The sequence below is a fragment of the Onychomys torridus genome, chromosome 17 (genome assembly GCF_903995425.1).
Source record: "Onychomys torridus chromosome 17, mOncTor1.1, whole genome shotgun sequence".
NCBI lineage: Eukaryota > Metazoa > Chordata > Mammalia > Rodentia > Cricetidae > Onychomys > Onychomys torridus.
In genome coordinates this window covers 6785492-6857580 of record NC_050459.1, presented here as the reverse complement: position 1 = coordinate 6857580, position 72089 = coordinate 6785492, and the positions used below count along the sequence as shown (strand labels likewise).

At 42.0% G+C, this 72089-nt stretch overlaps 1 protein-coding gene across 1 annotated transcript; it reads left to right on the top strand.

Annotated features, from left to right (window-relative positions):
• Nucleotides 1-12178: 12178 nt before the first annotated feature.
• On the top strand, nucleotides 12179-71236 carry LOC118568929 (transmembrane protein FAM155A). The gene is made up of 2 exons (XM_036166495.1): nucleotides 12179-12850; nucleotides 71197-71236. The coding sequence occupies exons 1-2, from the start codon at nucleotides 12260-12262 to the stop codon at nucleotides 71215-71217; spliced, it is 612 nt and encodes a 203-aa protein (XP_036022388.1). The 5' UTR covers nucleotides 12179-12259; the 3' UTR covers nucleotides 71218-71236.
• Nucleotides 71237-72089: the final 853 nt, after the last annotated feature.

Below are 72089 nucleotides of genomic sequence, written 5' to 3'. Positions count from 1 at the left end.
TTAATTTCTTCTTATTGCAGCTTTAGAGACTTCGTTTTAAGGAATCATTCCATTTCCTCAAATCTTCCAACATGTTATTCTGTGGATCACTTCTAATTCTTGTCACATCTTCAGGACTGTGAAGATATTGTTTTCTGACTTTCTGGATGGATAATTTATTGCCAGTAGCAATTTTATTAATTTTCTAGGTAACTTAATATTAACCTCACTGATTCTTAAATTAAGATCTTTGATCTTTGTGTTGCCTTGGTTTTGGCTTTTCTATGAATTACTTTCTTTTGTTTGTATTTTACATTTAAGCTAATGTGCATAATGCCAGTAGAAATCAAAGTAAATGCTTAGGACTTAATTTTTCCCTAGTATGTACTCTAAAGCCAGAAAACTTACCAGATGTTGATTCTCTATTGACTTGAAAAGATTTAAAAATCATTTAGGTAAAAAGGTTTTTCTTAAATTATTATATTTTTGTCTTTGAGAATTTTATATATGTACACAACATACACAATCATAGTCACCATTTACTCTCTCCCTCCAATTCCTTCTGGACATTTCACAAACAAACATCTTCCCTTCTTTACTTCATACCTTTTAAAGACCTCTCAGAATCCAGTTAGTGTGCCTGCAGGCTCACAGGTGTGGGTCACTCACTAGAGCAGGGACAATCTACCAGGGAACACATCCCTGGAAATGCTTCTCATTCTCGTTGTTTCAAACTTACAGGTACTGTGAAGACGTAAAACTACATTCCTAGCTCTTAGGGATTTCCTCATGAGACTTGGGAAATCCCATAATTATCTCCCCAATGCTGTCTCTCCGTCTCACTCTGTGTGATCTGAGACTCCAGGTTTTTATATTTTCACCTTTGGCTGTCTGTATGCTTTCGTGCTTTGCTTTTTGTTTTTTGTTCTCTTACCCCCTTGGTGTTTAGGGAGCTGTACATTTCAATGTTCACCCCCAGTCCTTCAATCCAACCTCATTCCAGCTGGAGTGCCCAGGTCCACACCTCTTTTCCTGCATGTTTTCCTTCCTCAATATTTTTATCCAGACTATGTCTACTCACCCCTGTATTGTAATCACCCCCATGGCTTGTATTTGCCAATGTTTCCATCACATAGTAACGAATGTTTCCCTGTCTCCTTTTTGCACAATCATTTCTAATAATTTATCGAGAAGCTTAGAGAATTCCACATACAATCCATAGATTAGGCTTTTCCCTCACATCCTCCCCCACCCCAGAGTTTAATTGGTAGCAACTAAATATCACAAATATACAGTGAATGGAAGGTCATGTCTCATCATGTTGGCTTTATTGGGAGACAGTGGTTTGCCTGTGTCAGTCTCTATCCTCCTGAGGGCTTGCTGTGATCTATACCCCCACAGTGCGAGTTTTGGGAGAAGTCATAAACATCAAAATTATCCTGACCAAAGGTAGGAAGGACTGCCAAGGCAGGGGGAATGCTCAGATGGCGTATAGAATTCTGGACTTGTATGAATGTGATTTGGAACTTTTTGAATTGTGAGAACAATTTTGGTGATCTTCCCATTTTAACTTGATGATTTGTCTTTGGACGAATGGGATAGAAAACCCCTCCAACTTTCAATACATACATGTGAAACCATCAACTGTAAGTTGACCAATGAACTTATGTTTAAAAGTATATAAAACAGGTAAGTGGGGAGAGCATTAACGAAGCCTTTAGCACTCAAGAGAAGCAGAAGGTACAGACATGGAACAAGGCACTGGACGTTGGCTCCCCACACCCAAAGAGTAGGTTGTCTTAGACAAGTCTCGTGTTTGATCTATCCCAAGTCTATGAAAAAAGAAAAATGAACCTAACATTTGGTGTGATTTTTTTCTCTCTGTCAGATTATTGCTAATATAAATCTGCTGCTGAGAGTCTGAGCTACCTCAGAGCATCAGCCCAGGGGCTTAGTTGAGTAGTGTCTGGACTGTTGCATAGAATTTAAGGCCAAAAGTCAGATTTGGTGCAGGGCAAAGTACCTGCTTTCTAATATTCTGTACAGGATTCCTCAACTAAAGTCTCCCCTTTCCAAGTGACTCCAGCTTTTGTCAAGTTAATGCTGAGAACTAACCAGAACACTGTCATATGCATCTTTTTTCCTAATTTCCTTTGATCATATATGATGGTATTTTTAAAAGATTTAATCCTACAACCAGAATTCTGGGCTGAAGTTGCACATATTTGAAATTTTGATAGATAATTCTTTTAAAATTTTTTTCAGAAATCTGGGCCATGTTACACACACTGCCAGGCTCTGGCCTGGTTTTCTTATCCCTTAGTGTGCCCCCATTAGGACTTGTGACTCTTCTTCCATCATCCTCCATGTTTTTTCTTCTCTCTGCCTAGTTGAGAACAGAGCCTCGTTCTTCCATGCTTTATTTAGAGAGAGGTCACCACAGCATGTTAGCATCTTTTCCATGTGACCAGGGACAGTATTCTCACCTTAACACATGCCTCCTTTTCATTTTTTACCCCCTTGATGAGGTTTCTGGGTTCTACCAGTATTTTTTCCCTCATACCCTTTATTCCAACATCCTCTTTTAAAGTGAGAGAGTCTGAGGGTCTCATCCCTTCCTGCCCAACTGCTAGCAGGGCACACAAATCTGGTGGCAGTATATACTAGCTCTTCTAGGGAGAGCTCTGTTTCTGTAGTCAAGGCTCCTGCATAGTCAGAAGCCTTCTCACCTGGTAGATGCATGAGAAAGAATTCTTTCTGCACTGGAGGATTCTGACTTTCAGAGGGCTTGGGATTTGAGTCTTTGGCTTTCTGCAGGGCGTTGAGTTTCAGCTATCCATGTCCACAGCCTCTGTAGCCACCACTACCTCTCAGATCCTTAGACATCTCCTTGGAAGAATTCTTTATACATCTAGCTTCTTAAGGTTTATCATCAACAAAGTATTAGGTTGTTTAAGAGCTGCCCAACACCCAAACCCAATGACGCCTTGTCCTTTCCTAAGACCTCTTTTGTTTCTGACTTTAGAATCAATTTGTGTGTTTGTGTGTGTGTGTGTGTGTGTGTGTGTGTGTGTGTGTGTGTGTGTGTGTGTGTTATTGGTGAAGTTATTAAGGGAGGTTTATTTTGTGGGGTAACTTACAAATGAAGGGATAGGTAGGTTGTAGGGTCTGGCAAAGGTATGGTGTAGTGGGTAGCCATCCCAGCATTGGCCTGGAAGTTCCAACCCCCACTGAGGCTTTGGTAATGGTCACGCCCACAAGGCGGGGCAGAGGAGGAAGCGGAAGACGAAGGATCAAGGATCGGGAGTACTCACTCGCTTGGTTCCCGGACTCTGGACGCTGGAGGTAGACCGAGCAGAGTTCTCCAGAGAACAACGCCGGATTGTGCTATACCCTTGCCAGACCCTGTAACCTACCCCCTCATTTGTAAGTACCCCACAAAATAAACCTCCCTTTTAACTACGTGGAGTGGCCTTAATAATTTCACCAATAGTATGGCGCAGTCCGGCGGTGTTTTCTGGAGAACTCTGCTTGGTCTACATCCATCGTCCAGGGTCCAGGCACCAAGAGAGCCCTCACATCTGGATCCTGGGTCATCAGCGTCCTCTCTCAGCCCTGCATTGTAGGCGTGACTGTTACTGAAGCCTCAATGGGGATTGGAACTTCCAAGTCAAGGCTGGAATGGCTACCCACTACAGTGTGTGTGTGTGTGTGTGTGTGTGTGTGTGTGTGTGTGTGTGTGTGAGAGAGAGAGAGAGAGAGAGAGACAGAGACAGAGACAGAGACAGAGACAGAGACAGAGACAGAGTTTATTGAGAAGTATGCTCCCTTAAACAAGTCTGAAAAAAGGAATGAAGCAAATGGGCAGATGGAGAAGCTGAATTTTGCTGTAGTTTGAAGACTCCTCAGAAATTTCTGTGCAGAGCTCTTGACCTGCACATGTCTCAAGACTCACTCTTACTGACATGGTGGGACTGACCCTTATTTCCTCATAGAAACTACTCATTTCTTGGGTTGTCCCCTCAGCAAAGACTTTCCCTTTGGCTGAGAACAATTCTGGGGTAGGAAAACTACTGCATACTAACATAAAGGCACCCCCAGAATCCTGGGGGAGCCAGCAGGTTTGCTGGGAAAGACCGAGCATCAAAAACCAAGGTCGATTCAGAACTGCATTGCAGTGAGTAGAATCTGGAGTGTCTGGAGTGTGTTCCTAGAACTCTGTCCTACAAATGCCCCTAACTATGACATGATTGAACTCATCTCTCTCACATTGCCATCAAAATCCTTAAATGCAGCTGGCTGTTACTCTGGTGCCACCCCTGGTTGTTACCCTAATGTTCTTCTGTGTATAAAGTCCAGAGGTGGCAGAGCAGGTAGATGCTTGTTTTTGAAACCCTGCATCTATTTATTTTCCCTGCAGCTTTGGTCTGAGCAAACTGGACACTTCCAGTCTGGTTAGGTCTGTGAGACAGGTAAGTGCAAGCAGTTTGCTCCTTTTCCCAGGGTAGGTGTCACAACCGGGCATTTAATCATGTCAGAGACAATTGAGCACAGCAAAGCTATCTCTGGGGATGTTGGGAGTGAAGAGAAGGGGAAGCTTGGGCTTCTGCGATTACTGTGAGTCAGTCTGAGAACAGACCCAATAGAGCGGATCTGGAGCCCCGCCCCAGACAGACAACGAAAAGGCACTGTCACACGAACCTAACTTAACTTACAGCAGTTCTCATTACTAGATTCGCTGAGTTCCTTGAGCCACAGTGTCCTGACTGCAGAGTCTTCAGTGGAGAACAGGGATTTGGAAGGAGAGGGTAGCCTGATAACATTTAAGAATGGGGCTTGTGCACTCATTCGTGAAGCTTGTTGAGATCAGTCTCCAGGTAGGCATAGCCTAAATCACAAGGTAATGCAAAGGTGGAATCAATACATAAGCCCACCTTATGTACATAGAGGCAGAGGCGACACAGTTAGGGGCCTACCTTTAGCAATCTAGTAGGGAAAACTCAGATATTACACTCTACAAGACTAAGCTGTACCATGCCTCCCTTGAGACTGACTGTACCAAAGGAGGCCACTCCAGTTTTAGCCTGTAATTTGAAACAATTAGATATGTAATACCTGGGAAACACACATGGGCAGAAAATCCAAAGCCTGAACTAAGATAAAATATAGAAAAGAAGAAATAACTTTCAGATGTACTGGGAACCAGAGAATGCCCTGCTCTTAAGGCTAATCCTCAGCACTGCCTAGTTACTGCTCATCTCTGCCAGGCAAGAAACCTGGCACCTCATTACTGGAAGGCTGCCAGAGGAAGCTTGGGGTTAGGGTAGGACTTGTATCATCTCACTTCACAGTATTGCTTCAGACTGCCTTAAGACTCACTGGAATCCTCTAATTCACAGGTGTGAGTTTAGGAAGGCACAGGGGAGGAGACAGGTGCCTACAGGCCAGATGAGTGCAGAGATCACAGGTGAGTAAGTCTCAGAGGTCAGAGGTAAAGTTTTAATTGATGATGCCCCCACAGGCTCATGTGTCAGGTACTTGGCTGCAAGCTCATCAGCCTTCGAGAACTGATTTAGATCCAGAGAGCTCTTATCTAACCATTGGACTGATTAATCCTTGTTGGAGTCACAGTATGCTTATTTTATGAGAAAATGGTGGAAAGGAAGAGGGAGAAGTCACTCACTGGGGGCATGCTCTAGAAGGGTATCCAGTCCTCAGCTTCTCCTGTCTCTGGTCCTCCTTCTTGCCCGCCCTGGGCTGAGGAGTTCTGTTCCATCACACCCACTCTTGTGGAATGTCTTCCTTGTCTCAAGCCCAAAGTACTGGACAGAAGAAATGGTGAACTGAGTATGGATTACCTCACTCAGGATAATTTATAGTTCTGTCCATCTGCCTGCAAATTTCATGCTGTCATTGTTTTTCTCTCCTGAGTAGTACTCCATTCTGTATATGTACCACATTTTCTTAATCCATTCTTCATGGTATGTACTCACTCATAATTGGATGCTAGATATAAAGCAAAGAACAGTCAGATTGCAACCCACAGAACCAGGGAGGCTATAAACAGGGGGGACCCTAGGATGACTGTGGCTTATAATAAGTTTTGGTTTTACTCAATCACTGGGCAAGCCTCAGTGAAACATTTCACTATTAGGATAAGAATTTGTACTGTATTAAGCTGATAATAGAAAAAGAAAACAACAATAACAAAAAGAAATGAAATTTCTGAGTTCATCTGAATCCTCCCTCCTTAGGTGGCTGTGTCGGGCATTTCGTCCCAACTATGACAAACAGCACCATCAATATTCCTCCAAAGGCTCGAAAAAGACACACCCTGCTGATAAAAAACCTTTGATATCATTTAATCCTTACTCTGTTTATTTAGTGCCTCTTACTTCTACTTTTACCAGTTTTTTTGTTTGTTTGTTTGCTTTTTCCTGAAATACCTATTTGCTTCCTTTTGGTGATTTCTCTAATACAAATTTGCACTGTCACCCATCTTTTCCTTCTGAAATATGTGAATTAAATAACTTCATATCCTGTGCTCAGTGACTCTAATTTCTAGAGTTACGGAGATCTTTGTTGTTGACTTTTACATCATTGGTTGAGGTGAGTATAGATTCAGAGGAAGTCAGCCCTGTGCCTGGACTTCTGATAATAAATACGTTTTTTCGTCTTTATTCAAACTGGGGGTCACAGATGGACACGAAACAATGGATTTCACTAGGGGATTTTTGTTGTTATTGTTTTGTTTTTCAGTCCTTTATGTAAGTGCTGGAAATTGAAACTCATGTCATCATGTTTGCACAGGAAGTACTTTACTGACAGAGCCATGTTCCCAGTCCCTTACTTATCTTAACAACTAAAAGTAGACTTGTCTTTGTTAGCACTTCATAGCTAACATCTTTTTAAAATGTAAACATTCTGGGCAGTTGTGCTAGCTAGTTTTATGTCTGCTTGACACAAGTTGAGTTATGTGAAAGAAGGGAACTGCAATTGAGAAAAGACTTCCATAAGATTAAGCTGAAGGGTATTTTCTAAATTAGTGAATGATGGGGGAGGGTTCAACCTTGTGGGTGATGCTATCCCTGGTGGTCCTGGGTTCTATAAGAAAGCAGGCTGAGCAAGCCTTGATGAGCAAGCCATCAAGCAGCACCCCTCCACGGCCTCTACATCAGTTCCTGCCTCCAGGTTCCTGCCTTGTTTGAGTTCCTGTCCTGACTTCTTTCAAAGATATACTACAACATGGAAGTGTGAGCCAAATAAACCCATTCCTCCTGATTTACTTTTGGTCATGGTTTCATCGCAGCAAGTGAAACCCTAACTAGGACAGCTGCCTAGACGCTTCAGCAGTGAAGGGTGCTTGCCACCAAGTCTGATGACGTGAGTTTGATCCTCAAACCCAAGTAGTGAAAGGAGAAAACTGGCTCACACCAGTTGTCTCTTTCTTTGACTCTCCACACTGGCACATGTACCCCACTCCCCCACACACGTGTTAATTAAATGTATTTTTAAGTAGTCATCCTGGTCAAGATTGTTTTTCCAAGTATCAGAATGCTGAAAACACATATCTTTTGGGGAGCAATGCACATATTACAGGAATCTATTGTCACATATGTGTGACACCTAAGCTGCATAAGAGAAATAGAGGATATACACTGTGACATCAGGAATAATTCAGAGTGGACAAAGAAAGTATCTATTTGATTAGGAGTTGACTTATTCTAGCAATGGATTTCACTAGGGGATTTTTGTTGTTATTGTTTTGTGTTTTGTTTGCTACTCTCTCAGAGTGAAATTGTTAATGTGTTTCCACTGTAGGAGTGAAGAGACACATTTGAGAAGGTATCTTTTATTTTTGTAACAGAGAAATAGAAGAGGCATACCAAATTCACCCCAGAACCTGACTACTCCATGTGATGCATCTGCAACCCTCAGCTCCTAGACAGCTTCTCAAGCAGGCTGATGTGATGAGGCTCCTCTAAGCCATTAGTCATGCTGAGGTAAAACCTGTAGGAGTTTCTAGACTCCACAGCCTACTTCTGGTAAATGAACCTCACACCCAGGCAAGCCATTTGCTTTTCTCTTCCACTGTGCAGTTTTTAGCTGATAGCCTAACAAAGGCCAACATATACTTGTCTGGCCAGCATATTTTTTGAACCTATTTCTTGTTTTGATTTTATTGCAGAGTGCAGTTAATGAGGAAGAACATTCAAATCCCAATCTCTGTCTCCTCAGCAAGTCCCGGTACTGTTCGGTAGAAAACCCACAGTGCTTGACTTACTACCCATCACGGCTCATGGTAGACCTCCTCTGGTCTCCTGCTCTGCCTCCTGCTCATGAACGTGCTATGGCTCATGCATCAGTCCTTCATCCCTAAGTTCAAGATTTTGGGTTTTTTTGTTTTGTTTTTACACTGTCATTTTTCAAAATGAGTTTTCCACCTTCGAAAGGAACCATTCTGGATCTCAGTCAGTGTAGCCAGGAATGTCTCAACCCCCTGGAGAACTTCTTGCAGGTCCTGGGGTGCTGCAATGCATCAAACCTCCCTCACCCATTGTGTTCTCAATCAGGGGTCCCTATGCTGGCTTCCTTTTCTGCACTAGGTAGCTTGTCTTCAGGAGGAAGGCCAGTCTCTCAGACTTCCCACAACTAACTCCAGAGACCTCATTGGCAAGCAAAAGAGATGACTGACTCTTGCACACTCACATCTTAAAGTTGTCTTACCTTAAAATATTCAGTTCAACTACATGAGATGTGTTAGAGAAAAGAAAGAGGTTATTCTGAAAATGAAGAATGAGCTCCCATCTATTACAGGATCAGATTTAAACATTGTTGTTTTAACTTAGTGTAAATATCACAAGGATATTTTTCTGATGTAATTTAGCTACATCTGCATAATAATGAAGTTAAAAATAACCGAAACTTTGCTTCTTTTCCTTGTTGGCTAAGTGTAGTTTTTAAATTTCACTTATTGTGGTTTTTTTTCTTTTTTTTCTTTCTCTACCATCTGTAGTTCCTCTTTGAATTGAATGTACAGCTTACAGTGAGAGACAAGCTACTCATTTAAACCACCACTAAAATCTGTGCTTCTGGACTCAAATTAGCAATGCAGCATGGGAGTGGGGAGGTGTGGGCCTTTCGGAAAGGAATGATTATTATCTAATAAGTATGGCTATGGATTTTATACAGTAACATTCTAATATACCAAGTTAGTAAATATCACAACACAGAAGCCTTATGATATAAGATAAACATGAAAAGGAGATAGTGGAGACAGCAAACAGGCATTGTAGGTACCTTCGGAATCACTTGTGCCATTTTTGACAAGAGTCTCAGGTTGTTTCATGCTGGTAGGAACTCCGGGGCCCAAGTATTCCCCCTGCTATGGAATCAGTTAAAGTACAGGCATTTGACACTGTGCCTGGCTCAGCTATGACTTTTTAATTCCTACAACACCCATTCATACTGGTATGAAATAACTGAGAGTGTGTACAACACCTACAGGTATTTACTTATGCTGTAGGAGACACTGGCAGTAGGGCCCATTCCATAAGGAGAGAGAGCTTCCTGATGGACAGGTTAATACACAATATTTTATTGGAATTATGTTTGGAGAAGATTTTTGACATTAATCAGAAATTCAACAAAATGAAACCCAAAGTACCAGAATGTACTCAAATGACCTGTTAAACCCTCACCTGGCATTTCCAGGTAAACCAGTTGTCAAACTGGACCTAATTTCTTGGCGGCCTTTATATATGGTCTTACAGAACTTCAGCTAGATATGTAAAATTAGGATAGTTATACCTTACTGTACTGCAACTTCCCGTTTGAAAAATCCCCACTCCTTCAGTGTTCCCAGCACCCACAGCTCCTCAGAGGAAAATAAGTTCTGTAGAGCCCTCCTTTTGGTTTCTTAAAGTACTTGCTTAGACTTCAGAACACCTCCTAGGGCTCTTTCCAATGTGCATTGGCCTAGGGATGCAGGGGAGAGAGAGGGACACAACATGGTGATTGCTAAGTGTGCAAACCCTGGCTGCCAGAGAGAGCACCCGGCATCCTCTGGTCTGGTGGTCTTGGCTCAGATGGGGACCCAAGTAGAGTGCAAGAGCTGTCCAGACCTCAGGAGACTGATGTTTGCCCCTGGCGTCCCCCCACCCCGTCGGACCGGAAACCAGGGGACCCCAGGTTTTCCCAGCATGTGTCTGTCTTTCCTTTCTTGGAAGTCCTAGAGTCAACACTAAGGGGCACCAGAGCCTTGGACTGCAGCTCCAACCTGGAGGGCGCTGCGGAAGTCCCGGCACAGAGGAGCCCACCCGGCATGCCTGGGCGGCTGGCACAGTACACAGGTGCCTTAGGGTCCTCGGGGTCCTCTGGAGGAACCCTCCGAGATGAGGCCCCTCGAGTGCAACGCCGGTGGGGAATACCGGACTGATGGTTCTTCCCCAGGGGTGGGGAGACCTTTTGTCGCCGCTTACTTTGGAGGAGGAAACATGGTCAGACATGGAGTGTAGTGTAGTCATAGCTGCAGCGCACTCGCAGTGCTGGGGAACAGCACCATGCAGGCAGACACACAGACTCACACACCCCGCGTCCTTTCCGACCCACATAACCGATTTAGGACACCAATGAACACAGTGGAGCTGTCCAGGGACCCAAAGAACATTCAGACTGAGCCTGCAAAGTCACCTCGCCCCTCCTTTAGTCAACCTACTCTTTCTGTAGACTGTCAAGTGAGGGAAATATATGCCCAGCCCCTGGTCCCAACAGGGACCTCTTAGCCGCCCTCCTGGTGGCTTGGACTTGTCCCCTGGACTGCGGGGTAGGGAGAAGCTGGAGACCCGGGACAGCAGCGTTGACCACTCAGCCCGAGTCCTGACTCCGAAATAAAAAGTGGGGGAAGGTCGGCAAGGCGAAGGCAAAAGCCTCGGTGCCCAGGGCCCGGAGGGGGCGGCGGACAGCTGCTCCCCCGAGCCGCCGCCCGGCGCGTCCTCGTCCTCGTCCTCCTCCCCGGGCCGAGCCGCCGCCACTGCACCAGGATGGAGAGACCTCGGGGCGGGAGGAGATGACGCAAAATCCAGCGCTCCCCCCCAAAAAAGTGTGCCTCCAGGACGAAGATGGCGGCAACTTAGCCCGGGGACTGAAGATGACTGTGGCCTCCGGAGGCCCAGCGCAGGCGACTCGGCCCCCGGCGGCGCCCGCGGGCAGACCTGCAGCGGCCGCGGCGACAGTCGGAGCGCGGGGTGGGGGGGGGGGGGGAGGGACAGCTCCGCCGGCGGCCGCCCAGGCTCGGGGCGCGGGGAGAGCCAGCGCGAAGTAGGCGCGGGAGGCGGAGGAGAAGCCAGCGACGGAGAGGAAGGAGGAGGAAGAGGAGGAGGAGAGGAGGAGGAGGAGAGGAGGAGGGGAGGCGCTCCGGTCGCCGTCAGTGGGCAGCGGAGACGCGGCATGCCCCTGGCAGGGGAGAGCGGGCTGTCCTCAGCTGGGCCATGGGGACCCGCGCGCTGACAATGCCGGGGTGACAGGAGCAGCGTCAGCCACCCCGCCACCTCCAGCACCATCACCTCCCGCACTCAGCCTCCCCACCGGCCAGCACAGCACCAGCCTCCGCGTCTCTCTCTCACTCTCTCTCTCTCTCTCTCTCTCTCTCTCTCTCTCTCTCTCTCTCTCTCATTGTCTCCCACTCTCCAGGGGATGGGGTCGGCTGATGATTAGGTTGGAAGCAAGATCTTCCTCTAAAGTAATATTTATGTAGGGAGAGAGAGAGAGAGAGAGAGAGAGAGAGAGAGAGAGAGAGAGAGAGAGAGAGAGAAGAAACGGGAGGAGGGGATACGGAAATTAAACCCTTTAAGTCAATGCATATTGTGGTGACACCGGCACAGGAGCCCTCACGGTGGAGTCGGCCAGGGCTGTGCGTTCCCAAAATATGACCAGGGGTGCTTGGATGTGTCGGCAGTATGACGACGGCTTAAAAATCTGGTTGGCAGCACCCCGGGAGAACGAGAAACCGTGCATCGATTCAGAGCGGGCTCAGAAATGGCGACTGTCTCTGGCTTCTCTTTTATTTTTCACAGTCCTGCTCTCTGATCACTTGTGGTTCTGCGCCGAGGCCAAGCTGACCCGGGCCCGGGACAAAGAGCATCACCAGCAGCAGCAGCAGCACCAGCAGCACCAGCAGCAGCAGCAGCAGCAGCAGCAGCAGCAGCAGCAGCAGCAGCGGCAGCGGCAGCAGCAGCGGCAGCGGCAGCAGGAGCCCTCCTGGCCCGCGCTCCTGGCCAGCATGGGGGAGTCCTCGCCCGCCGCCCAGGCTCACAGACTCCTCTCCGCCTCCTCGTCCCCCACCCTGCCCCCCTCCCCGGGAGGCGGCGGCGGCGGCGGCGGCGGCAAGGGCAACCGAGGCAAGAACAACCGGAGCAGGGCTCTTTTTCTAGGAAACTCTGCCAAGCCGGTGTGGCGCCTGGAGACTTGTTACCCTCAGGGCGCCTCCTCCGGCCAGTGCTTCACCGTGGAGAGCGCGGACTCGGTGTGCGCCAGGAACTGGAGTCGGGGGGCGGCCGCGGGGGAGGAGCAGCCGTCCAGGGGCTCTCGGCCAACTCCCTTGTGGAACTTGTCGGATTTTTACCTTTCGTTTTGTAATTCCTACACACTTTGGGAGTTGTTTTCGGGGCTGTCCAGTCCCAGCACTTTGAACTGCAGTTTGGACGTGGTGCTCACAGAGGGCGGTGAGATGACCACGTGTAGACAGTGCATCGAAGCTTACCAGGACTACGACCACCACGCTCAGGAGAAGTACGAAGAGTTTGAAAGTGTGCTGCATAAGTACTTACAGTCGGATGAGTACTCGGTGAAATCGTGTCCTGAGGACTGCAAGGTAGGGGCCGTGGGTTCCTTTCCCCCTACTGTGGCTTTTCGTCTCTTTCAGTTGTTTATCTTCGGGCTCGGGTTTTTACAAGTTTAACCATGGTTTATCTGGCTCTATGAACTTGACTTCCTGCTGGAGTTGGGAAAACCTGGTGGGTTGCTGGCAGCCTGATGCCTTCCTTTCTAGAATATTAGGAAGTCCATACTTCAAGATAACACCGCCAAGATTTTAGCTGTTTCTCTGAGTTATGTGCAGTTGGCTCAAACTGTTAACTGCTTGTTGGGAACATGGAGAGAGGACCAGTGCACACAGGTAGTTAGAAGGGCTGGAGACAGGCGTGGAGAAGGCTAGGGGATCCACCTACACCATTTCTCCACTTCTGACATACTGAAGTTGGTTGGCCACAGGAACAAGATAAAGTGTAGCTGTTGATGTAGGGGAAAAAACAGCCAAACGCACACATTTTATGGGTTTTATGGGGGTAACTCTTGTTCCTCAGAAAGTCTGGAGGCCTGCTCTCCTTGAGCCTCCTGTTTTCTCTTAGACATCTGTGTCTTGAGTGGAAGGCTGTGATTAGCTATCTACCAATTGATTCTCAATGTTAGGCTGGTAATCCTACATCTTATGTAAGTGCTTTGTTGTTGTTTTTGTTTGTTTGTTTTGTTTTTGCATACTCTAAAGAAATAGTCAATGACAAATCTTTCGTTCTATGAGTTGAAATTTTGGGAAATCATTAATAACTTGTGTTATAGTCAACAAGGACTGTGACCTTGCTGATTAGCAAAGGGGAAGTCTAGGCGAGTTTCTTGGAAATTGAAGTATGCAATCCAGGGCTGCTGGAGGTGCTGCTGTCCGTGGTTCTGAAATTGCCCAAGGAGGCCTAAATATTGAAGGCGCTGCTGCAGTGACCTTTAGCTGGGAAGACATGAGGATAGGATCTCCAGTGGTGTGGATGTTAGCTTTTCAAAGTAATTTCCAGAAGAGCACAAGAAAGTTGTATTGCATTTCAAAAGAAATAAGACACCATAACTTTTCTTTCCTTCCCTACTTCCTCAACCCCATGCGCTCAGAGGGCCTCCTTCCCTTGCTTTCTATGGAGGAGGGGTCGAGGGTTGTACAGATCAAAGGATCTGCGATCCTTTGAGCCAGACATCTTTTTTTAAGTCAGATCAAGAGCCACACCTTACAGCTTAGCTAAAGTTAAGCTGACCTGGCTTATGGTTTTTCTTTCTTTTTTTCTTTGTCTTTTTTTTAAGATCCGAAACTTGGACTGGAATTCAAAATTGCATTAAGCAATGGATAGGCCAAAATTTAGTTCTCTATGTATGTTTTAAACATGCCTGTAATTTACACCTAGGAAGTAAAATGATCTTTAGTGGTAGAAACTAACAGTGAATGACTAATGCATATACTGCATTGCTATTTATCCTGATGGGATTGTCGCATAACACATAAAGATAAGGAAATGGTTGATAATTCTATTTCTACTAAAAGTGTGGTATAGATTCCAATAATTTACAGTTAAAGGCAATGGTGAAATTTGAATTTGCACACTGCTGTGACTCTAAACCCTCATCAACATGTCTTGTAATTTTAATTTCCTTAGCTCAGTATTGAAAAGAGAGTCTGTGTTGTCAATGGATCACAGTCATCCTCTCCCTTAGTGGAAGCATCCACATACATGGAGTGTTTCTTTTCTCTTCATCAGAATTAATTCTCAACATGGAGTTTGTATCTATAATGGGAAGGTCTACTGTAAATATTTTATGATGTCCTGAGGCACTCTAAGATTATATTTATGTTATATTTGTGTTTGTGAATAAAGTAGAATTTGTTAGCACTATAAACATCTTAACACTTTTAAACAATTTCTCTTCACATTGAAAAGTAAACATAGATGTTTGTGTTTCTCAGTGCAACAGAATTTATTACTGGAGATGCCTTTATGTCTTGCATTCATTTTTTGGTGGCAGAGAAGTGGCAAACTACTAATTTCATGAAAGATGGTTTCAGAAATATATGAATTTAAGTTTAGAGTGCTAGTGCTCTTGGTTTAAGGTAAATGAACCTACTTGTAATACATAGAAAATGATATATGTATGTTTACGTAGTTTAATGAATATTTTCTATGTCCTCATACAAAATATAAGAGACAATTTAAAGTATTTGTTGATTTTGAAGGTTGTAACTGACTTTATGAAAACATTTGCTTATTTAAACATAATTGCAATTACAAAATGACCACTGTCAGGCGCTTGCTTCAGATTCATGCAAAAATCTCCACACTCCCTATTTTTTGGCAGTTATGAAGCCAGGGATAGGCTAAAAGGATAGGCTATCTAAAAACGTAAGCTAAAAGTAAACACATTGTGTCTCCATAACTGCCAACAGAATCCTAAAATACAAATTTAGTGGTTTATAAATGTACTTACTGTAGATGAGATGTATAGCATCCCGTTAGGACCCTAAATTAGTGGTATTCATATTTTAGGATGAACACGTGAACTTTTTAGCAGATTTGCTGCAGTGACAAGTAACTTTTTTCAGTTAAGATGTATCATTGAATTCAGTTTCATATTCTCCCATGAGAAATTCATTGTATAAAATAAAGATGCACTGAATTAAAATTTCATGTAATAATTCTTAAAGAGCTTCTTTTTTGACCAGTTATATATTTGAAAAACCCTTACATCTCATCTAATGTAATTCTATGACTTGAAAGTGAGCATTACAGTGTATACCATTAACTCCATCACTGTGGGGGTGGGGCAGAAGGATTGTACATTCCAGGCCCACATGGGCTGTGAATTAGCTCATGGTTTCTTTTATTTTATTTTGTTTGTTTTTTTTTATTAAATTATTATAAGTAGAGATCAAATAAAGCCAATTTACATTTTAAGACCTTTGTTTTGTAACATATTAAAAAAATCTGTACTCTGGTGTACTTTTCAACACTGTGATAAATAGCTAGATTAACTTCTTTAAATAAAGCAAATATTTGTATTTATGAAGAAATGTACACATATGTAAATATGTAACTTATACTTTGCCATTTAAGGTCCTTTTATTATATAAATTAGGTAGCAGAAGTTGTGAGTAATTTTCCCTGTAGTTCATGGAGGTATTCAAAACAGTGCCTTCAGCATATAATAAGAATCTGCCAAATGTGTCAAAATCTTCAAGTTACAGACAATAACAAAAATTAAATTTTCTAAACTCCAGTTTACAAATATATGTCATTTTCATGGTTGGCTTTTACAAGATTTTCCTCTTCTTATCACACTTTTTGTTTTATTAAGTCCTGAGCATTCTAGAAAACACATTCTACATAAATGAGGCTTGAGGGTACATACATTTTGGAGTTACATATACGCTTCGTTGCCACTGACAACATCATTTACTTAATGCTTTCATATGCTTGATGAAATAACACATATTTGAGACTAGATTCTAACACAGGTCATGGCCAAGTGTAAAGCTCAGTTGCAGCTGTATAAATTCCAGTCTTCATGCTACCAAGAATGCATATACTTTTATTGTTTTATTTTTCCAATCTCATATTTAAGCAAGTTAATTGTTTGTATTTATCAGACATAGACTACATAGTACCTCATGAATATCAAGGACTCGAAGCTTCCCTAATACTTTATATTTTCTTTTTCAGTCTGAATTGCTCACAGTACTACCTGGTTGGAGGTCATAGAGTTTGAGTTATGGGACTTGGACTTTGCATACAAATGAGCAAACAAAACAATTCTTGAGATGGCTGAACTTGGTTTTTAACTTGACATATCTGAGAGGAGGGACCCTCAGCTTAAGAGTTCCCTCCATCAGATTGACCTGTAGGCATGTCTGTGGGGCATTTTCTTGATTGGTTATTGAATGTAGGACAGCCCAACCTACAGTTGAAAGTGCCATCTCTCAGCTGGTATGCTTGAGCTGTACAAGAAAGGGCTGACTTGTGAGTCTGGATGCTAGCTAGTCAGCAGTGTTTCCCTGTGGTCTCTGCTTCAGCTCCTGCTTCCTGGTTCCTTCCCTGAGTTCCTGCTCTGATTTTCTTCATGATGATCTGAGACAGGGTGACGTAAACCAAATAAACCCTTTCTTCCTTCAAGTCTGATCTGGTCAGTGTTTTGTCACAGCAACAGAAATGGAAACCAGGATGGTCCTTAGTCTTTGTTATTTTGGTTTCGTGTTCTGTAAGTTCATAGAGAAAAAGTTTTAAAATATTTAATTTTAGCTTATGTGTATATGTATGTGCCTGAGCATATGTGTGTGCACCATGTGCATGCAAGATTCCATACAGGTCAGAGGAGGCATTAGTTGCCCTGGAACTGGAGTTAGAAATGGTTGTGAGGCACCATGTGGATGCTGGAAATTAAATCAAGGTCCTCTGCAAGATCAGAAAGTGTTCTTAACAACTGACCCATCTCTCCAGTGCCAGGAAACAGGTTTTGTAAAGAAACTGAAGCTCCTGAAAACTGCTTTCATCCCAAGTTTGAACCTTTAGCACTAGTTTGCTGTTTGTAGTGACTGCACACATGTCACTGTCTAGAGGATGGAGAACACATCTAAGAATAGATCTTCATTTGCATTCTGCTTCTTTATTATTCTCAGTCATGTTTGTAATTGAATGGTTTTTTTACAGAACCAGGTAGTCTGGTCATGCAGATGAATAGGGCTACTTTAAAGTCAAAGATACCATCATAATCATTTTATGACTCAGATTTATGGTTTTTAGAAATATGTTTGCACTATGCAATTGCTCATTTATCATTGGCATTTCCCTCATAATAGAAAAACACTTTACAATATGCATTAATGTGAAATGTCTGCAGTCTTCCAGACCAAGAGGTATGCTCTTACTCCAGACTTGTAACTGGGTCAGATTAGCAGCTATATAGGACATAACCTAGATGTTGATATATGTTGGTTTTAATCACTTTTGTTGGATGAGGTCAGTGTCTGCTTATGCAAGTTGAATTAAAGTGCAGAGGAATAGAAAAACCGAGCAGAGATCTCAACCTCACACCCCCCTCATGTGCAAATCATAATTCACTGTGATTGTTTTTCTTGCTAAACCTACTATACAAGAACAAAGTATAAATATCTGTTTCAAGGAACAGAATATTTAGACTAGGATTATATGAGCTGTTGATTTAACTTCATTTCTCACAAAAACATGCCAATCTTATAATGACTAAGCCCCAAGCACCCTGTTGTTCCTGTAGGTTTAGATCATAAAGTTATTTATTTAATATCACTAGACATAGATTGTAGATAGGTGCCCATGGGGCCCTGTTGGAGGATCCTGGCCATCCTTAGAAGCTGGTGTCTAGAGATTCTAATGTCATTTATCTGGTGTCATGTGCCTAGGCTTGTTCAAAGTTGGACCAGTGATTATAAAGCTCAACCAAGTTCTTTTGGTTCTTGTATCTCCATTGTGCCTAATAATTGTAGTGAAAGTTGAACCAGCCAGATACTTTGTAGAAATGTAACATATACACAGAAGATGGGAAGTGAAAATCTGGTGAGACAGTTGAGGGAGAAAATGTCAATTACCTGATGCAGGGGAGGCTTGGAGCTAAGGAGATGCCTGGGTGTGGAAAGGTGGGCCTGAGGACTGGCTTCTTGATGTGCCACGTCATTCCAACCATGTTCACAGAATGGGCCTAGCACAGGAGTGCAGAGACTGAGTGGCAATATTTGAGATGCCCCAACTTTATTAATTTTGCTTTTAACCTGATCATATTCAAATGTACAAAATTCAGACTTTACTGAAAGTGTATGGCTGGTTTTCATAGACTCAAGCCAGAGGAATTACTTATTTTTGACTCTTTTTCTTTATAATGTTAATAAACTATGTTTTCTTTTTTTATAGCAGTACAATAGTTACTTGACATTTGTATACAGTCTTTTATGAGATACACACTGCTAGTGAACATAGATTGATTCCCAGCTTAGTTTAGGAAATATTTTTAACAGAAACTGTTCCCTCTGCAAGTGGTTAGAAATAACCATCATTTTAGTCATATATTTAAAATACTTTTGTTAATGAATTATTTTAATTTACTCTGATGTTTAATTTCAAAATAAGATAAGTTTAGCATATGTCCTTTTTTAGTAAGCACTGAATATAAGCTGTATGTTATACTAGATGCATGGAAACATTTAGTTTTTTTAAGTGATAATGGCTCATTCCCGGGCTTCCTATAGTCTGCTTCTACATCCAGTTATTTATAAGCAAAATTCTACAATAGGGATCCCAGGTGGTAAAAATCTTATACATTGATATTCCTTTCATATTTAATGGTAGCTTTGATCTTGTTAGTGATGTGTGCACCCTTGTGTGGGATGAGTGAAAGCAGTCATCATTTCTAGATGCATTCAGAGAACCTTTGTATGTTGGCTGCTCCATTCTGTTCCAGAGAAGCAATGATTCCCTCAGCACTGAGAAGTTGACGACTTGTAGCCTCTTTCCCCTGCTTCCTCCCTTCCTTGTGGCTGTGTTTTCTTGTTGTCCTTGCCAGCCACTTGGAAATTCAGCTGCATGCTCCACAGGAAGTGGTCTCATGGGGAATCCTAAATTCAGGATCCTTTCTTCTCTGCAACTCTCTTTAAAAGTGATTGGGTTCCTTATTGAACTGCCAATAACTTCGTTAGTTTCAAATGCAAATTGGACTAAGCTCTAAAGGGTGGTCATGACAGGGTATTCACTCTCACAGACTACAATGCTAATGACCCAGACACTTGAGTGTTAGGAGCAGCCAATGGAGCTTAGAAATTGTTAGAGATCAGAAACGATTTTATTTCATTCACTTTTCATGTCTGCCTTGTGAGGTAAGCCTGTGATTGGTTGGCTTTATTAGTATTGACTTCTGGTGAGGTAGAGCAGCATATGTCAAAAATCATTTACCTCCACCTAACACATAGAAGAAAAATAAGAGAAGGAAGAGGATCGATGGCATGCTCCCAAGGCCCAGGAAACCTTCTCTAGAGTTCATCTCTTGAAGTTTTCATCATTTCTCAACCAGGCAAAGCCTGAAACCAAGCATTTAGAGCACAGGTCTTGGGGATACATGCCAAATCCAAATCTGAGAAAGAGAAAAATAGTTTTGAGAGAAATATAAAACTAGTCAAGAGTGTCACACATTGCAGGAAGGACATTTAGGTCAGGGAGGGGCTGGTGAGATAGCTCTGTGGGTAAAGGTGCTCACTGCCAAGACTGAGCACCTCAGTTCAGTGCCTGGATCCTATGTCATGGAAGAAGAGTATCAACTCCACACGTTGTCCTCTGATCTCCATGTTCTGTGCTATGGGTGATACACATGCATGTGCACACATTCATACATGTAAATAAATGTAAAAATATTTTTTAAAATTAGATCAATGAATTGGGCAATTGTGTCTTGATGACCTTACACTTCTGGATTAATGGATGACAAGAAGAGATGTCAAGGAGTGGTGGCTGAAAGTGTAAGTTGACCGTGAATGAAGACAAATCCAACTACTTTCATTAAGTTTGTCAGAGAAAAGAGAGAATAAATGGATGTCGGCTTCCTCACAGAAACAACTTACAATGAAATGAACTTGTACTTGTAGCTATTGATCTAAAGATCTAGACCAGGGTGGGGTGTTGAAATGACTCTATTCATCAAAGTGGATGGTTTTATGTCTCCATCATTGCTAAAGCTTTTGGGGGAGAGAGGATCATGGACTCTTTAACATCCAGACTCCTTCTTCTTACCACTTATGGTTTTAAAAGGAACAATAATTTACTTATAGTAGTTCAGAAAATAAATGTAACCTTCAATTAGAATATACTTCAAATAGAAATCTCATTTCAAAATGATATAAAATATTGAGTGATTTTAAGTATGAGATCAATCATTATATTGCATATATTGCTAAAGTTACTATCTTTAGGAATGTGTTGCCAACAGATTATATATGGTCCTCTTACTAGACATGCTGAACAGAAAATTCCCCAGGATAAAAAATAGGTTTGTATTTAATAGGGAAGTGTAGTGAAATGGTCGGACACTGAGCATAGACTGATTAAGTTCCCCACTTTCACCGTTTGCTACTTACGTGACACTGCCCAAGTAACCAATATCAGGGGTTCTAGCCTGCCTCTTTCACAGAGCATGTGTTTTAGGGTTTTTGTGTGAAGAGACATCATGACCACAGCAACTCTTACAAAAGGAAAACATTTAATTGGGATGTCTCATTTCCAGTTTCAGAGGTCCAGTCCATTATCATCAAGGTGGGGGGTATGCTGGCATGCAGGCAGAAATCATGCTAGAGCTGAGAAGGCAACAGGAAATTGACTGAGACACTGTGTGGTATCCTGAGCACTGGAAACCTAAAAGTCTGCCCCCAACAAGGCCACACCCACTTCAACAAGGCCACACCTCCTAATAGCACCACTCCCTACGAGCGTGTAGGGCCAATTACATTCAAACTATCACAGCTATCACAGCATGTAATTTTTTTAATATGAGCTTATTTAACCAAGATAAAGTGATGCCCCCCCCCCCCCCCCGTAACTGGTAACAGTTCGTTAAAAGTCATGGCAAACACCATGAAAACTAATGTTGTCCTCACCTGAGGTCTTATGAGTTTTCTGGTGACTCGTTTACAGGTTTCATAAGTAGACATTTCATTACACTTAATGGAATCCTGATCTGTTGTACAGGCCTACGTTCTGCTTCCTGAGAAAGGTGACTGAATTATTCAGTAACTCTTGAGTAAAATGTTAAACAAAAGCTCAGCTAAAATAAAAGTGTTGCACTCTATATTTTGGCCTTTTCCCTGTTATTTAAGGTTAGAAATGAACACAAACTCTATTTCAGTCTAAATAGATCCTGTAGTTGACCTAAGCAAGATGGGTAGCCATCCAGGGATGGTCAGTGAGGAAGACTGGGGTGTTATCCTTAACCTCCTCAGCTCAAAGGTAGGAATAGTGTTGAGGAAAGTTTTGGGTGATGTATCTTCCTAGAAATTGAAAGTTCAGGAGCATCTGGATTTATTTTTAGAGATGGTATCCTGAACTTCAACCTCCTATATTTGCACAGTATTTGTTAAATTCTGTGTTCTTTACTGTACCACACACAGGTACTCAGTTTGTAATAACTAGTATTCTTTTGACTGGGGGAGTAGAAAGGAAGTCCTGTAGTAGATGGCCTTGGCTTTGAACCAGACTCATTGAACAGGGCAGATACACATGTGCCAGAATCCAGAGAACAAAGTAGGGTCAAAGGAAGACTCTATCCTTTGCTCCATGGATGGGGCAATGCTTTCCATGAGAAAACAAAGACCAACAAGACACTGTAACAGGTGATAGGCATCACCTAGTAGAGTTTTGCTCTCTGTGCTTCGACTGGCTCCAAGGACATGGAAGAGCTTCTCTGCAGTGCAGTCTACAGAAAGAGAACAGGGCTATGGTAGGATCCCATGCAGAGTGATATTTGGGGGGGAAATCAGGAGTACTTTCCTACTGAAGATGTACAAATGGGATGACATTTAGGTCCTGCCCACCACAACCCTTGATAGCGTCTTTGTCTCAGACTATATGGTTGCTAGATAATCTCAAGTATTCCTCCTGACACTTTCTTTTTTTCTTTATTAAGAAATTTTTTATTCATTTTACATACCAACCACAGATCCCCCTCTCATTCCTCCTCCCACTCCCCCTAAGCTTTCCCCCCTCTTCCCATCCCCTCCTCAAAAAAGGTAAGGCCTCCCATGGGAAGTCAGCAAAAGCTGGTACATTCAGCGGAGGCAGGTCCAAGCCCCTCCTTCTGCATCAAGGCTGTGCAAGGTGTGTCCCACCATAGGTAATGGGCTCCAAAAAGCCTGCTCATGCACAGGGATAGATCCTGATCCCACTGCCAGGGGCCCCTCAAACAGACCCAGCTACTCCACTGTCCTTCTGACACTTTCAACACACAGTAAGGACCCCACAGTGCTAACTGCACAGTGAGAACACCATCGACAGTGGCGGGCAAAGATAAAAGTCCTTCACAGGGACCAACGGCCGTTTGTCTTCATTTTTTAGCATTCTTGTTCCTGGTAATAGCACTTAGTTCTAAAAAGGGAGGTCACAGCAGTGTCAACAGAGCATTACCCTCTGTTTCCTGTTCATGTATTTATTTGGTCAGAATATTTTAAAGGCTAGCAAGCTAAGCATTTATTCCTCTCCCGGGAGAGGAAGGAACTGAGGATAACTCGTAAGTAAACACTCCGATGGACACATTCCTTCTTCCCTTGTGCTCATATTGATCACTATTCTATGCTCAAACTTTCCTCTTGAGCACGTAGCGCCCAGTGCCATGGTGGTGGCACCAGGATAGAAATGTTTGATTTACCCCCTCTGGTTTCCTGCACTTATTTTGACATACTAACCCAATCCTATAGCTATGTCTCTGCACAGTCAACAAGACTGAAACCACTTTTAGGGAATCCCACCCTCTTATTGGTTTCTTACAGTCAGCCAGTCACATAAAGGCAACTCAAGAAAATATACCTATTTTATTTAATTTTAACTTTTTGGAGAATGTCATACATGAGTACTGTGTTACTGCCCCTTTCTCACTCACTTCCAACTTCTTCTGTGTCCCCCAGAATCCGACTCAGTTTGGTGACTTCTTTACTTATTCCTAAACACACACACACACACACACACACACACACACACACACACACACACGCCCTCCTGAATCCATTTAGTGTTATTCTCAAGCATGTGTGTATTGAGGGCTGACCACGTGGAGCTGGATAACCTATGGAGAGGTTGATCCATGGAGATTCTTCTTCCACAGCAGCCATTAGCTCTTTCTTCATCCTGGGGTGGAGCCCTGTGAGATCCCCTCCATTCACACTGACATATCTATTTGTGTAGTATTAGACAAGTTTTATTTGGGCAACTCTCTTGTTCACATGTCCTGGTTATACCTTCCTTGTCCTATACAGAAGACCCTACCGTCCATGAGGCAATTTAAAACAGCCCCATATGATTAGGAGTCAGATGGTAGTGGGTTGAAATTCTGGCTCTGTCATGAGTCATCCCCTAAAACAATCGACATCAGGGGTCAAGTTAGCTTTCATTGACAAATGGGGCACCCAGCACGGATAGAAGTTAAGGAATGTGCAAGGACCTCACAGTTCAGCACGACAGACCAAGGATTTCAACCTACCAGCACCTGGCTCTCAATCACATGGGACTTGTTTGAAATGATATTTATTGTCTGTTCTGGCACCAGCCTTGTGTTTATGATCATTTGGGTTTCAGTTTGTTTGTTTGTTTTGGAGGAGATGAAACAGATGGACGGGAGGATCATAGCAGGAGTGGATGGGACAAAAAAAAATCTTGTTGCACATAAAAGTAGCGAACTTGCCTTTTCACATTTTATCAATGCTGCTGTCGCACCAACTTGAGGTCAGAAATTAAAGTGTTCCCGAGCATCAGAAGGGTCTAGGTCGTTTGTCTGAGAGGTCTGTCCTGATGAGGAGACTGCTGGGAAGAAGAGAAGAGTCTGTGTTTGACTAAGAGCATTGACTAAGTCTTTTTCCTAGACAGCTACATTCCTCTCAGACTACTCTGAGAACAGTGGTGCTCCATACAGCTTGTACCCTCAGCACTGCGAACCCTGGGCAGGTACCAAATATTGAAGACGTTATCCCAGCCCCAGTGATCAGCTCTCATCCAAATCATTCTTGTGCTAGTCTAGTTGACATGTCTGGCAGAGATCTTGAACTCGGTTTCCAGAGAGAATTTTTTTTTTTTTTTAAGGCAATGAGGATAAGTTACGCCTTAAGAATCAAAGAAGCTGTTGGGAGTCATCTGGGGAAAAGAAATATTCTTTAAAAGGTCTGAATTTGAAACAATGGAAGAGCAGGATTCTTTTGCCTAGAAAGAACACTGGTTGCTCTAGGCCATAAGGTAGGAACTGGTCCGCATGCAAACCTCCTGAGGCATTGGCATCATGCCCAAGAGCCAGCCATGCAGTGGGGTAAGTGAGAGCTCACACAGTGGAACTGGGAGAGTCTCTTCTGCCCTGCCCCATGGGCTGCCTAGAAGTGGTGTTTGTATCTTGTCTGCCACTTATAGTTTTGAGAATTTCATACATACACAAGCACTATATTTACAATATTTCAACCCACCTTTTACCCTAGTCCTACTCTTCATTTACTCTTTTTATTCTCTCCCAAATCCATGGCTCTTTCTTTTTAAATTGTTTTTGTTACATGTATAAATGCCTGTATATATATATACACACACACACACACGTGTGTGTGTGTGTGTGTGTGTGTGTGTGTATGAATATATGTAACCTACTGAATCTGCTTAGTGCTGTTTGTATGTATGTGTGTTTAGTATTGACCACTTCAGACTGGATAGGGTTTCTATTGCTGTGACAAAACACCATGATCAAAAGGCAAGTAGGCAAGAAGAAGTTTATTTGGTTTACATTTCTTCATTGCTGTCCACCATCAAAGCAAGTCAGGGGAAGAACTCAAACAGGGCCAGAACTTGGAGGCAGGAACTGATGTGGAGGCCATGGAGGGGTGCTGCTTACTGGCTTGCTCAGTCTGCTTTCTTATAGAACCCAGGACCACCAGCCCAGTGATAGTACCACCCACAATGGGATGGGCCCTTCCCCATTGATGACTAATTAAGAAAATGCCATACAGGCTTGCCTACAGCCTGATCTTATGGAGACATTTTCTTCCCCCACTCTCCCTCCTCCTCCTCCTCCTCCTCCTCCTCCTCCTCCTCCTCCTCCTCCTCCTCCTCTTCTTTTATTGAAAATAGCATCTTCTCTTACAAAATACACTGTGCTCACAATTTCTCCTCCCTCCACTCATTCTAGCTCCCCCCACCTCCCTTCTCCTCTAATCCACTCCCCCTTTACTTCTCCTTCAGAAAAGAGCAGGTCTCTAAGAGACAACAGCCAAACAGGACAAAACAAGGTACAATAAGGCATGGTGCAATTCAGTAGGAGGGAAAAAATTCAAGAACAGGCAAGAGTCAAAGACACACCTGTTCCCAATGTTCATCTCCAAAAACACCAAGCTAACAGCTGTAACATACATGCAGAGGGCCTGTTGCAGGCCCGTGTAGGCCCTGTGCTTCCTGCTCCAGTCTCTGTGAGCCCACATGAGCCTTGCTGAGTTGATTTGGCTCAGTAGGCCATATTCTCCTGGTGTCCTCCATCCCCTGTGACTCCTACAGTCTTTCCTCCCTGTCTTCAGTGGGGTTCCCTAATCCCTGAGGGGAGGGATCTGATAGAGACCTCCAATTTAGACTCTCTCTCTGTATAATGTTTGGCTGTGGATCTATTCCCATCGGTTGCTGAGGGGCGCTGCTGCTGATGACTGGACAAGGCACCGATTGATGAGTATAGCAGACTATCATTCAGAAACATTTCATTGATTTTTTTTTTTTTTTTGGCCTGTCATATTTGGTTCTAGCCCAGGTCTCTGGGCTATCCAGTCTCTGGTTCCTGACTATCCAGGCAGTGTAGGCATGGGCTCCCTCTCATGGTGTGGGCCTCAAGTTAAACCAAACATTGGTTGACCACTCCCATAAATTCTACATCACCATTGCCCAGTAAATTTTGCAGGCAGTACAGAGTGTAGATGGTGGTGGTGGTGGGGGGGTGTTGTGGCTTGGTTGATGTCTAGGTTACTCTGTCTGTAGCCTGCAGCTTCTTTTTCTCTCACTGAACGGACTAGAAATTTGGAGTGAGGGCTCCATGCCGGCACCAGCTTGACCTCTCCAATGAGCTGTGTGGATATTGTCCTTGGCAATAGGGCCCTGCTGACAGTTTTCAGAGAGCAACCTTCTGTCCTAGCATCAGCCTGGCTTGTTTAGAGATCTCCCCTGGACCTCCTGGATCAACAACTCAGCTAAATGTAACCAACTCCCACCACTGGCTTGCCTGGCTACCAAAGATGGCCAGTTGGGACTCCATATCCTCCATTACTAGAAGTCCTCACTAGGGTCTCCCTGATAGATCTCAGTGCTCCAGGTTTCCACGCCTCCTCCCAGAGGCCTCCCGATTTCAGCTGTCTCTCCTCACACTCTGTTCCCCATTCCCACTCACTTGATCCCTCCTACTTCTGGTGCCACAGAAATCATTTCTTAATTGAGATGTCCTCCTCTCCAGTGACTTTAGTTTGTGTCAAGTTGATGTATAACTACTCAGCACACCTCCTAACACCTATTGGTTGCCTATAGTTCCTCGTCCAGGGTAGGGGAACTTTGTAAAATTTCCTCTGTCTACACTGTCATGTCAGTAGGGCATGTTGTTGCCCATTATGTGTTGCCATTATGCACGTCTTATTTGGGCAACCATTTGGTTGATTTTTGATATGTACCACTCTCCCTTGATGTCTAGAAAACACTATCTTGTTTTAGATATCCTGATCCTCTGGTTCTTACCATCTTTCTTTCCTTCTTTCCTTTTTTTTTTTTTTTTTTTTTTTGCCTTAAGTATAGGGTTGCAGTGTAGATGTATCATGTGGGAATCATCCCCCCTCTCGCCTACCATCATTTATTGCCTGTATTTTGATCAGTTGTGAATCTCTTAGCTTTAGTTGACTAGCTTTAGGCATTTTGTTGTCCTTATGATTAGGACTGGATTCCCACCACCATCCCCTTCATCTTCCATGCTTTAACTCTTCCTTCCCCGTTCTCATTTTTGTTTTTGTGTCTGGGATTGAATCTTGTGCCTTGTGCATCCTAGAAAATTTCTGGACCCTTGAACTATATTGCTAACCCTTGGATTTCTGAGATAGGGTTTCACTATGTAGCCCAGGCTGGTCGAAAACCTAGGTTCCTCTTTCTTTGGCCCCTAGAGAACTCATGACAAATGTGTACCCCCTAGGCTCAGCTCTACCTTTTTGAAGATAGAAAAAATTATGAGTGAGTACCTGATCACTTCTGTGTGTCTTATGTATTCTTTGATAAATACGTTTCTCATTTCTAAATGACTTCAAAACTTGGAAAACTAAGAAATCTCATTGATCATTATGTTGTCTCAAACTTCATGAAAATTGATTCTATTACATTGGTTGATTTAAGATCGTGACAATTAAGAACATAGCATTTTTTAAAATAACTGTTGTCCTAAAATTTTAGGGACCATTTCTCAATTCTTGTTTTTAAAAGGAGCAATTGGAATCTTAAACAATTTTAAAAAGTGGAAATTTAAATGCAGGCTTTCACTTAAGAAACAGTTTTAGTGATATGCCTTTTCCTAACTTTCCCCCCCTGTATTTACAGAGGAGAAAGAGAGCAGTGAGTGACTCCAGCTGACACAGCAAATGTGCAAAGATCGTAACTGATGCTTTATTAATAGACTTGGTTTTTTGTCTAGTACCTGCTAGAAATCTATGAATCATTCTAGGAAATGATGTACAGTATTTATTCATATACCTTAACTAGATGGATGCTTAATTTTCTCACAATATTCACTTTAAATAGATAAGAGCAAAAGTCTAGCAATGAAAAATTTCAATATCCACAATCATTGTGATTATTGATCATTGTTATTTGTTTTTCAAGACAGGGTTTTTCTGTGTAGCTCTAGCTATCCTGGAACTTTCTTTGCAGACCAGGCTGGCCTTGAACTCACAGAGCTCTGCTTGCCTTTGCTTTCTGAGTGTTGACTCAAAAAGTGTGCACCACCACCTCTGGTGATTGTAATCTTATAGGGAGATAGCTGGCAATCCTCTGGGACACTCAACTGTCTGTCTTTTCACACAGATCATTAGAAGATCCATAGGAATGTTAATTTGGTATAGATACAATTTTTTTCTGTCTTTATCCAAATTTATGTGTCACCTAAATGGCCTGGCAGTTCGGCATTCACATTACGATATTAAGTTTCTGATCTTTCTCACAAATAGAGCAGAGAAATTGAAAAATAATACATGAGTATTTCTATGTTCGTCCCTTGACTGTTAAGAACAGGTCTTAGTCAGTGTCATGCCTTTCCTGCTCTGGGATATTTTATATGACGTAGAACCTATTTTTATTCTGGTTAAGAAATACCATGTCTGTAAGTGATACATTGAATGAAATAAATAATCAAAGTGAATTTCCCAAGCAGCTGTTTCACCAAGTTCCCTTCAACTTCTCCCACTGACAGCAAAGGACACTGCTGTTAGCTGCCAGTGCATGTGTGAATATAGTATGAATGTGGATCCAAGGACCAAAATCTGAAGGTGCTCCAAAGAACACAAGTGTCCTCTCAGAATTATCACCGAGGCTGTTTCTAAAAGGCTTCCATCATTGCTGACCCAATGCACAGCAGAGTATTTTAATATCTCGATGTGTGAGCCCTTCCTCTTGGAATGCATTTCATCACTTAGTTTTTGGAACCTACACGAGAGAAAAGACATAAAGTAGAGGGACAAATGCATATTGTTTTTTTTTTTAAAATAGATTTCTGGTGGAAGTAGTTCTTGGATACTTTGAGCCCTGTTATTATACGGCAATGGTTATTTAGTCACCAAGATAAAAGATATCCCACAGTGCACCTTGTAAAAGGAGGAATAAATAATTAGCCATTTCATCATGTGTGACTCACATATGGATGTGGAGCAGGCACAGAATTTACTCTTAAACAGTAAACAAGAGAGGGGAAGCTTGGGAGAGGATTGGTTCCTTAAGTATATGCAGATGAGAACATGATGAAAGGACCTATCAATCTCTTAATCCCGAAGCTGCTGTGCTTATAGTCTGTGAGTGAAAAAGATTTTTATCATCAGACTTTCCTTTGCCAATGGCCTTGGCTTCAACCACTAAGAGAAAATTCTATTTTACTCCCAGCCTGAAGACACTCTTCATAGCGCCCCCCGAGGGTCTCCCCTTTGAATTATGTTCAGCTCTAAGTCACATAATTACAAAAATACCAGCTTTATAAAATATGCTCTTTGATGTCTTTGTTGTTGAACAACGGCTTTTCATATGAGAAATATAAACACAGTATTTTATTTGTACATGCTTTTTCATGGCTAATTATGGGTTTGAAAATAACCAACAGCAGCATAATTACTCCATAGCTTGCACTGGGGTTGTGTATTCCTTAATCTGGCCACTTAAAGGAAGAGATAACTATTCCTCTGTGAACCTTGCCAATGAACCAGCCTTAAAGCTGGTTCCGTCTAGGTCCCTGTTGATTCCTGTTGGGTAGTTTATGACTATGGAGAACCTGGAATGGTGCACTGTTGTTCTGATGGATTCCAAAGTAAAGAAGTGGCTGACCAAGAGAGAAGAGATTTTAGTTAACTTGAAAATGCAAAGGGATTCATCGACAAGTTGCTGGAACCTTTTGATTAACCCAGCTGATGGAATACAAACATGGATATGGTTTTGTTTTTTTTTTTTTGTTATTGTTAACAAGATCTTACCCAGACATCTTGTCTTGAATGGCAGATTTTCAAAATGTTGTGGTGAAGAAGTTACCTGTGTAGACTGGGTAGTTTTAAAACCTCAGTAAACGTTTGAGAAACTCTTTCCAGAGCATGCCCTTTACTATTTCTCATTGTAGACTTAGTTCATCTAAGGTGATAACTGTTCACAGCACTTAGTGATGTCACCAACAAGAATTAATCCCTATGAGATCACCTGGATAATTATCCACAACTTTCAGCTAAGGGAGCTAGGACCTTACTAAGATGTATCATGAACGGTTCTCTTAGAAAATATTTATTTATTTTATTTTATGTGGATGAGTGCTTTGTCTTCATGTGTATATGTGTGTTACATGTGTACAGTGCCCAAGGAGGCCAGAAGAAGGCTGTACACATGTGTATCACATGTGTGCAATGCCCAAGAAGGCCAGAATAGAGTGTGGGTCTCCTGTAGTTAACCCTGGGTGTTTAGCTGCTGTGAGTTGAACCTAGGTCAAGGGTCTTAACCACTTAGCCATCTGTCCAGCCAGGGTGCAGGGTTCTTAGACAAGACACTTAGCAGCCATATTTGTCTGCCAACACATATGCACTATGTATACACACATACACATTTGCAAAGACTACAAATAATGGAAAAGGATGGACCAGCGCCACTAAATGTCAGCTTAAAGAACATTTCGGGTAGCGTCATGGATACCCTACACGTGATAAGCAGGGTCATTCCTGCTGCCCAGTGCACCATGGGTAAACGACGGTCTTTGCAGCAGCCACAGCTGAGTAAGTTTCTGGGTTTGGCTGGGTTCGGCACCAGGTGTAAGTGATAATAATAAAGTAACAAATCTAAAGGAGCAGTTTGGGCTGACTGTGAGGAGTACTGTGGAGAGGGGCAGCAGACCCTCTGTGAGCCTGGGGTAGAGAACGTCCTTGCAGTGTTCCCTGAGCTGCTCTACAGCACTTCATGATCCATGCATGTGTCCTGGTGAAACAGGGATGTGCTGTCCTGGACCATTAAAGCATCCTATGCACTTACATTTTGAGGGAGAAGTAATCTTAAGGCTGTGCTGACTGGGATGCTGATGGACTTCTACACACACAAACACACGTTGCACATGTGCACACATACAAGTGTACAAATACAGACACTCACATGAATGTATATACATACACATGCATGAGCATACTCACACACATGTGCACACACATATGTGAGCTATCATAAACTCTACTTGGAGTCAGTTCACTGATTTGCGTCTGTGACTTCAAGCATTTTCAAGTGGATTTTTTTTTTTAATATTCTGCTGCAGGTTATTACGCTTTGGGCCAGCACTGGTGTTTTTACATGTATGTTAAAGTTGTGGTTTTTGATCACATGCCTATGAACTACACTTTAGAATATTGTGGAGCATTTGCGAAAAGTTTCACATTCGATCCATTTAACAGCCTAGCAAGCAACCTAGCTGTCATGATAGAGTCTTTGTCCAGTGGCTGATGGAGGCAGAGGCAGATACAGAGATCCACGGCCAGGCACCAGGCTGAGCCCTGGGAATTCAATTGGTGAGAGAGAGGAGAGATACTGCAGGCGAGGGATGTCGAGATCATGATGGGAGGATGTGCAGAGATGACCAGCCACACTAGTGGAAGCCCATGAACTGTGGACTGGTGTCTGTGGAGCTCCCATGGAACTGAACTAGGTTGTTTGGCTTGAACTGTTTGGGGGACACCCAGGCAGGGAGATTGGGATCTGTCCCCTGGTCTATGGGCAGGCTTCTGGAATCCAGTGCCTGTGGTGTGACACCTTGCACAGCTTTGGTGCAGTGGGAAGGGACTTGGACCTGACTAGGCTCAGTGTGCTGGGCTCTGCTGACTCCCCATGGGAGACCTTGATTTGAAGGATGTGGGGATGCAGTGTGGCTTGGGAAAGAGGGCTGGAGGATGGGAGAAGGGAGGAGGGAGGAGGGGAGATCTTTGGATAGTATGTGGAGTGAGTAGAAAATTTCTTAATAAAGAAAGATGAAAAAAATATTTTGAGGAACATTAGTAGTTAGCACTCTGAGAAATCACCAAAAAAAAAACAAAAAAAACAAAAAAAAACCAAAAAACAAAAAAAAAACCCACCACCACCACCAACAAAAAACAAAAAACAAAACCCTTCATTATGTGTAATTAGCAACAAGAAATGTCATCTAATAGTTGGGTAGAGTTATGATGGAAAGTGTCATCTGCTTCAGAGGGCTTTTTTTTTTCCAGATTTTTTAAACATTCAATAACGCAGTCACTACTTTTACAAGTAATTCTACAAATAAAATACCATTACACTCAATTCTTCCTTAATATTTAGACCAAAGTGAAGTATTTCTATTTACTGTTCATCTTTTACAAAATGTAGAGAATTTTATTTACTATTTATCTATTATTATGCAAGAAAATCATAATACCCATAGACATCCGACTGTGTTGATCATCCAATACTACTGAAGTTCAGAAGTTTTGGCAAGCCTGAACAATATCCTGAGGCCATTACCAAGGTGCCAGGCTCGCCCACGTCTCACCTTCAGGAAATAAAATCAGTCCCAAGCTCACGTGGTTGTTAGCTGACTTCTGCGTCCTGTTGAACAGGGGCCAGATCTCCTTGTTGGCGGGATGCTGCCCTGACTTCCCAGCCACGCGACTTCTTCACGTGGCTCACAGTTTGCCAGATTGTTCTCTTAAAGACAGAAAAAAAGTTTATCAGGGAAGCATGTCACCTTCTTACGGAAGGTAACTGTGGAAGCGAAAGCCCTCCTTTTTGCTCTGTTCCAGTTTGTTAGAAGCGCCTCACAGGACCTGAGCGATCTGAGGGGAAGAACACAGGCAGGTGTGTGAAGCCAGGAATGGATTTGTGGAAGGAGATGTGAGCCCATCTAGACGGTTGTAGCTGTGCTGCCTTCCGTGGTCCCGACTTGGGGAAACTGTATTTGGTTAGACGGATATTATAACCATCTCTGGAAAACACATGCTTATTTTTCTTCTATTTTCAATAAATATTCAGCTGGCAAAATTAACTACAAAATAGTTCATCAGTATTTTCTAACACAACACGAGTTTTACTTCACAAACGCAAATAGGATTTTAGTAGGCATTATTCTACATGAGGAAATGGGATTTTTTAATGAGTAAAATGGAAAACAGTTGTTTTCAAGTTTTTCATCCAAATTTGTTTTTGTGTGAAACAGACTCTAAAGTTTTTCCTGAAATCTTTTTTTGGAAATTTGCTAAAATTATGGAATAATAGGTGTTACATAGATGCTTTAGAAAAACCACAATCTGTTTCATTAAAATATCTTTTGGGGGCTGGGCAGTGGTGGCGCACGCCTTTAATCTCAGCACTCAGGACGCAGAGGCAGGCAGATCAATGAGTTTTAGGCCAGCTTGGTCTATGAAAAGAGTTCCTGTCTCAAAAAAGAAATGTCTTTTTGGATAAAATAAGGAGTCTTTAGGACCATACTTGTTCTCTTAACTTCTCTTAACGAGACTGGCATATATAGATACTGCAGTACCACACATGTCTATCAGTCATCCTGTAAATCTCATCCATCAGGGTCACTACCCACGCCGCTACCATCTGACTAGAGACTGCAGCAGTGGGATTCGTGGTGAATGTGAAGGGACTTTAGAGGAGCTGTGTGTATGCTGCTCAGGCACTTCCCGCTGTTGGGACCATACCTACTGTACTGACCCTTCCCACAGAGCCTGGGATGCTAGGGATGACTACAGCTGCCTTTTGTTTTGAGTCCTGGCTTCTTATCCCTGAGCTGGTCCTTGTATGTTTGCTTTTAAGTGAACTGGCTTCCGAAATTCCTACTTACTGTGTAGTTTTGTTATGGAGGTTGGAAGTGCAGTGCTCCAAATGCCAAAAGCCGGAGTGGCAGAAATGCTTGTCGATCAGGATAGATCAACTGCTATGGAGTCCCTAAACATCCTTCGGAACTCAGTGTGGCCAGGAGAACTTTTTACTGAAGACTGTTTTCCTTGTCACTATCCTAAGATTTCTCCTCCTTTATTCATTTTTATTTTGTGTGGATGGGTGTTTTGCCTTCATGTATGTCTGTGTACCACACACATGCCTGGTGTCTGTGGAGGCCAGAAGAGGGTGTCAGATCCCCTGAATTGAAGTTACACACTGTTGTGAGCTGCCATGTGTTTGCTGAGACTGATCCTAGGTCCTCTGAAAGGCAACCAGTGTAATCTCTTTGTACTGAGCAATCTCTCCAGCCCCAATATCCTATGCTTTTTATGGATTGTAAAGGTGTTACTATCTAGTTATACTCGAGGATTTCTGAAAGAGCAATCCCTTTCCAGAGTATTTCCTTTCTTGTGGAAGAAGGAAAAAAGACATAGTACTATGTCCTGGCTCTGAGAAATGTATTTTGAAGTGGTACTTGTGGGTAAGATGCAGATCAGTGAGGATATCCTGGATGCATCTGCAGAAGGCCTTGGGCTCTATCTCTAGCACGAATACGTGGTGCAGGAGTGCACAGTGAGAGGGTGGAGGGAGATGGAGATAGCCTCTATTAATTAGACCTGTGTTTGACAGGGCAGGGAATATTCTGACTGTTTGGTACTTAGTGATCAAATATGCTAGAAAGGTAAGTAAAAATGCAGAGGATCTGGTTTCAACAAAAATGGATTCATAATAAAAGGCTTAGCTTAAAATTAGTACTAAGAAGTGTTTTTATGTAAATTAATCAAAATTCACCATCATCTTCCAACTTTACATCTGGAATCTCTTGGCAGAATTCCAGTGGATGTCCATGGGACGCTCTGACTCCATACTATCCTAATGGAGATAATATTTATATAGACGATGGATATGAATGTTCTGTCTGTAACTTTAGATTGTTATTACTTCAAAAGAAAATTGTAAGGTCCTTAAGAGTGGAATAATGTTGTAGATTCCTCTCTCAAAAGCATAGAAGTTAGAGAATTCTGACATCTGAAGTGTTTTTTGCAATGATGTTATTCCTCTTCATGCTATTACTTACATGAGTTAGAAGTATCCAAACAACTGTGTGATAAGAGAACACTTTGCGTTGGAGATGGAAACACAGCAAGAAGTAACCCTGTGAGCTGGTGCATGGCTCCTCTTGGAACAGTGTTGGGCAGCCAGAGGCTTAGTTTTTGACATTCCTACTTGCCCTGACTCCCAGCTACTCTTTATCATCTAGTTGCTCCATTCAAGGACACAAACTGGATGCTCTAGTGGGTAAAGAAAGTTGAAATACGATTTTGAAATTCACTGCTACTGTAAAACCGGGGCTCTGAGAATATGTTACTTCTTGGCATCATCTTGGTATGGAAAGAAGTGAGTGGAAAAATGACATATCTCATCATGGGTTGGGTACTGCCCAAGGACAAATAGAAAGAGTCAGATCAACCAAAATGAAGGACTAAAAAAAGAGTGTCAGCATTTCTAATGGCATCAGTGGAGTTGGTGTCTTCCTGGGTATTTGACCTCACTTTCAAGCACACGAATAATGCTTTTCCCAATTTATAATTTCCAATTTAGATCTACTACAATATGTGAAATGTTCTCCTTTCATTGTATTTGTCATGTAAGTATTCAATCAGTATCTGTTGAATAGTTTTTTTTTTTTTTTTTTTAAGCTAGTTTTAGCCCCATAAATTAAAAAAACAAGAAGATCCCTGGTGGGCAGTGAAATGCACCAAGGTCATCAGAAACATTGTCCTCACAGCAATGTGTACTCTTGATAAAGGGTAAAAAAGCCATGTTCCTCTTCAGGAGTCGATTTAGATAAAGTCTTGCTGGATCACAGTGTCAGATTCTTATTTGAATTAGATGAAATGAATTTTAACAGCTCCATCCCTTCATTAGAAAATACATTCTCTCCACTGTCAGTCCATTAGTACTTGTTGGATTTCTTCAACTCAAATGGTGATTCATATAATTACTGTATTATGATGATCTTTATTAAAGGGCTGAAGATGGTTTAATGGCTTGTGATGAATGGAAAGAATAAGAAGAGAGAAGGGCGGACAGCTGAACTCAGTCATTGTTGAACAGTCGAGTAAGACCGGATCCTTAGTATTTCACTGAAGTATATTTTAAGAATGACCTATATAATAATGGATCCTCAAGTTCTTATTAGCATACTACACAATGAAAGGAACCCGGAATAATGGTGTGGCTTTTCAGTGTAAACTCATGACTTAATATTATCAGGTTTTTTCCTGGCCATTTCAAAGGGCTCTTATGTGTAATTACAGATTTTTCTTAAAAACCTGTATTTTATTTGTAGCCACTTGCAACTTCTCTACAAGCTGTATTGGGAAGGAAAAGAATAGATGATGCTCATTATCAGTTCCTTGCAGAACCCATTTTGAAACAGGCTTGTCCAGAAAGTGTGTGAAGGAAGCGTGCACATTACAGCTCCTTGTTTCTGCACATTCTTGTTAGTTGTGCAGAACACAGTGACCAAATACGTTTAGGGGGCTTAGTAGTTAGAAAGAAAATAGCTCATGCAAACACACATCCCTGTTTTGTCTTTTTAGATGCTCAGATGTTTGGATGTTTATTGTTAGGAGCAGTTATTATTTTATGAAATAGAATCTTTGATCACTACTTAATATCTATTCTTCTTATATGAAAGTATTTAAAATGTCATTGACATGATTCTCAATTTATTTTCAATTTGATTGCATTTGTAGATGGCTTATGATTTTGTTGGCTCTTAGTTGATTTTTCAGTCAGCCTGACCTTTATCCTAGTGGTGGCGGCATCTATATTCACAATATAAATCTTAGGGAGATGAGAGATTGGGTTGTTAGTCCTTGATGGAGAAACGTAAGGACTTGAGTTTGATCCTCGACACTCAAATAAAATGCTGGCTGTGGTGATTCCCACCTGAAACCTAAATTCTGGATGGGTGGGAGAAGAGGGTAGAGTTGGAAGTATTCTTTGGGCTTTTTGGATAGTCAGTCTAGCCTAATAGGTGAGTGCCAGGCTAGTGAGAGATGCTGACTCCAAATACAAGATGCACAGGTCCTGAGAAACAACACCCAAGGTTGCCCTATGGTCTACACACATATATACATATATGCATGCTCACCTACACACTCTTGTACCCACCTGCACACAAACACACACAATACAAAGGGTCGAAATACTTTGATCTATTTATATTCATCAGGGTAATCACTTGGGTTCTTGTTAATGCCAAGTCTGATTCTATGTATTGGAAGGGGGCCAAGATCTGTATACCTACCCAGTTTTTAAGCCATGATACAGGAAGAATGAATAGAACACAGTTACATAGGCCTTGGGAAAAAATGTATCAACAAAGATTTGCTTACATCCAACTTGCTTTTGAGCTGGTCATCCTGGGCATTATCATTCAACATTTATACCTTAAAAGTTCATTACTTACAAATTTAGTTTACCCTGTTCCTAATAAATAATATTGAATTGCACACTGAGAATAATCCAGTTAAACAAATACCAGTATCAGCTTTCTTTTTGATGCTGGGCAGCAAAGGTAGACAAGACTCAACAAAATAAGTGGAGAATGATGAGTTAGTGTGACATTACCACTGTAGGGGACATTTGAGGACTATGTGTGACTTTGGCAGTCTCCTTAGAGATGAGCAGATACCCAAGCTGAAGCCTGGAGTCGGCATGGGTGGAAGGGGCAGTGAGCAAGCTGAAGAGCAAGGAAGGTTTCTTGAGACCATGTCACCTATAATGTGACCCTTGGATCAACAGTATAGAAAGGAAGTTGGAGCTTGTAAGAGCCCTGAGCCTCCCTTGGTGTGCTGAACCCCTTTCTCAGACCATTACAATGGGATTTTCTGATGCTCTCTAACATCAGGCAGACTCCTCAGGCAGCTCAATGAAGGAAACCTGGCTGTATATTCAAGAGCCAGGAGCACAAAGAGTGGAATATTTGGAAGGACAGGGACATTAACCTTCAGGTTTTTTGTTTGTTTGTTTGCTGAAAGGCACATGTTCTTCATGTGATTTTTAGCTAACTGTTAAGAACATCTGCAAGTTGGAAGCGATGGACGTCTGGTCCATCACTTGCTGAGAGTTCTGTTGTTTAGTGGGTTAGAACTGATCATTGTTGAAGTCAGTCTGCTCCTCTTTCCTTGTCCCTGCACCAGGTCATTCTGGGATAAACATCTGTTCAAAATCTCTCATGACTATGCTGTTCCCATCAGGATACTGTTTAGGTCAGTCTACTGGTTGAGAGGTATTATTGTTAGTGATCAAATAATGTGGGGCCCTGCTTCAGTGGTGCAGAGTAAGCTACTCCTTCTGTCTACTAAATGATTTCTTATTTAATTTCAACTGTCAAGCAAAGCAGAGTGGATTTTGTGGATTTAAGGGTCAGCATATCAAAGCCCAAACTGTGTGTAGCTTTCCAAATTTGGTGTCAACATCACTAATTATCTCTGCAAAGGCAGGACTTTGATTGAAGGCTTATCTATCTGCTGAGTCCTTTAAAGATCTATCTAGGTAGCTTTTGTGCCTTTGAGTAACAGTTGATATGTTTAACGGTGCTATTTCCCATTATATAAATTGATAGCTTTCATTTAGTAAATTATCCATTAAAAGTAAATAAACAAGGGTAGACGCACATAAAAATGATGTAAGTATATTTAATAAGTTGTTAAATCACCTTTAAGAATTTGTTTTAAAGGTTACTGAACTTTCAGCTTGTTGCCTTCAGTCTCTTAAACATTTTATTTTCATTTGACTAAATCAACAGCACCTATATATGTAGCCCTTGGGCTGGTAATAAACCACGTTTTTATATTTACCCAATGCTATTTAAAGCAATAGGTTATGTTCACATGGAGATGCGGCTTCTTCACTCCATGATCTGAGGCGTTGCTTACATGACCTTGGGAATGTACAGTGTCAGAGGTATCCGTTGTCTATATTCATTAGCAGCACATAGGATTCCTTAGGTTCTGCTTATTTGTTTGACTAAGTGCCTGTATTTCTGGTGGCAAATGTCCCCCAAATCCTCAAGACTAGCACAACAATCCATTCTCACAGCTGTCTTCTGCAAGATACAGTCAATCAGCTACTTTCCCATCCTAACTTAGGGATTCATATGACAGTTTGGAGTGTTTGGGGACCATCAAACACCACACACTGCCTGCCTGCTGTGGATATCTGACAAATGATGAATCATTGGTCTAGCCTGTAATGGATTAGGCTGTGATGTCTGGTGAGAATTTTGGCCTTGGACCTAGCTCAGACTGGCCTCGTAGAAACAGAAAAAGATAAAGGACCAGAGTTGTTTTTGAGACAGTAGGCTTGGTTTTCCCCTGTGATAAAAGCAGTGTAAATGAGCTCTTCTCTTAGCTGTGGACTGGTCACCTTTTCTAACACTAACCCATGAATTAACATTTCCTTCCACTCAAAGCTTTAGTTTAATACACTAACTAGGCCTCTCCTTGCCTGGAAGTTGGACATGAGCAAAGCTACCCATACTTCTTTTGAACTTCCCTGTTTCTCCCTACTTTGTGACTTTTTATGAATACTACGGCCACAGCTTAATGTTACTGATGTGTTATTTTCATGCCGTAAAGGGACAACTCTGGAAATGCAGACACAACTGTTGAGTGGAGGGGGCGCGTCAGCTAAGTAACGCTCAGAGAAATGCGGCAGAATTTGAAACCACAGGCATATGGAAATCATTCAGGCAACTTCAAAGAAACCAAATAGAAGCTGGAAAATATCCTTTCTCTCATTTGTGGACTAAATGTGAAAATTGGAATTATTTCACAAAATTGACTTTTTTATAACCCCAAAATATTGGTGACATTTTTACCGAAATGTAAACCAGCCCTTCAAATTATGTGAGAGACAGAAACTTGAGTGATGGTTCCGTTGCTTTTTATTGTATCAAGAAAGCGACAGGATCTTAAATACATTCTACCCAAGGTCATTCAAAGTCAGTGCTGCCCAACAGACCTTTTCATATAATTAGAATGTTTGCTAGCCTGGCTGCCATCCCATAATGTCTAGCCACACTTGAAATGTGACCTGTAACACTGAACTCAATCTTTTATCTTATTTAAATTTAGTTGTCTAAAATTTAATTCAAGCATCTGCAGGGAACTGATGGTTATTCTCTAGCTAGCACACATCTAGACAGTGGTAGCAGTTCAACTACATGGCACTGGACTCCCTGCTTACGTCTCTAGGGTGGACTCAGGAAACTGTGCCCCCCTCTGTACTGCAGTAATGACTAACAGTAAGAGGCAGAGTTGAAACCCATAGCACCAACCATTGCTCCCCACACAATCAGAGCAGACCACCTTTATCAGGATGTTTCCATGGATCCTTTGCATCAAATCTGCATTATAAGATACGTTATTGTCTGATCATGCAACGATTCATTCCTCAGAAGGCTGGGCCATTGAAGGTGAGATTTGAGGAGCTCACACCATGACACAATACCCTCTTAGAGGAAGCAGAAGACTGGATATACAATTCTTTATATAACCTATAAAGAATGTAGTCAGGCTACCAAAATTCGAACTTTGACCCTACAGTTACAAACTGTCAGTGGCTAGGCAGTTGCTCAAGGCTTTTGACCCTATTATACTAACCTCTTGGGTTCCCTATAAAGATTAAGTAGATCCAGAACAACAAAGCACTTGGCTATTAGGCTAGTAAAACATGCTCTGTAGTAGAACACAGCAGTAGCCATCAGCTGTCTCCATGATCTGCTGGAGTCATTAATTGAATGTGAAGTACATTGCCAATGCCTAGGCAGGCATCAGAGGCCTGAGCAGCATATAGATGACCTTGAAGCCTACAGGATTTTTGACCTGGGCATCACTTAGATGACCTTGGCTGGAGGAGGGAAGGGTGTGTCTATGGTAACCTAAACAAAAAGTCAGACATAAATATCACACAGACAGGTTTCTTATTGCCAGTGGTTGGCTACAGATGGATGAAGTAACTCTCAAGTTATTTCCAGAATGATTTTGAAATGACTAACTACAAAATTAAGAGATGTTGAAAGATAAAAGATTATGTGTTTAGTGTGTCTGAGAACTATTAGCTTGCAAGGAGAGTTCTATTTCTTTGTGTCAAATATGTTCAGTATGTATTTATTCCCTGTGCTTCATGAATCTCCATTTTTTTTAAACCATGAGTCATTTTCAAAGTCTGAGATCCAATTCAGACTGAGATTTCTTCAATATGAACAAATTTCCAAAAGAGACCTACAAATGCCAGTATCTGTTGGTCAACATAAACTATTATATTTCATTTTTTTGTATCAGTTTCTTCCTATCTACACATTTGATCTCAAAGCAATTATAAATGCACATTATACTAGATGCCACTTATGGAATTCTAAAGGCAACAGTAAAATTATATAACAAACACACTTTCACAAATTATTTGATCTGTCTTGATTTTTATTTTCTTATCTCTAGAAGACATGTACCTTATTTCTATTTCATTTGAATGAATTGAATATTTTAATGCTGTTTTGATTGCAATAGCTGAGGGCATCAATATTCACAGCAGTAATTTACAAGATAGTTTTAAGAATATAACTTCTTTTTATGTTCATTCTTTGAGACAGGGTTTCTCTGTGTAGCTCAGGCTGTCCTAGAACTTGCTCTGTAGACTAGGTTGGCCTCTGCTTCTTGAGTGCTGGAATTAAAGGCATATAAAACATAACTTCTTATGTCACCTTCTTATACAGTAAGAAGTCCAAAAGCTAAAACACTTTAAATGTATTTATTTATTTATTCTTCTCATATATTACATCCCAACCTCAGTTTCTCCTCCCAGTCCCTTCCCTCACCGTCTCTTCCCCAGATCCACTTCTCCTCTGAAAAGAGCAGGCCTCCCAGAGGTATCAACCAAACATGGCATAGCATTAACTGTAAGACTAGGTACAAACCCTCATATCAAGGCTGGATGAGACAACCCAGTAGGAGGAAAGGTATCCCCAAAGCAGGCAAAAGAGTCAGAGACCACCCTCAGCTTTCACTGTTAGGAGACCTACAAGAACACCAAGCTACACAACCATGACATGTTTGTAGAAGACCTAGCTCAGACCTTCACAGGCTCCCTAATTGTCACTTCAGTCTCTATGATCCCCTATGAGAAGCCCTGCTTGGTTGATTCTGTGGGCCGTGTTCTTGTGTTGTCCTTGACTCCTCTGGTTCCTACAATCCTCCCTACCCCCTTTCCAAGGGGTTCTCTGAGCTCCCCCAAATGTTTGGCTGTGGGTTTCTGTTAGATGAAATCTCTCTGATGATGATTGGGTTAGGCTCCAGTCTATGAGTACAGTACAATACTGTTCAGAATAATTCATTGACATTTTTTGTTTTGGGCCAGTCCTGTCTGGGCTATCCAGCTTCTGGTTCCTGGCCATCCAGGCAGTGTCAAGCATGGGCTCCCTCTCTTGGCATGGTCCTCAACTTAGACCATTTATTGGTTGGCCACTCCCACAAGTTCTGTGCCACCAATACCCCAGCACATTTTGTAGGCAGTACAAACTGTAGGTTGAAGGTTTTATGACTGGGTTCCATTCCCTCCAATGGAGGCCTTCCCTGGTTACAGAAGATGGCCTATTCAGACTCCTTGTCCCCTATTGCTAGGAATCTTCCCTAGGGTCACCCTTGGAGATGCTAGGGAGTTCCCATTGCACTTGGTTTCCACATTGCCCCTAAAATTCTCCCTAATTAAAAATGGGTTCATTTAAAAAATTGTCACATTGGGCTGGAGAGATGGCTCAGCCATTAAAAGCTAGGCTCACAACCAAAAAATTGTCACATGCATATGGAAACACTGGACTATTTCACCAAGGAACTAATAAAGATTCATAAATGTAAGAAAAAGGAAACATTTACTTTAATAATTTACCTACACATTGTCTATTTAAAAACTGATAGCAACTTATATGGAGATGCAGATTTCTAACTAAAATTTGAAAAAGCATCATTTTTGCAAATTTTATTCCAGTGTTACTTCAAACACTCAGGAACTATTATGGGATATAGGACTGTCATAGCAACAACTTTCCAGAACTTACTCAGACAGTGTGATTTCCTCTAGGCAGCCTGTGGACAGCCATGGTGAGATACGCTGTGTAAAACAAATGAAACCAACAAAACAAAACAAAATTAAACAAGAATTGAGGAGAGTCTTTTTCCTCCCTCAAGAGAGATTTCTTTTTTCTTTTAAAATTTCTTACACAGACAATAACATTTCAGAGCCACTTTCAATGAGCAGTAAGAAGTAGTGAAGGGTAGACATGTGTGCACTGCTTTGTGTTATTAATGAACTGATAGAATCAGTAGGTCATGGGGCCTGCTGCCAACCCTGATGACCTTGAGTTTGATGGTTGAGGCCCACCTCGTAGAAGGAGAGAACCAACTCCTACAAGTTGTCCTCTGACCTCCACATGCATGCATTGGCACTCCAGTGCCCATCTTCCCCCAATAAAGAAATAAATGTAAAACAATTAGAAATTAAAATGTTCTGGACAAACTTCCTCCTGGTACAGGCCTTGCCTGAAGCTTGTCTTTGCCTTTGACCATCTATGCCTGCTCTGTGATGGTACCTTGGAGACAGACATAGCAAGGCCTTAGCACCTTATAAGGCAATGACAGATGAGTGACAGATGGAAGCCCAGATAATTCTAGATGCCTTGACCCTTATCAGATTCTGAAATCTGTTGAAGTACGTTTGTACAACTGAACAGTGACTTATTGAATATTTCCTCTTTTTTTGTGATGTAGTCACGTCTGGCCTGGAATACCCAATCACTCCATCTCAACATCTTTAGTAGTAGAATTATAGGAATATACCACCATGCCCAGTATATTGAACATTTTCTTTAGCAAAACATTAGTAAGGGAGGTAAGAGGGGGTCACTCACTTCACATTTGTTGATAAATGCATGAATATGCTGGTGACCCCATTCCTCAGAACCATGTTCCTTAATGGAAAAACAAAACAAAACAAAACAGTTGTCTAAAACATTTATTTTCCAAGCCAGGAAGCAGTACATCAGGAGGAAAGGTCAACTTCAATAGGAAAGGATTAGGAGCGATCTAGTTAGGAAGTGGCTCTTCAAGTAGAGGAAGAGAAGAATCTCAAATCTCAGAGGAAGGAAAGGGCTTCAGGGTGAACAGAATGCTGAGTGCACACCCAGGGTTGGTGCTGGGGGTGCTGGACAAGCAGCCCAGTGTCTCACGAGTTGGAGAGTTTGATGCACTGAAATCCTCAAGCAGTCTGTTTTTATGTTTGTGTTGTTAGCTCCATATGCTAGCATCTGACAATTGTTTCCTAATAGCCACTCTTTCTTTAGTGTTCACTAATAGATTCTCCGAATTCCAAAGCCCTTACATCTATTCTTTCAAACTAGACACAGAGTACCAATGAAACACATACTGAAATTTGTGTCCTTCAATGAGGCTTAAAAGGAAGGCACATCCCTTTTTCTATGTGCCTCTATCTGCCACCTGGAATACACTTGGGTTCAGGAGTTCTGGCAGATGTTGAGGGGCCAGACCAGAACCATTGGGTCCCACAGGCCATGCTGTCTAGCTGGGGGCTGTGACCTATGAGACAATGTGGGCCAACCTATGTCTTAGACATAGAAAGTAAATTAATTGCCTGAAGCCAATATTCCTTGGGAATTCTTTGAACTGAAGATAGTCCTGAGTTACCTACTCCCCATATATATATTGTAGTTCCCACTGAGTTCTACCCTGTTATTAGGACTTGTTTATACAGTTAGATATAGGACAAGCTAGAGTTAAATAACTAAGGGATTAGTGGGTTAAACTCAATGTGTGTGGAAGTGCTGTTCCCAAAAATTTTCCCCAGTTTCAACAGAGGGCCAAGGATTTGGATAGGACCGAGGTGAATATTTTCCTTCCATGAGAGCAGACTGGAAGTCTGAGGACACTTTTGAAGAAAACATCTTGTGAGTCATCTTAGTATATCAATGAAAGGGAAAGAAAGTTGTAAATTGAAGATAATATCCAGCTACCTTCAGGCTCTAAGTTATCCACAGAACAGTCTTAAATTTTGACATGACATGAGAAGCAGTGTGGGTTCATAGTATTTGCCTTTTGCTTTTCATTTTTTAAAATTTCCAAAATGTAGTCCCTATTTCCTAAATGTTTCATGACTCAACATTGTTTATCTAGCTTGTAAATAACATTTAAGAAGATTTTAAAGCATCCACACATCGTATTTTGTTGCATTCCAATTCTGCCACCTTGGGCAAGTTTCTCAACCTCCCCTTACCGTTCTCACTGGCAGCATGGAGGCGAGCAAATCTGACCTCAGTGTGGACTTCATTTCCCTGTGATCAGCGCTGCCTGCCTCAGACAGCACTGGGTGCTCAGCAGTTGCTGTAATTTAAATCCTCCTGTAGGAAGCAGAGTGTAGACTGTGTGAGGCTGAAGAGAGGAGGGATAGATGTGGAAACAGATTTCAGGAGGGTTAAAGAGATGAGGGCCTTGGACACAGGTTGGCAGAAGGGTAAAGTAGAGGTGTGTCAGGACACTGTTGACCAGCCATGTCATTTGTTTGAGGTCCCTGAATTATGAGTAGCGATGTCACTTTCATGTGTGTGGGGTACAATTTAAACAATGAAATAGGCCATGGAGGTACTAGCCCCTTACCCTTGGTCTTATGACATGTCATATATATATTTCTCCTAGGAGGATGGAAATTATTAGCTTACTTCACAGGGTAGAGGTGGTCCAGCATCCTCACTGACATGGAGGGTAAGGCTCAGAATCAGGCACAGTGCAGAAGGCTTTTGAGACTAAAGATAAGGCACCTGCATGTTCAGGAGAGGGAAGGAAGCCTGCTGTGATCTCTCCCTGTAAGGCAGAACTGCTAATCCTTCATTTGCTAGAACACAGTAATTACTCACCAATGAAATGTGATAGAAGAGGATTTGTTTCCGTATAATGACTTTTGTACTCAAAACATCCCTAGCTCCTTACAGATGAGTGATTGAGGAGTACCTCACCATCCTCCCACCTGTTCAGGAAGAGCCCCCAGAAGCAGGGATTATTTTAAAGACAAGTGAGATCACAAGGTGTTGGGGAGTAGCGGGGAGACTAGTGTGGAGGTGTGTTTGGCATGAATTTAGATGATTGCTTGAATAAAGTAGATTTCAAAAGCATTTTAAAAACTGTTGCTAAGAAGTCTTTCCTCAGCGATGCATCCTGGCTACATTTCATGCAAGCATGCTTCCACCCATTAGCAGGAAAGAGTAACACAGTTTTAAATGCCTTAAGGAATATGTCCCTAAGCACCCTTTGATTGGGAAAAAGCAAACTGATTTCTAAATGCAGCATGCTTAGCACAGAAGAAGAAACCATAGAGAAAATAAATACTGTAGCTGTCAGGGGAAATAAGAACTCGACGTTAATGTTTCAGGAGTGAATAATCCGGGATCCCATGGAATGCAGGCTATGATCTATCTGGTGGGTGGTGCCTTCAATTAAACTCATTTTTTTTATTTTGATTTTTGTTAACCATGTTTTGGGTGATCTACAAAGTATACCAATTGTTCACATTAATGAAGAACTATTGGCATCTACACCTATGTGGATATCGTGAAATGCTTGAACCAGGCGTAGTGAACTTTCTTCTTGAGAACTGCCAGCAAGCTGATGCTGACCTTGCTGGACCCAGCTGCAGAGTTAATCAAGTAGCTTCTGAGACGTGAGATGGGGTGATGTTGGACTGAAGAGATAGCTCAGCCCTTAAATGTGCATTCTGCTCTTCAGAGGACTGTAGTTTGGTTCCCAGTGCCCATGCCAGACAGCCAATAACTCCTGAAACTCCAGTTCCAAGGGATCTGACACACTCTTTTGGCCTCTGTGTGCTCCTGTATACCTGTGGCGCATGCACACACACACACACACACACACACACACACACACACACACACACACAAATAAAAATGTTTAAAAGGAGAAAGGGTGGCGGCTGACTCTTCTGGACGCACTGGTTCTTTCCATCAGTTCACTGGGTGTCCAGGGCTAAGAAGTTGAGTCTAATGAGAACCTGCATCCAACCCTCACATTCTGAGCACATGTTCAACATAAATACCAAACCACAACACACTTCTAGAGCATTATCTGTTACGACTTGTTTCAAAATCTCAGTGTAGGAAATAACACAGGCTTCCCAGAAATGCAAAAGTGATGACTTAGTTGAGGGAAACTTCTATGTTTGGAGCCTGAACTTTGAAGGCTACTCTGCAGGTGTGGCTGGTGAACCGTCATGTCTGCTCACCGTCCACGTCAAATGTATTTTTGAGGTGAGGTGCTGTGTCTAATACAAAGGCTGATGTTACACTGACTCCTGGTCCAGTCTGTGTAGCTGGGGGCGTTTAGAGACACTAGACCCTCACCCACTAGGTCAGTGTAAGATTTATGTGCTGGTACTTCTCACCATCTCCCCTCCTTTCCCAGACTCACTGTGCCTAGCCTCTTCTGCACTCATGGGGGACAAGTCAAGTTATTTGTAGAGGTTTGTTTCTTGGTGCAAAGGTGTGATGGTTGGTTTTATAACTGTGAACCTGACATAACTGAATAACCTGTGAAGGAAGTCTCAATGAGGAGTTATCTAGATCAGGTTAGCCTGCGGGCATGTCTGTGGGGGATTATACTGATTGCCTCAGTGGATGTAGGAACACTTGGACTGTAAGTGGGCGGCATTATTCCTTGGTTTGGGGGCCCTGCAGTGAGTCAGAGAATTCTGGCTGAGCACTAACTGTGCCTGCATTGATTTCTCTCTGCTCTCAACTGTGGATGCAATGAGACAAGGTGTTTTCACTTCCTGCCTTGACTTCCCTGGATGGACCAACTGCTGCCTGGAACTGTAGGTCAGATAAACCATTTCATTCTGAAACTGCTTTTTCTGTCAGGATATTTAATCAGAACAACAGAAATAAGACTAGGATTGAGGGGTGTGGCCCTTCAGCCACAAAGAGCAAGGAATGGGGAAAAGCCAGGAGAGTCTTCTGCTCCCTCTTCATCTAGTGAGATGGAACCTGGAACTGTGGGGTGAGTGAGGGGGGAGTGTGGGGGGGTTAGTGTGTGAGGGGGAGGTGTGGGGAGTGTGTGTGGGTTTCAGTGGGGGGGAGTATGTGTGTCATGGGATCTATTGTGTTTTCAGTGTAGTAAGTGGATGAACTAATGGGTGTTTTCATTGATTAAGGTAAATCCTGCTTTCTTGAAAGATCTTTTGCAGAACAGAAAGTTAAGAGGGAAAATAGGAGTGTTCCGTCTCAGAACTGGGGTGCAGGGGGAAATGCTAATATGTGAAAGAGAAATTAAAGCCTCTTATTTTCTGCACATCTGAGAATAGAGATGTGTTCCCTTGCATTGTTATATGGGTGGACCAATACTCTGGTATTTGCTCATGGCCTTGTGTTTAACTCACAGAATAGTGTATTTTGCAGGGATCTTAAAGAAAAATGAGTAGCTAAGTAGCCACTAGTCCTATGTCAGAACCACAGAGTTAGATGTTGGCCATGAATCTATGTGCAAGAATCAAACAGAAATAATGGGGACTAGCAGGCATGTGTGGCTACTGGGCTCTTCTAAATCAAGTTGTGGGGAGGAGTGTGGTCTCTTCCTATGGCTGTCTTCTCTGTCTTCCTGTGGGCTGTTTGCAGCCACATTAAACTAGAGTTAGTTGGTGTTCTTGCATGGTTTCCTTAGGAACCTCTCCAAGGGACTCGTTATAAAGTAAATTGCCATCCCACAGTTAGGAAAGCAGTGCTACACATGAACAATGTTTTGACAGAATTTTCAAATTAAATTGCATACCGTATCTTAGCAGAGTTGAAATATCTTAATGTATATATCCCTGAGAGATGTCTTTATCATCCAAATTAGTGGATATAAGAATGAAATGGATAGTATTTTTTTTTTTTTCTTATCCAAAATTGAAGCATAGACCTTTTCTCCAGGCAAAGGCTCCAGCTGTCTGGGGTAACATTTAGACACAAGATTCAGAATCTGTTCAATTATGATAGTTAATTGTTTACCCAGTTAGTGCATCATTAATTGCAACCTTGTTGGACTGGTACCCTGGTGACTTCTGTCTCACAGCTTGGCTGATAAGCAGGGAATGATTCATTGCATTTCCTCCACCTTCTTGACATTGAGAGTAAGAGCTCCAATGCTGGCAAAAATGCATACAATTTGACATCATAAGTTCAGCAATTTCCTGTTTGCATTGCTGTAGTTATGCATATACCAACAAATAGCACTATCAGAAATAAAAGCAGCTGGTTTCAAAGTTGCAAATTACTGGACATGTAAACACTATTATGAGACGAATGTTAAAGGATGTCCTAGAATATTCCACCTGAAGGCCAAACATTATGATCAATTGAAACCACAGAGGAAGGAGACTTGATGTTCCTTTTAACACTTGTGATGATGGTTAAGGAGCTTCTAACACCGAGGTGTTCTTTATTCCTCTGTCATGGACCTTACTTTTTAAGCACTTTCTCAATAGTGACAGTTGACAAGGGTATGTGATGAGTAGAGACAGAAACTGAAGCATGGCACACACAGGTTGACTAAACCTAGTCATTCGCCATCGTAGAGAAATGATATGCTACACCGTGTGTCATATCTGTGTTCAAAGTCACCTTAGAGAGAGCAGAGAGGAGCTCTGGAAAAAGTGAAATGCTTCATCAAGGACTCTATCTCTGTCTAGAGAACTAGAGGGCAAATGCAATCTGGCCAACAGAGTGGACATATGTGCAGAACTCCTGGGAAACTGTGGCCTGGTCTCTTGTAGGAGGGTAGAATCTGAGGCAGGAGGCTAGAGGCTGCAGGCTGTGAGGTGATGTTCAGATGAACACAAGATGCACTGTGGTGTGGCTGGAATGGAGAAGCTGGCCGCTGTCCTCTGATTTTCCAGATAAATAAAGCACTCACAGGAATGAAACATTTGAAGGTTTTGCTCCAGGAGAACAGGTGTTCTAGTCTTCACAGTGTAAATGGCTCCTTGTATCAATCTTCATGTCATACAGTCAGACTGTTTCCACTGTGACTGCAGAGTCAGGGTCGAGAAAGAACTGGATGCTGATGGGTCCACTTATCTCTGTACTCTTCCAGCACAGGGGCCTGATGGCAACTGCAGGAACATATAAAGGGAGTGTTTTTGGAGGTGTAACCAGCATGCTGTGCCAAATACCACAGGGGTCCTTCCCACAAGATCAGAATGTCACATCAGTGGTCTTCTGACACAGTCACTCCATGAGCAAACTGTAGCCCCTATGCCACCGTTAGCACAGATAATTCATAAAGAGAAGGTATATGGTTACTTGAAACTGGTGAACCATTTCATCACATCACTGTAGGTGACAGAGGATTAGTAATTTCAGAATGTATATAATTGTGAACTTCATCGATAGCAAAAATATACCCCCTGTTGATAGGCATGCCTCTGACTCGTGATGCTCTACAAATGATTCTGAAGGAACAGGTGGATTTTGATGTGTTCTCAGCGGAGCTGTGCTAAGTCTAATGATAATGGGTGATGATCCAGAATGGTAAAAAATGGTTGTGTTTATCACATAGCTTCCTGTATGTCCCTGCATTTGTCTGAATGAATATGAAAGCACATGACCTGACCATCAAACACTGTTCCATTCCTGCTGGGCATGCACACACCTGACCCTGCTTAGTTCAGGGTCAGGTTCACCATTGTGTTTTTGATCCAGCCAGTGCCAGAAGGATGCATTGCAGATAAGAACTCCACACTGGTATTTCCTAGATACTGTGTGTAAGTAACACAGGCACTAGGTTAAGGGATATTTTGATGTTGTGTTCAAATAATTGAGGTATCCAATCAAGACCTTCTTTGCTATGAATCAGTCATTATCACGTGCTTTCTGGCATCTCAGAGGCTGTGTGCCTCACTTTTGTTCATTTGCATGGTTCTAGTTTTCCATGGAGAAAAAATAATGTGGAGAGTCCTTATGATCCAGCTGCCTGTGGGAGCTCTTCCCTGTGAAGACAATAAACGTAGACTTTTTTTTGGGGGGGGGGCACTGGGAAAGAATACACAAAAACAACAACAACAAAAATTGAGTACACTAAAGAGTTTCTTAGAGAATGGTCCTTATGAAGGCAATAAGACACACATCACCAAACTGCTGTTACCTGTACTGTCCCCAAGGCTGAGGGAAAGCCACCTCTGTTATTCATGTAGGTTGAGATACTAGTTAGCAAGAGAGATCGTGGAGTCTGTCCTGGTCAGTCTTTGGGTGGCGTGGCTAACTGTTTTGCTTTATTCTATTATCTCTACAAGTAGAAATAGCTCTTCTCTAAAAATAACATATTGGGTAGGAAAGTGGGGGAGATGAAAATGATATATGTGGTTAGGGGAGTGTGTGTGTGTGTGTGTGTGTGTGTGTGTGTGTGTGTGTGTGTGCATATGCATGCATGAAAAGATGGTGCTTCTCTTTGGAAGCACTGTACTTTTTGATAGATATGATTTAGTCAAATTAGCTAAGCAGGGCACATAGAGACGCCAGCCTACTGTGTACTGTGCAGGCTGCTGTGGATGGAGAGACAGTCCAGAGCTTTTTCTGGACTTCTGTGTTCTGTTTTGATGGTTTCTGTGGAAGCAGCAAGCTAGAGCCACAGGCAGTGCTGGAAACATGGCTACAAGACCCTGCCACAGAGTCAGGTACCACAAGCAGTAAGGAGAGCCTGAATTCTAGTCACACCATCCAGAGGGAAATGTGGGATTGTGTAGTTTAATGGAACAAGCTGAAAATTGTCTAAGTGAGAAATGATGTGAAATCTGATGCACAGAATCCTGTGAGTGCCTGGGTACCAGCAGCACACCTTCTCCCACAGTGGGTTACTGCTGCTTAGGTCAAATAAAAATGTGAGAGCAAGGGATTCCCAGATACTTCATCATTTCTTTTCAATGATGAAATACATGCTTTTAAAATTCTCATAGCAAAATTTACGTAACTTCTATTTCCTTAACATTGCAATTATTCATTGTATTATTGCGGGGTTTTTGTTTTGTTTTGTTTTACAGGTCAGTTCTACACAATGGAAGGACTATTTGATGTTTCTTGTTTTTATGTGCCTGGCGAAAACAAAGCAGGGTCTTTATAGTAAGAATGCTTTTAACACATATTTATTGTCTAAAATTAGTGATTTGCAGGGCAATGATAATAAAGGCAAGAAAACAGAAGGATGGACTCAAGTGGACAGTAGTTAATCAGAGGAAAAGTAGACGGGTTAGGGTGACATAGAGTGAAGGCCTGGGGATGGGTTTGGGGCAGTTCACTCCAACTAGATAGACCTCAGGGTTTACTTCCAAGGAAAAGCTCTTCTGTTCTTGGTGATTCCAGAGTCACTCTTCTGATGTGCCAGGTGATTCCTGAATTCCTGATTGAGTGATTCTAAAGCAAAGACAACTCATTAAGAAGAATTCTTAGGACTCTTCTTGTCACATAAGTCTTAAGCTATTTGAAATTAAAGGAAAGAACAGGAAAAAAAATAGAGAACTAAAAAGTAAGTCTATAAATCCAGCTAAAGAAACTTACAGGGAAAAATCATTTGCAAAATACTTTAATCTTGACTATATACCCTAAAACTATATTTTATATTCTCAGATGACTCAAGCCATATTTAATTCAGTTGGTTAAGACAAATGCGTGGTGATTCTTTGGGGAGCATTTGTTATTCAATCCTGAGGTGAGCCTAAAATTTCGCTCAGGGTGAGGTTTAGCCCCAGGAGAGCTAGAGGTGCTAAACCTTTCAAATCAATGAATTTCTGGGGATTAGTAGTCTAAGGAGTGCTGATGCCATGTGACATGTCTGCTTGCTCTGACTTCCCTGTTGTTTTCAACTGTTCATCTAAAGTCTTGTTCTTACAAGGTTGGTCACCCACCTTTGGCCAGCTAGATGCAACTTCCATGCAGCTTACGTTTTTCCCAGGAGTCTTTAGGAACTGAAGACCCCTCTACTCTAGTGAGAGCGCTCCCCCCAAGGGGTTCCTCTTACTTCCTCAAGGTGACATCAGAAAAGGTGTGTGGGGTGTGGGGGGAGAATTTCAGTTACTCTGCCTTGGGGATTACCTCCTGCCTCTCTCCACAGGGAACATCTTTCTGTGTGGGTTGTGTGTTGAGGGCTCTTCTCTACAAGACCCCCATGAGCTTGCTGCAGACAGATCTCTGACTTTGCTGAAGGGCGGGGTCTTTCTGCTCTTCCTTGGACATGTCCTTCCACTGTCTTCTGCTGTGGCTTCTTGCTGCACACCATCAGTCTGGATCTGCTTGGCAATCAACATCATCTTTCTATTCACACAGCGCACCATGCCTCTGTCTGTGGTGCAGCCTTCTGCTCATCTCATGTGACTATGTCCCTGCTTGCTCTGCTGTGCACTGTCCTCTTGCTGGGTCTGGAGGCTTTCCAACTGATGCCTTTCCCTCAGGTATAGTCTCTCGGGTTATATCACTGGCTGAGTGTTTTTTGCCTTATGGTAAGAACTACACACACACACCACCGCCACACACCACACCACACACACACACACACACACACACACACACACACACACAGCTCACATACACTTACACAGATATAAATGTTCATACACAACATGCCTAGATTTGAAAACAAACTGTTCTACACGTTTCAGGAAAGTGACTACTTGGAAGGAACTATCCAGGAGGTATTTTGTAATACTGGTTACAAACATGAAGAAGTGCTATATGGCTCTGTGGGAACGGTGACTGCTCACTCGGGAAGGGAGGGCCATTTCTCTTCTTTTCATAGCTTGATGTGGGTGAAAACAACTTATCCGAGGGGTAATTGTAGCTGATCCTTTTGTATGGGACTGCTTTTTATTCATGCTGGATACTCTGAGGTAAGGCCTAAAGGAAATGGCTTCTCTAATGAGCCACACAAAGATTGGGCCTGACTACACAGAGAGAAAAGTGTAGCTGGAGTTTTCCTGTGTCCCACCTGGCCCACGGTCAGGACAAATCTCTTTCACCACCTGCCACTCCCTCAGCTGCTTAGAGCCAAGTAAACACACAGAGGCTTATATTAATTAAAACTGTATGGTCTAATGGATCCAGCTTCTTGCTAACTAGATCTTGCATCTTAAATTAACCCATTTCTATACACCTATACCTTGCCACGTGGCTTGTGGCTTACCAATATCTTTACATCTTGCTTCTCATGGCGGCGGCTGGCAGTATCTCCTCACTCAGCTGTCCTGTTTCCAGAATTCTCCTCTCTCTTTGTCCCACCTATGCTTCCTGTTTGGCTACTGGCCAATCAGCACTTTATTTATTAGCCAATCAGAGCAACACATTCACAGCATATAGAGCGATATTCACAGCACTTTTAGAGATGGCTGTAACCCACCTTCTGGATGCTGGGAATCAAGCCCCTGACCGCTAAACGGCTGAGCCATTTCTCCGGCCCCTTCTTCTGTTCCGTATCAGAGACAGAAAGAAGGTTCTGGAAGGGTTACATACTTCTTTCTTGCATTTACATTGAAAACTGGCATTCCATTAAATTATTTCCCTTATGTGAGGTTGGAGGAAGAGCTTTAGCTAAAGTGACGTATAAAGGGTGAGAATTACAAAGAGAGTTAGCAGCCGGACAGTGGCATGCACCTTTAATCCCAGCACTCGGGAGGCAGAGGCAGGCGGATCTCTGTGAGTTCAAGGCCAGCCTGGTCTACAGAGTGAGTTCCAGGAAAAGGCGCAAAGCTACACAGAGAAACCCTGTCTCACCACCCCCCCCCCAAAAAAAAAAGAGTTAGCCCATAGAGGGTGTAATATCCTTCTTTCAAAAAATCAAGCCTTAGTTACTTGTCACAGTACAGCCAAACTGCTTAGCAACCATGGCCAAATCTGTTAAATACCCCAATGGAGTCTAATTTCTGATAAATGTGGTATTGAGAGGGCTTGGACACTGGCTCTTTTACAAATTGTGAGTTAGTTTGTAGTGACCAGTTGTGGCTTCTGATACATCCGAAACACCACTGAACAGTCAAGAAGCCAGTGAACAGCAGCTGTGACTGTTTCATCTTTGGTGGTGGATGCTCGTCAGAGTTCAGGAAAGGCTGAGTCCACTTTATTTCTGTATCTTCTGCTTGGATGCCCATGAACTTGGTCAAGAAGGAGCAGCCTAAAATTCATAAGCACAGTGGTGCAGAGCCAGGGTGATTGTGGGTTACTTAGTGATTCAGAGAGGGGTAGACCTGATTCTCACTGTCAGACAGGCTGCTGTTGCCCCTGGGGCCTCTTGCCCCACAGTGCTACAGTTATCTGTGTATACAGGGACAGAGGGTGGGCATCTCCTACACATGCCAAGCATGGGTGTAGGGCAAGCAATCTTCTGACTAAGTCATATGCTATTTTAATCCTCTCCTCTAGATTATTGCATGACAGAAATTACCATCTAGAACCTCAGACCCAGGGCTTCTTGGCTCTTTGTCTTACTTCTGTCTCCAGACTGAGGGGTGCCTGTCCAGGCATGCCTCACCCAAAATGTAGTGGTTAAGGAAACGGTGGGAGCAGCTAGTTTGAAAGAGGATCCTTCTCCTTATACTTTCCCATTTGTTTATTATATCAACAACACTTACTAAATGCCAGGTTCTATCTTTTTTGAATCTAGAAAATATGGCCCTCATGGTAGGCAATATGACCAATGAATGACAAATGAAATATAATTAAGCACTTACAGTTATTTTAATATGCAATGAATGTAATAATGGAAACAATCATTTGTCAGCTCAATAGAAATTTATTGAAGAACATCCATATGCCAAAAATGTGTCACACAGTTAATAAAGCTATAAACCTGATTACCTGCAAGAAATGAACAGTCTGATAGGGAATGATAATTACAGTAGCAGACACATTAGTGGGAATTTTCTGGATGACAGCACTATAGAAAATGTTACAAAAGTTGCAAGTTAAAGACTATGAATGTCTTTAGGAGATAACCACTGTTGCCTCCCCAGACAGCTGACAGAAGCCAGAAGAATGTGGCTTTGGTTCCCCTGTGGCTTGCCCAGCATCACTCAGCTGGTCAATAATGTATCACGATTTCTTTTTCTGAGCTCAGGTATTCTGGCTTCCAAGCTTTGTAGTTATTGCACAAAAATACAGAATTGTTCTTTCAGAGAAGGCCTAGAAGTTCTACAAAAGGACTGAACTTTGAAGGTTTTATAAAGCATAACCTGGTGGCAATGGGAGAGAACATGCAACAGAGGTGAAAGTTAGGGCATGGGGCAGGGGACAGAGGTGAGACAGGAAGGGTGGCCAGTGGGTCCTCAGTGGGACTGTTAATACACAGTGGAAGGTATGCTAGTCATCATTCCATGATGTGACCAAAGACTTGAGGCAACCAACTTAATAGTACAAGAGGCTTATTTCAGTTCATGGCTGATGTTTCCTTGGGTTCATAACAGCATGGTGTATCAGGACAGAAGTGTGTAACAAAAAGGGATGCCCACTGTACTGTGGTCAGAATGCACAAAGAGAATGGGGAGGAGGGCCCCAATATCTCCTCCAAACACACAACCCAATAACAGAACTTCTACTTGATCCCATGTCCTAAAGTTTCCTCACAGCAGTGCCATGCACTGGCAATAAAAGCCTTCAACATATGAAGCTGAAGAACAGCCCAGATCTGAACATCTGAACTACAAATGCAATAATCCATCCCTTTGTAGAAGATGACCTTCCCAATCACCATCATTCTAATATATATATATTATATATATGATAAATTATTTAACCTATTAAATTATTAACATACATTAAACACTTATATTAAATGTTATCATAAGATAGAAGATTTAATAAATATTTATTATCTATGATTATTTTATATTCATATAATTCTTATAGTAATTTTATATTTATGTAATTAATTAAGAGATTAAATACTTGATGAATATTAAATATATATTAACATATTAAACATCAACATACATTTAACATATATTTAATACATATACATATATATGTATTTACATATACACATATACACACATGTATATGAAGCAGACTATAGAAATGGAATCCACATTTTGGCAGTATGCAGAGTCGGTTGGGAACCTGATGTGACTGTACCTTGCTCACCACAATTACATTTTACCATGTTAAATTGTTTTAATGGTAAAGAGGGGTTGACTCCTTTACTGTAGGATGTGAATTGGGATCACCTCTTGGACTGTTTAGTGTACGCACACATTCCTGTGTCTCACTCCTGTAGTTTTGATTCAGTATGTCTTTCAGCAACACCTCTGTGGCATCACTGGTGATTCTGACACAGTCAGCACAGAGACCCCACACAGGCATCATGTGTGATAGCCAGTGCTGACTGTCAATTTGACAGGATCTAAAACCACCTAGGAGACAAACTCTGGACACACTCATGAAGGAGTTTCTGATTATGTTAGCTTCTGAGTGTGTCTACAAGGGTCTATCTGGATTAGGTTAATCAAGGAGGGTAAGGTCTACTCTGAATGTGGGTGGTGCCATCCTGTGGGCTGGGGCCAGTGACCAAATAATGGGAGAATCAACCCATGCACCAACATTCATCTCTCTCTGCTTCTTGACTAGGAATGTAATGTGACGAATTCTTTCCTGCTTATGCCATGAAGATTTCCCAGACCATAACAGACTGTACCTTCAAACTGTGAGCCAAATTGGACCCCTCCTTCTTGAAGTTGCTTTCATCAGGCTGGTTTATCACAGCAACAGCAGAACTATTAAAGACACCCTGGTAAAGGAAAAGATGGTCTTCAAATGTGTTCATGCCAGATGGCCTTGAACACCTTATCAGGCCGGAGAGAGACCACAATTCTAACACCCCCATGCATTTACAGGAACTCAAAGTATACTACCGTCACTGTTCCTACTGCAGCAGAAGGTACGGTGTCCTCAGCTTTCCTACCCTGCTGTAGTAAGGGGCATCGCTGTCAAAGGGAAAGTCAGCCTGCCTTAAAATGATGCCCACTTCTGAAAATGGTATATACCCATGTCTACAGTTAGTGTTATGCTGGGGACAGAAAAGGCACATGACAATACATTTTATCCACATATCATTATTATCTCTCTTCTGCCATGATTTGGTTATGTGGAGTGTCCTAGCATCCCAAAGTCAACTGGTTCACATAATCATTTTGAGATTGACTGGGCTGTAACATTAGGTCTAGTTTGACAGTAAGCTTACTAAAAGGTTAAGAAAGGATGAAAGAACTCCTCATAGAGGAAGGATCCTAGCATGACGTTATGGTAGTGAATACTTCCATTCCGCTACAGGAATTATCACCGTGCTGAGTTGCTGTCAATTCATAACAATAAATCCAAGCAAATTAACATTTCAGTCATTGAAGGGCATTGAGTTGTAGGTCATTTCCAAATCAGGCACATGATTTTCTGTCTTAAAAATACTGCTATGAGTAGGCAAAATTTCATAAGCTTCATTTGTGAGGCTACAGACACACAAGGTAAAAAGTGCCATGCCCAAACAGAAACACAATTTTAGATTTTCAAGAAGCCCCTGATTTGGCTCCAGGGCACATGGCACATAGGTAGGGATGTACCTGGGCATGTCGGGATTGACCTGTTGGCTCATATTCCACTTTTGACGTGGTCATAAAGGGAGTGTGTGTGTTAAATGATTGCTATGTATCTTACCTACAGATGTGAAGGCATCAGTGATGAATGTGAGTTTTACCCACACCTGGGTTCATATGTGGCAGGGATGGTGGGCTGCCAAGTTTATCTTAATGTATTATGACCTGGATAGATTTTTATCAACCAGACAAAAATTTGAGTTGCCTGGGAAGAAAAAACTTCAGTTGAGAAAATGTTTCTGTTGGATTGGCCTGTAGGCCAGTCTGTGTGGGTTTTACTGATTAATGATTGATTGGGAGATCCCAGCTCACTGGAGGGCATGCCACCCCCTGGAGTGGCAGTCCCGAATGTTACAAGAAAGCAGGCTGAGGAAACCATGAAGAATAAGACAGTAAATAGCACCCTCCATGGCCTTTACTTCAGTTTGTGTCTCCAGGTTGCTGCCTTGAGTTCCTGCCTTGCCTTCCTTTAATGGTGGGTTGCCAACTATAAAATTCAATAAACCCTTTCCTCCTAAGGTGCTTTCTGTCACAGCAATAGACAGCAAACTAAGACAGATTATAGACCACATGAACTAATGTCGTATTTGTCCAGTTTGGTGCCTCCTGTGGTTATGAACCTACAGAGTAGAGCTAGAAACCCACTGTAAGCAGCAGGAATTGTGACAGAAATATCAGTGCAGTGAGTCTCAGAAAACATGCATTTTCTCTTAAAATGTGAAGCCCTAAAGCAGGGAGAGAAAGATCTGTGGAGCAGATAAGAACAAATAGATGTACTCTCTGAGAATTCAACTGGAAATTGTCATCCAGTCTTTTGGAATCCCTAAACTACCTACACCCATCCTACAAAGGGTGGAGGAAGGATTTGAGCATATCAGTCCTTGACAGAGCACACTGTGGGCCACAGAGAGCAGGCTGCAAGCTGTTTCAGGCTGATTGTGCGATATGCCATGAACGGTTTGGAATAATCCATCCAAAGTAAATGTCAGCTCTCTGTACATGCATTCAGCTTTTTTAAAAATATGAAAGAGATTTGGGCAATTGGAGACAGTCATACTCATGGAAATATGGGGCTAGCTATAAGTTTTGCTGACTTAAAATTTTCTTCAGAAGAAGAGAAAATTCTTACATTCACAAAATCTTACACAGTACCTCATTCATGAAACATGTTTATTGAATTCTTCCTGTGTACTAAGTGCTATCTGTCACACTGTAGCAAATGCGACTGTTCCTTCAGATAGATGCTCCTAAGGGGCTTAAGTGCATGCAGATGTGGACTAACTGCTAACTGGTGAGGAGGTGGCTGAACTTTTGAGACAGCACAGTAGAAGCACAGGGCTCTACCATGAAGGTTTACAGGAAGCTGAAGCCAGGCAGGGCTAAGTCCCCAAGCTCAAAGCCATAGCTTTAAGATCTAGAAACAGAAGTATGGGATGTACATTGAAAGGGTGTAGTTTCCAGGTGTTTTCTATGAACAGATGTATCATTAATGAGAAAATTGATAGTAAGTTATAATTTATATAAAAACAAGGGGCTTGAGGTGAGAGATCCTTCCAAGCTGACAGCGCCATGGTGCATAGGTTGTGAAGTAAGCTAAAGAGAGTGAGAGGGCAGGGAAAGGAGAGACGTTGTTGAGGCAGGGCCTGGCACACATTTAACTGCTTATGGAAACTGCTCACTTGTTTAAAGGTATCTGTTGGGTGTGGCTCACTGTATTAGCATTACAAATTCTGAGTAAAGTGTTTAACTACTGTGCCCTGCCCATGTCACTCTATTGAGGACAAGCTTGCCATAGGCATGGCTTACCATGGACACACTAGACATCTGTTGAGAACTCACTGGCTTTTTAAACCTGTTGTTAGCTGATGAGTAGAGAGAGGCATGTCCAAGCATGGCACAGAATGGGAAGTACTGTAGCAGGTGGCTATGGGATTGTGTGTCAGAGAGAGTACAAGTAGCTAAAGTGAAAGTGATGGGCTGTGACTCAGAGGTGAAGCGACGTCCTCTTCTGTAAAGCCTGAGCATTCTCAACCTTGAAGAACAGAGTTTAGCATGTTCAGCTTCAAGTTGTCCAGTGTTTGTGGGAGAGGCTGCCTGTGGAGTGGGTAGGTTGGAGGAGTCACAGGAACCAAGGGGTTTGAGCAGGAATGAAGAGAGATGGGATATGTTCTGGGATTGAAGAGAGACTGGGACACATTTTACAAGGGCTGAAATGCAGAGGGCATCAAGGTGAGATGTAGTCCTAGCTCTCAGGATGTGGAGGGAGCATGGTCAGAAGATCCAGGCCAGCCTGGCCTACAAGGACATATTTTCACAATAAACACAAACAAGATAACTAGACTAGATAGATAAATATGAAGGCAGTTCTTTAGGCTTGAGTGTGTGTATGTGTGTGTGTGTGTGTATGTGTGTGTGTGCGTGTATGTGTGTATATGTGTGTGTGTGTGCATGTAAGCATGTGTGTAGGAGTGGTAAGTGTGTAGAATCACAGAGAGTGTGTGATCCTTTGTGACTGTTTTCTTCTACTTAGCTTGCATGGTGTAGTGTCTCTCAGTAATACACTTATGCCTTTTAACCAAATAATATTCCGAAGTGTGAATGAATCTCTGATATGGTGTTCTATCCATACTTTAGCTGTTTTCATTCTGTCTATCATGAAAACTGCTCCTCAAAACAGATGCAAGTTTTTAGGAGTGAATCCTTCCACCTTTCCTGGTGTACTGTGACAATAGGAGCTCTGTGTCTATGCATGACCCCTGGAAGGATGGCAACCTGTGTTCTAAAGTGGTTCCAATAGAGCACACTCCATTTGCCCTGCGAGTGGCCTCCTGGGTCTCCACTTCATTCCTTCTTGGTTGTGGGCAACCTAGCAGGTGTGAAGAAGCACCTCACAGATTGTGATCTCACTGACATCTAATGGTGTAAGCTTTTTTTGTGGATGTGTGTTCATCGGCCATTTGAACGTTCTTCATGAGGATTCTAATCAGTTCATTTGCCCAATTTTTGTCTTTTTATTATTAAATTGTAGGGATTCTTCATGTATTCCAGGTATAAAGTTCCCTCTCAAAGATATGTGATTATGAAAATTTCTCCCATTTGGGGGTTGTCTTTTCACTTTCTTAAGGGTGTTCTTCGAAGCATGAATGTTTCCTACTTTGAAAAAGTCAACGTTATTGTCTTATCACTTGAGTTTTGCTGTTATATCTAAAATGCCAATGTCTGAAGCTAGGTAACAGAAACTATCATCTGTGTTTTCTCCTGGGTGGGGAGGTCCTGAAATGTTACTCTTATTCAAGTTAAGAGTCTATTTTTAGTTAACTTTTATATGACAATTTGTATTATTTCAATCATTTTTAATTCAGTGCATCCTGTTTTATGGCGACATTATCCTCTCTGCTGGAAATATGCCCTGCTTAGGCGGGAGGAATTTTCACTCTGCTCTTGGGTGTGGAGGAATGCTCTGCAAATGTCTGCTAGGTTCCTTGAGTTGAGTCTGACTGGCTCCCACTCTTCATCCCCTGCCCAGTTGTTCCCCCAGTTGTTGGGACACCATGGAACTCAAGTGACATTTCATCGGCTCCTCCCTGTGATCCCTGCTGTAGTTCATGGTGCTGCACTTAGTTTTGGTGGTGTGGAGTACGCTGCCACTCTCCAGGCATTTGATATATTTCATGGTGTATTTAGTTGTGTTGTATCACTTGTGTTTATAAACAGGCCACCTTCAGGACCTGTGCTGTTGTTGCACAATAAAACACTCATTCTCTATCAAGTTAATTACAGCTTCAGCAACACTGTTGGTGTGATAATTTATTATGGGCAACTGACACATACAAATAAGAATACTTATTCAAAGCATTGTAACTCGCAAATTATGGAAAGCCTGTCCTACAGTATTTATTTATGCAGAAAGCTGTTATTCTTATCCTAATAAGGCCAAGGGAGGAGAAGATTTTCCAAATTCCATAATAACATGGATAGAAATAACAATGCCATTTAACTTTTTTTTTCTTCAGAAGGTAGTCCTTCTTAGAAACAGGTGAAAGCTTCCTCCCAGGGGAAAAATAAAACAACTTCTTGTTTACAGTGATGGAGAGTTTTGCATGTTAAATATTAAGCTGAAACTTCAAGGTTCTGAATATTAATAGCTCCATGGTGAGATGAGCATTCTTTTCTTAGAGATGGGTAGTCATGGACAGAGAGCCAGTTTCAACAAAGTGGGTTTCTATTTTACAGAGTGAGAGTCTTTTGTGTAAATGTCTTAATTAATACAATGTGGGCGTGCTGTTCACACCTTGGTCAAGATCTCTAGAAAGCACAAAAGACAGTCAAGGTCACATCTGATCTTTCTATTGCTGCAGAAGTGGTGTCCATCCTTCAGGTTAACAGGGTTACTTGTTGCTCTCACTACCAAGACCAAATGAATGACAAGGCAACTCAAGGGAGAAGGTCTTACTTGTCTCACCATAGAGAGTGCCCTGGTAGAGGGACCTTGCTCATATCTGGGCATAGCAGAAAGCACAGCTGGATAGAATTGGGACCAGGCCATTCTTTGGGGACCCACTTCCTCAATGAAGATAAAACCTCTTAAAAGCCCTACAACCTTCCAAACAGTGCCACCATCTGGAGAAGGTGTTCAAATGGAAGCCTGTGAAGGGTGGAAGTCAAAGGAGGGAGGGGAAGGGATTTGAGGATGAACATTTTGCTGAATAGTTCTCAGCATGTTATGAGTAAGACAACTATTCAGCAAAAAACTCTGATGTTAAGTAATGAAAGCATATTTTCATATCTGATGTCCTACAGACTGGGAGAGAGCTGGATGGGGCAGTCTTGTCCTAAGGCTGTGATATGGACGGGCCTGATGCATTCCCAATCATGGCTGAAAGTCAGGATTAGATCAGAGCCATAGGACCAGAGAGTGGCTTCTAGAAACCATCTAGACTGACTTCCTTGCCCCATTGATGTTCAGATCTCTTTCTCTTTTTTTCTTTCTTTTTTATTTTATTATATTTGTGTTTTAATTTTACACATCAGCCATGGGTTCCCCCATCTTTCCCCCATCCCCTCCCCTCCATTCCCATCTCCTCCAGGGCCAAGACTTCCCTGGGGATTCATTCAAACCTGGTGGATTCAGTACAGGCAGGTCCTGTCCCCTCCTTCCAGACTGAGCAAAGTGTCCCTGTGTAAGCCCAAGGTTTCAAACAGCCAGCTCATGCACTAAGGACAGGTCCCAGTCCCACAGCCTGGGTGCCTCCCAAACCATTCAAGCTATTCAATTGTCTCACTTATCCAGAGGGCCTGATGCAGCTGGGGGCTCCACAGCCTTTGGTTCATAATTCATGTGCTTCCTTTTGTTTGGCTATTTGTCCCTGTGCCTCTCCAATCTTGGTCTCAACAATTCATGCTCTGACAGTCCCTCCTCTTTCTCAACAATTGGACTCCTGGAGCTCCACCTGGGGCCTGGCTGAGGATCTCTGTGTCCACTTCCATCAGTTATTGGATGAGAGTCCCAGCATGACCGTTAAGGTGTTTGGCCATCAGATCTTTGTTAATCCATACAAGGAGTCCTTTTAAGAAAAGAGAACAAGCCCACTCTATTTGTAAAAAGAGTGTATCCTCCCATTTCACAGTCTGTTCTTAAGGGTTGTACTCATGACTGATGTGTCCAGTAGGCAGTCTAGTGAAATGGAAATGGCCCTGCTGTGTCGGGGAAAGCAAGAGAAATTCCATCTGACCAAAAAGAAGAGAAATCTTAGAAGAATTATGCAATAGTAAACATAAACAAAGAACTAAGATTTGTCCATTACAGAAAATAAAAAGGGGCACTTCCTTTCACCAGAAAAGAATCTGAGAGAGGACCATATATACTGCCTTGCAGAGACTTGTCTGGCAAAATCACTCTTCTGTTTGTCCTTAGGAGAGGGTTTCCCCATAGGGTAGATTTCTAGTCTGCTAAAGCACCTAGCTCCCACTAGACCTTTGCAAATTAGGTGATCATTAAGGTCCCCTTTGATAAGTAAATTAAATGAGGCCTAGAGAGGAGAAAGTAATTTTCCTAAATCAGACAGCCTACTCATGAGGGAGACACAGGCTGCACCAGGTAACATTGACTTCTGGCACAAATGATCATCTCACAGAGGCTCCAGCAAAGCCTTTGGAGTTCCTTTATCATTAACAACTTTCCAGTTTTATACCCAAATTCAGACAGTGAATTTGGGCAACATAGTAAAGCACCTGAAAGTGCTGCTTTGGGGGGACTGTCTGTTGGTTGTGAGGGGTTGTTCCTGTCAGGTGAGAAAGCTCCTGGTTTGAAATGTTCCTGCCTCCCTGCACATCTGAGGGATGCCTGGGAAGTTTTTAATGTTTATTTTTCTCCCAAGGGTTAAATCCCTTTGTGTTCTGTGGAATCATCAAATACAGAAACTTCAGTAACTGATCACAATATGTACGTTTACATTCTGGCTGTATTTGCCCAACATTAGACATTAGACACAGAGAGCTGTGTTTTACCTTAGTGCTAAACGAATTTCCAAGCTGAATACCAGAGCATCACATCCGTCAGCTCACACTTGCATGTTGACTGTGTGATGACTGAGCTGATGTGGAATAAACCACGGGAGATGAACAATAGTAGGCACCAAGCACTCTTCTGTTCCTATGTGAGCATCTACCAGTATGGTACCTTGGGAAGTATGTGCCGGCTTGAGAGTTAGAGCCTTGAACACATGGTAAAATTACCAAAACAGAAACAGGATGCCTGAAATTAGAAAAGGACTTGCAGAGTATTGACTAGCGAAGACAATTTAATTTGTAAGAAAGCTTATGAAAGAAAAGAATTTATATCACGCTGTGTCAGTGAGTCAGGAGATTTGAGTATGCAATATTGATTTCCAGCATGGTCACTCTGATTTAAAGCAAGAGCTACAAAGTCTGAATTTTCAATATTTGATTGTCAGTTGGAATTATATTGAGAAAAGAAGGCACTTAAAGTCCCAGAGCCTTTGTGGAAACACAACCATTGTGGGTCATAGCTCAGGCAGAGTGTTGACAGACGGTGTTCTTCAGGTGACTTTGGAATTTCTCATCTTTCTAATGAATCAGCTCCACAAGTTTCTCTTTTCTGGTAAGATATCCCCTTTGGACACCAACCTTGATCTCAAGTTGTATTAATTTAGTGTTCTAGAGGCATAAAATTACACATTCTTACCATTCCAGTTTCATGAAATATAAATAAATGGGCAAAATATCTAATTTGCTTTTCAAAAATTAAATGTGCCTCCACATGTTTTCCATTTTTCTGTGATAATCTTAATTTCATCCTGAGTGTGTCATCAGTCTAGTCCTTTGCCCTTTCATTGTCCTTCAGAATAAACAGTTAACTGTCTGAGCTACATTGTCAGTGACCATTGTAACAGAACCCCAGAAGCCACAGAGAACCATACAGCCCCGAGCATAGTAGAGCTGGGAAAGTGTCTGTCTCTCTCTGTGTGGTCTTCCCACAGATGCACTAGGATCTTGTGCTTTCCAGGCCACTGGGATTTCCATGCGCAATTCAGAAATGATTGTGGTCTGAATCTGCTATAAAGGGGTAAACATTCTGGATGTGTCTTCATGTTTCTTTTTGTATAATTCCACCGTTCTCATTTAGAAATTTGAATGAGTTATGGAACTCAAAGAAATGTATTAAAATTTCTTGTCCCAAGAATCATTCTATTTCTGGTGAGTCTGATAAATCAAAATTCCAAGCACAAACAAGATTCCTATGGCCTTGAGTTGACTTTTCCAAAGCAACTTTTAAATTTGAAGAGTTCACTACTTTTCTGAGCAACAGTATTGTTGACAGAAAATCAAGCTGAAATTATTTGCAGAGAAGAGACAACATTGTGGAGGTGTGGTTTCCAAGTAAACACTTAGGGGACCAGTCATTTTCGTCAGATGCTTCTGAGAGCTTTTTACCCTGAATACCAGGAAGCCATTTTATGGTTCTTAATTCAAAGCAGGCTATAAAATAGAATTGTGTCCCTCAAGTTGTAAACTACTTTTGAGAAATTACCAGTTAGCTCTAATTGTTATTCCCTGGACACCAATTTTGAGAAGAAAATTTTTTACTGAATTGTGTTAAATTTAGAAATATACTATCATTAAATTGTAATTTCCCCTTGAATTCATACCAAGATAGCTTGCAAATTGGATCTGGTCTCCTCTGGTTTCCTGGGCTGTTTATCTGCATTTCAAATAACAGGCATAGCCCATCTCCTAATCAGAGTGCAGGAGCCATTTCCTTCATGGCTGGGCTTGTTCCTAGCTAGAGAACAGGGCAGGACATTGGAAGTGCAGAGTGCGTGCTCTAGGGTGGTCCACTAATAATTAGCAGGAGTGTGCCCAGGCACTGCCACATGAAGGGTCTTTGAACTTCCACACCGAAGAGGTTGGAGGGAGTTGTTTGATCACTGTATGAGGACTTATTTGAGCCCACATTTCTGGCATAACTGTTTCTTTAGTCCTATCAGACAAACGATTGTTTCCAATCTTAAAGAAAATCATGAAGCCCCAAGGAGAGAGATGGTTTGGTTGTTAAGGCGCTTGCCATCTCAGCAGCAATTCAGGACTCAAATCCGAGCACTAGAACTCATGTAAAAAGCTATGTATGTGGTGCATGCTCTTAATGTCAGCGTTGGTGGGGAAGAGACAGGGAGATCCTTAGAGATCATTGGCCAGACAGTGTAGCTGACTTGATTATCTCCAGGTTCAGGGAGAGATCCTGCCTCAAAAAATATGAAGAAGGATGACAGAGAACCCCCATATAACATGTGTCTATAAAACAAACTTGAAACACTTTGTATGCACATACAAACAATCATTGGGGTAAATATTTTCTAAGTCTGATGATATAAAATTAGTTTTTGTTTTCTATGTATTCTGCTCTGCACCTTTGGCAAATTTCTTTGTATTCATCCATCTATCCACTTTATGAATTTTATTGCATAAAACTCTCTGCTAAGCGTTCTACTAGATGTAGCAAAATGGCATGTGAGGCATCAAGAACTATGTGCTTTTTGTGTATGTATCAAAACGTGATAGGGTACCCTAAAATATGCACATATTTTATGATTTTTAATAGCACTTTGAAAAGCCAAACTGAAATAAAATCCATTTTTGTGTATCTCATTTACATGCTGTAAAGTATTTGTTCATAGTGCTTATGTACTTCAGGAAATTTTAGGCAGTTGGTAGAAAAATGAAAACAAAGAGGCAAGGGATGTTGGGATGGCAAGATGGCTCAGTGGGTACCAGCACTTGCTCCCCAGGCTGACAGCAGTAATTGCAGCCCCAGTCACTGCCCAACAGTGGAAGAAGAGAACCGCTCTCACATTGATCTCTTATCTCCACAGGTGTGTGCTCTCACACAAAATTTTAAAAAGGAATGTTGAAGAGAACCACAGTTAAGGTAGAAAAATAAATACAAAATATTTCAGTGCTTTAAGATTTATGAAATTATAATCTTATGATTGAAATCTACACAGAAGGTGTTTAGAATCTCATATTTTATAAATAAAGGATTTTTGGTTTTGGCTTTTATTTTCTTTTGTATCTGAAATATATACAGATATGTATATGTGGGTTGTTAAAGGGAAAATGAAAATATATCAAAGGTAGACTTAAGATTAATTTTGTCTATTTTATTCAAGGTACATTTTTCTGTGCACAGCATACTGACTGATAGTAAGCTAAATGAATAATTGATTTATCAGGACAAAAAATAGAACTGTATGAAATGAAACAAAGACATCTATATGCTCTGAGACAGAGAGTTTGCACTGGTCATAGACATAAATATTTTTCTTTTTCTATGGAAAGAAAATATCTAGATCATGGATTTCTGAAAACACACATTTTCCTTAGAAAAGACTTCATGTGTGAGTGGTTTTTGTTTGTTTGTTTTTTGAGAGACAATTTTCTGCAAATACCTTTTTAAAAAAATTCTAAAATAAATTTCTACCTAAAATCATAGGAAAAAAAAACCTCAAAAGGATTCCAAGACAGTTATGAAATCCAGAAAGTGGCTCTGTGGAGAGAGAGGGACTTGGGTGCCAGTTGCTCATCCAGCAGGATGCAAAGCACAGTGTGGAGAAGAAGGCAGTACTTAGAAGTCAGCCCATGCGGACACACTGGCCTAGTTCAGCATGCTTAGACTTGCTTCTTCCTTGCAAAACAGTTCTGAAATTGCTCAGTATCAACATTAATTAGGATAAGAAATTAAAATCTGTTGCCATCCAACTGGATGATATGCCAGTGATACAGGGCACATATTTAGTTGACCCTGGACAGGGTTTTAATTTTCTGCAGTCAGCTTCTAGGAAAAGCTTGTAAGGAATGGATGAAGCGATCCATATTTTCCATTGACAGCTGCCAAGACCCAACCAAAACCATCTGCCTTATTGTTATTTCCTTTAGCTAGGTTTTCTTGCCTTTCTGTGTGCGCAGCAGCCGACCAGAGCATCACCTATGACTGGGTTGTGATCGTATCACCCACTTTTAGCAACTGCTCATCTGTTCAAAGCCTTTCTTGCAAATATTTTAAAATAAAATGACATCATGTTATCCCACACTTAATTCATTGTCCTGAAATATCTGGGTGAAATATCATTGTATGCATGGGTGACTAGGAAAGAAAATTGACTGTGGAGGCAGTGTAGAGTATTTTAATGAAATAATTCTACTCATTCATTTCGAACGTCTTGATCTCTTTGACAGCAGATCACACTGCTATGGCTCTTGGCATTCTTTTGACAAATATGCTCATATTCTACCATGTGAGACACTTTTTAAATGTATCAGTGTGCAGAAAATCTGTGGAATCAGTTAACATGAGTGAAAGCAAGAATTATTTAAAAGAGTTTTAAGTAGTTTAACTGACAGGATATATGTGACCAATATCAAGACAAGCCTACAAACTGGTGTTCCTGAAATGTAAGTGCAGAGTGGGAGTTCGCACAAGATGATGAGTTGATTTCAGCTTTGATCATAGGGTCTATTTCTCCTGTTACATAAATGCCCTTGCCTTTATATACATATTATAGACATATATATATATATATATATATATATATATATATATATATGCACATATAATATAGATATTATTTTAGAAGTGAACATGAGATTCTAATTTTAAGTACTGTGCCCAAGTAATGATGATGAAATTGGATATTATCCTATTTGCAATTTAGAAATTATTTTAACGTGCCAGAGTGCCAGCCATGTAAATGAAAAATAATACAAAAGAGTAATAAGCACATTAAAATAATTCAGAAGACTTTTCTTGAATAGTAACCTTGACTTGGTCGTTAATCTTTTTGCCCATAAAAATTAGGCTAGATTATTGGTGAAATTATTAAGGCCACTCCATGTAGTTAAAAGGGAGGTTTATTTTGTGGGGTAACTTACAAATGAAGGGAGAGGTTGTAGGGTTTGGCAAAGGTATGGCGCAGTCTGGCGGTGTTCTCTGGAGAACTCTGCTCGGTCTACCTCCTGCGTCCAGGGTCCCAGCACCAAGAGAGAAACCTCCTCTCGATCCTGGGTCTTCTGCTTCCTCCTCCGCCCCGCCTTGTAGGCATGACCATTACCGAAGCCTCAATGGGGGTTGGAACTTCCAGGCCAATGCTGGGATGGCTACCCAATACACTAGATACAGTCCAGAATTAATCCTGAGAGGGGCTGAAGGGATGGCTTAGCAGATAAAACATTGGCCGTATGATTGTGAAGACCAGAGTTTGGGTCTCCCCAGCACTCATGTAAATCTAGGTGGGTGTGGTGTCAACCACTAATTACATCAGTTTGGAGGGAGAGGCTGGGATTCCTAGAGCTAGCTGGCCTACTTGACTACACCAGCTGTGTGCTCTGTGTGCAGTTGAGAGGCCCAGTGAATGAGGTGGGGGTAACCAAAGAAGACTCCCAATATCTGTGCTTGGCCTCCACAGGTGTACACATGTGAATACACACACACATACACACACACACACACACACACACACACACACACACACACACACACAGACCCATACATATCATGGGCAAACACATATATTCACCCCCACACAGACACATGCCAGCAGAAATTTTAAAATGAAAAAATCAGAAGACATTTCGATTGCTTTTTCTTTCCTCCCCTCCCTCCCTCCCTCCCTCCCTCCCTCCCTCCCTCCCTCCCTTCCTTTCTTCCTTTCTTCCATCTTCCTGTTCTTAGGTTTACAGTTCAGTCAACTAACAAATATCAGTTGTACCTTCCTCTTTTGAATGGAGCACTGAGGATTGAACTCGGACACTCATACATGCCAGGCAAGTGCTTTACACTTAATATACCCACCCAGCCCCTAATTGGTCTTTACAGGTAGAATTGCAAGAGATGATGTAGATGTAGAAATATCCTAAAACATGACCCTGGATCTTCTTCCCACCTCAATTTCTATTTCCCCCTGAAAATTTTATCCTTATTCATCAAAAACAAATCAATAGATAGATACATAGATAGATAGATAGATACATAGATAGATAGATACATAGATAGATAGATAGATAGATAGATAGATAGATAGATAAACAAATAAATAAATAAATAAAATTTTTGTGTGTGGAATCCTGGAGGCCCTGTCTGCCTGTTTGCCCATGTTGTGGCTGTTGTTTCTGCCTCCTACGAGGGGGAGATGAACAAATTTAGATTCCCTACTTTTTCCTTTATTCTTTCATTCACTCACTAGATCACATTTTTAAATTGTTCTTCTGACTGATTGCTCTTTGGCAGGATGCATTCAACACATGTTAATTCTTACTTCAAAGGTATTGAGTTATCAGTCCACAGATCCTCTTAAGAGAGTTATTGGTGATACAAGATTTTAAAATGTTAAAGTCACTTGTAAAATTGAATACTGTGTTCAAACTTCTAGGCTCAGAATGAATGGAGATGTTAGTGGTAGAGACTGTTAAAAGGTGATGGACGCAGGGCAAGATGCTGTCATCCTTTAAATATGTAGACAAGAGGATGGCTGCAGGAAGCTGAAGGCAGCTAGGATTTACTGAGTGTCTAGTGTGTCCTTGGCACTGAGCTCAGCCGTTTGCACACATTTACCCATGTCACGGCCA

Excerpts from the sequence above, each read along its gene's own strand:
- LOC118568929 (XM_036166495.1), top strand. The coding sequence starts at position 12,260 with ATGGGGGAGTCCTCGCCCGCCGCCCAGGCTCACAGACTCCTCTCCGCC. Across the intron at positions 12,851-71,196 it reads CGTGTCCTGAGGACTGCAAG|GTTTACAGTTCAGTCAACTA; the intron begins GTAGGGGCCGTG and ends TCCTGTTCTTAG.